This window comes from Brassica napus, chromosome C7, assembly GCF_020379485.1.
Source record: "Brassica napus cultivar Da-Ae chromosome C7, Da-Ae, whole genome shotgun sequence".
In the NCBI taxonomy this organism is placed as follows: Eukaryota; Viridiplantae; Streptophyta; class Magnoliopsida; order Brassicales; family Brassicaceae; genus Brassica; species Brassica napus.
This window is the reverse complement of record NC_063450.1, coordinates 40821861-40893949: the sequence shown is the minus strand read 5'-3', so window position 1 is coordinate 40893949 and position 72089 is coordinate 40821861. Positions and strand designations below refer to the sequence as shown.

Here is a 72089-nt window from a genome sequence, read left to right as displayed (position 1 = left end):
ACCTAGATGAGAGCATCAAAGGCAAATTCAAATTCGGTGATGGATCAAACGTCGAGATTGTAGGGAAAGGTTCGATCACGTTCATCGGAAAAACAGGGGAGAGAAGAGCACTCAAAGATATCTACTACATCCCAAGTCTTAAACACAATATCATAAGTCTTGGACAAGAAACCGAGATGGGTTGTGAGGTTAATATGAAAGAAGACTTACTGATGCTGAAAGATCTCTGTGGAAGGCCATTAGTACAAGTCGCAAGACAACCAAACCGATTGTACAAGACGCCAATAGAGGTTGAATATCCGAAATGTCTTCAAATACAAGAAACTGATGTTACATGGACGTGGCATGCTCGACTAGGACATGTTAACTTTGGAGTCATGAAGAATATGGTAGACAAGGAGATGGTAGTAGGGATGCCTCAGGTGATACACGAGAAAGATGTGTGCAGCGCCTGCTTAGTTGGGAAGCAAACTCGGAAGTCTTTCTCGCCTAAAGCAAAGTATCGAGCATCACACGCATTGGAGTTGGTACATGGGGACTTGTGCGGTCCGATATCACCATCAACACCAGCAAACAATAGATATGTATTTGTCTTAATTGAGGATTACTCAAGATATATGTGGACGATGCTGCTAAGAGAGAAAAGTGAAGCGTTCGATCGGTTCAAAAAGTTCAAGGAGTACGTGGAGAATCAAACGAAGCTACAACTCAAGACTTTTTGCACCGATAGAGGAGGAGAGTTCACATCTTCTGAGTTCATTCGTTTTTGTGAAGAAAACGGTGTAACTAGACATCTCACCGCACCGTATACACCGCAACAAAACGGTGTGGTTGAGAGAAGAAATAGAACACTAATGGAGATGACTAGAAGTTTGATGAAAGCTATGAAGATACCTAATCAGCTATGGGGAGAAGCAGTACGTCATTCAACGTATCTCATAAACCGCATTGCTACAAAAGCTTTGGAAAACAAGACTCCATACGAAGGCTTGTATGTTAAGAAACCGAACATTGAGCTTCTAAGGGTCTTTGGATGTGTAGCTTTTGCAAAAATCAACAATCCTCATCTCAAGAAGCTGGATGATCGATCAAGGATGGTGATCAACCTAGGCACAGAGCCCGGCTCAAAAGCTTACAGACTCTATGATCCGGCCGCGAAGAAGATAGTTGTTAGTAGAGATGTAATCTTTGACGAGAAGAAAAGTTGGGATTGGTCCACACTATCAACAAACGTAGACAAAGAACCAGGATCATTCAAGCTTCCTCATATTGATGTTACAGAAGAAGGAGATGGTGATGAGCATCAAGATCACCAACACCACGAAGAGCAAAACAATAATGAAGAAGAAGAAGCTGTAGACGCACATGAACAAGAGCAAGTAGTAGAGTACAACGATGCAAACCAAGACCCGCATGTAACATCAAGATATGGTCGTAACATCAGAAAACCAAAGCGGTTCGATGATTACATCCTACTCGCTGAAGTTGAAAGTGGCAGACTCTTGCTCACCATCGATGGTGAACCAGAAAGTTACATCGAAGCTGTAGTAATACAAGCTTGGATCGATGCAATGAAGGCAGAGATCGAATCTATCATCAAAAACAAGACCTGGAAGCTCGTCAAGAAACCGGCAGGTGTGAAACCGATAGGTTTGAAGTGGATCTATAAGATCAAGAGGAATGCAGATGGAACGGTGATCAAATACAAAGCAAGACTAGTTGCAAAAGGTTACGTGCAACAACAAGACATAGACTTCGACGAAGTATTTGAACCAGTTGCTCGGATAGAAACCATACGACTACTCTTGGCGTTAGCAGCAACTAATGGATGGGAGATCCATCACTTAGATGTGAAAACTGCGTTCCTGTATGGAGACTTAAATGAGGATGTATACGTTACTCAATCAGAAGGCTTTGTGGAGAAAAGAAATGAGGATCATGTGTACAAACTTAGCAAAGCACTATACGGTTTGCGTCAAGCTCCGAGAGCTTGGAACATCAAACTCGACCGTGTTCTCAAGGAGATGGAGTTCACGAAGTGCACCAAGGAACCTGCGGTATATCAAAAGAAACAGAAGGGGGAGCTTCTGATCATAGCTATATACGTTGATGACTTGTTTGTAACAGGGACTTCACTCAACGTTATCAAGCAATTCAAAGATGATATGTCAAGAAGATTTGAGATGTCAGACCTCGGGAAGCTTACATACTATCTTGGTATAGAAGTAACGCAAGGAGCTGATGGCATTCACATCAAACAAGAAGGATACGCGCAAGGTATACTTGTCAAGACGAAGATGGAGTCATGTAACTATAATCATGTTCCAATGCACTATCAAAGGCAGAGGAGGAGCCTGAGATTGATGCAACATCGTATCGAAGCATCATAGGATGCTTAAGGTATCTTCTTCATACACGACCGGACTTGGCGTTTTTGGTTGGTGTATTAAGCAGATATATGCAGAGTCCAAGAGAGAGTCATGGAGAAGCAGTGAAGCATCTAATACAATACATAAAGGGCACTACAGAGTATGGTCTCTTCTTCAAACGGGATGGAACAACGGAGATTACAGGTTACAGTGACAGCAGCCATAACATAGACGTTGATGATGGAAGAAGCACTACAGGGTTTATGTTCTACCTAGGAACATCGCCGATCACGTGTACATCGTGCAAGCAACCCACAGTGGCACTCTCTTCATGTGAGGCGGAGTTCATGGCAGCTACGGAAGCTGCAAAACAAGCAATATGGTTAAAGGAGTTGATGGTCGAGATCATGAACAAAGAAGACAAGAAGGTCGTGTTGAAGATTGACAACAAGTCAGCGATAGCCCTCACCAAGAACCCGGTGTTTCACGGTAGAAGCAAACACATACTCTCGAAGTACCATTTCATTCGAGAATGTGTGGAGTTCGACTTTATCGAAGTGAAGCACGTACCTGGAGTGGAGCAGAAGGCAGACATACTCACTAAGCCATTGGCAAGGATCAAGTTCTAAGCAATGCGCAAGTTCATCGGAGTTCAGAAGATCAACATACCTAAGATTCAAGTTGGAATTAAGGGGGGGGAATGTTGGATAATTCCAATTAACTTGAGGAGCAAGTTAACTCATTAAAGTGAAGTTTGATGGGTTAAGGAAAAAGGAAAACATATCGAGCTTAGGAATGTTTCCATATTATTATTAGGAAAAAATGTAGCTTCGCCCTTAGGAAAAGATGTAGCTTCTTCCTATATAAAGAGTTCTCATGGAGAGATGTTTCATCAAGAGAAACACATTGAAAGGTTTAGTTTTGAGAGAGTTTCTAAATCTAATAAGAAGAGAAGTTCTTATAATCTTTGTGTGTTGTGCGATATGAATGTGATCCTTAGTTTGAAGGGGAGAATGTGATATAACAAACTAAGTCTCACATTGGAGAATTAGACAAAGAGAGTCTAATATATAAAGAGTTGTCCAACTCTAATAGTAGGAGGCCTTTTGGGAAGAAAACCAAAAGTAAATCTACGTGGCCAGTCTCTAAGGCCCAAAATGAACAATATCGTATTAATCAGATAATATAGAGTTAGACATGAATTTAATAAATCTCAACAGTTACATCGTCTTTACAATACCATCACTTTATTTTATTGATATGAATTCGAGTATAGTCAAACTGAACAACCGCATATACGAAGACATCCTCTTCATGCACACCAATGGACTACCATGTGGTGTGCTTTTCGCCTCCCCACTTAGACACTCATGTGGGGTTTACATTTTAATGCAACTTACTAAAGATGTAAGAAAATTCTCAAATTTAATTGTGTTTGTTCGTGATCATATGTAGTTAGGTGACATAATTGTTGCGTGACTGGAGATGGTTTAATCAATCGCAGAAATGATCTAATATAAAGTAGCGATAGGTTTATGACTATATGATTATTAAATTTTGTTATAAGGAGTTACAGTTGCCTGTAACATACCAGAAATATTAAAATGATTCAAATATAATTATGCAGAATCAATTACAGAAATTTATGCTTGTTCTTGATCATATGTAGTTGGATAACATGAGCTGTAGCATTTGGGTGAAAGAGAAATGCGGTTTATTTTAGTTTATTTTAGTTTATTTTCACAAAAATATCACTCAAAAGAAAAAAATGACTAAAAAATGTTTTATTAAAAGATAAATATATACATTTATACTTTAAGATTAACTAATTTAGATTTAAAATTTAGTGTTAAGGGGCAAGATTTTGAGGCTGGAGTATCAAATGTTAAAAATTAAAAATTAAAAATTAAAAAAATTCAAAAAAAAAAAAACTATTTTGGTCATTTTATTTTTGAGGACTATTTTGGTGACAAAAATTTAAAATAACTATTTAAGAGAATTGTTCATAATAAAATAATATAAGTTAATTATAGTATTTTCTTTTTTAACAATGAAATCCTGCTCCTAGGTAGACTCATAATCTTCCTCCTCAACCCATTTACCAGACAATGTTATTTTAGTTCTCTTTCCATTCTGGTAATCGAATTCGAGATCTTCCTAACTTTTCTCTTCCAAATAGTTAGGTGATATGTTGATTGAACTGTTGAAACTGAGTGCTAACGATTGTATTGTTTTGAATTTTGACCTAAGATATATTTCAGATTATTCAACCATTTCCGAAAAATGATGTTCAAATAAATATAAATTGTTTGTTTTTTATGTGATAAAAAAAAAATATATAAATTGTTTAGATATAGTGTATAATATTATATTTGATCATGCATGTAAGCATGTGTGTTTGGAATGGATAGGTATTATAATGAATGATAAAGAGAACAAAAGAGGAAAAAGGTGACTGTTAGCCCCAAATTCACGTTGCCCCCTCGTGGCCTTAAGGATTCCAAATCAATTTTGTGTCCTTATGGTACGATCTGTGGGCTGATAGTAACATCCTTGATGTGATCACTAGCCGGCCTTTTTTTCCATCGTCTCCATTATGTCTTCCTTGAGATTTTCTCTTTCACATATAAAATTCTATAATTAAAAATCTACAATAAAACAACTATAAATTTGAATCACAAATGTTCAAGTTCAAATTGATATATAGCCAACTGTTTTTTTTTGTTGCATGCGGTTTTCAGCAACTAGAGAACAAGACTACAAACTTTAATTAGATGGTACAATAGAAAAAAAAATCTTACAAAACTAATTATTAGGACTTTAGAGAAGCAAAGATGATAATGGAATAGGCTTACCAAATTGAAAAAAAAAAACAATAGTGGATATTAATGGCTATGGTTTAGTGTAATTACGTAAGGTCTAGACTGATTAGGTGGAGGAGAAAACGAGAAGCTCTTTAAATGTTAGCTAGCTTCATTTTCAATTTCGAAAACAAAATTAACGATCAAATTATGTAGAAGACTTATCAATCATAGAGTCGGAGCGACAATATAAAGCTGATATATTAATTCTAGGAGGAATTAAGCCTAGTTTTAAAATTAATTAAATCATAACTACTATATCCACGTAATAACTTATTTGGGCTTCTAACAAAGTTATGTGGGCTGCTCTAGTATTATTATTTTTCGACAAAATAAGAATATATTTATATCATAGGTATTTTACAAGATACAAACACAATTTTATACAATCATTGATCCAATTATAGGAAATTGAAAATAATTTCGATGAAAGAGTGGAGACTAATAAGCTTTCCTAAGAAAGGCTTATAAGCTAACAGATATAATAACCAGACTTAAAATTGAAAACCATAGTGGAGATTGGAAAGTAACCATGCTTTCCTAAGAAAGGCTTATAAACTAACAGATAAAATATTTATGTTCCTCTTTCACATACTTTCATTGGCTATCATCTTTTAGATGAAACTTCAAAATGCACTTAGCATTACTTTTACAAATACTGTTGATTTAAAACTTCTTGTTGATGTATCTGGACCTTGTCTTCTCACTAAAACCAATATATGTGAATGTACCCATTATGTTAAAATTCCCCCATGCTCATGATCAGATAAGCCGATCATCCAGTGATTCCTTATTGTCGTTACGGACTTAATTAATCATCTAATTTAATTCCTCTACCTAAATTTATATGGGCTTCTTTATTAAATTTAAGTCCATTGGACTATATTTTCTTTCTTTGTACATCAGTAGAGCTATTGGTTAATTTTACTGCAATTGTGCTTCTACATAGTTATCGGCCCACGTTATAGCAAAACAAAATTGTATAAACCTAAGACTTTGTTCTTTAATGCAGTCTTGTGTGGATGTTTTAAATACTTTACGATTTACGAAGGCACATATAGTTTTCATATTTACAATTTATACCTATACGATAATCAAGGGTTGAATTGTAGTTTTTTACTATGTTACATGGAAACGGAAGCGGGTACGCGGAAGCGCAAACGTATGGAAGCGTAGAAACGAGATTTTTCGAAAAATTAGGAAGCAGGTACGTATTGGAAGTGTATATCCATATGTATATATATATATATATATATGTGTATATATATATATATATTAAAATATAAGATTTAAAAAAAAAAAAATTAGGACTAAAAATTATATGTTTTAAATTTAAATAAATTATTTATTCATTTGTAATAATTTTGTAATGATTTCATATTAAAACTGTGAAAATAGACATAAATTAAGTTTAAAAGAAATTATTATATTAATTATTGTTAATGCTTCATAAATAATTGACACAATATATTTGAATATATGATATATGTTTAATAAAAACCTCAATACATAAAGATAATTTATAGTATTAATTTTAATATTTATATATTTATATCCTCTCTATTCATTACTATTAAAATTTTGATTTTACAGAAATTAATAACTACGATTATATTTTTATTAGTATTCAACCTTGTATTTTTTTTTAAAAACGGAAGCGTGATTCCAAAAAGGAATCATAAGCTTCCAACGTGTTTTTAAAAAGAATATTTTGGAAGCGCTTTGGAAGCGAGATTCCGTAAGCTTCCACAAGGTTCCGATTCCGATTCCGGTTCCGAAGCGGGAAGCGAACGTCCGATCAAGCTTCCCTGCAACGTAGGTTTCTTATAACAATCTTTTATTTTATTTTGTGATATTTGGTCATAACTTTACCAAAGGAATCAAATAAGAAAACTTCTCCAGCAAAGTTCTATGGTGGATTCTGAAACAAAGATATCATTAGACGAAATGTTTAATTATATTCTGACCATTTCCTCTTTATGCACTTCTTGAGCAACTTTAAGTCATTACTCCACACTTATCTCCTTGTAACATTAGCTAAGTCTCTTATACATCACACATTCTCCTTGACTCTGCACTTTCGACAAGCTTTTCTATTGTTCTTGGTGGGCTTTCTGCTATGTTTAACTTGGAAAAAGCTTTCTTCTTATCCCTTTGTAACATTAATTAACTCTCTTATGAATCGCACCTTCTCCTCAACTCTGCACTCTCGACAAGCTTTTCTATTGTTTTCGGTGGGTTTTCTGCTACGTTTTATTTGGAAAAAAGCTTTCTTCTTATCAACACATTAACAGGTGTTCAAAAAAAAAAATGTAAGGCATTAACAATTTAACATAATTAATTTCTTGCAACATATTTGATCATTTTTCAATCTGAGATCACTTCTAATGTGACACATTCATGACATGGTAAACTTCTACAACGCTTATTCAAACTATCATAATTATTTATTTCCAATATATATAAGAATTAATAATAATGATGTGGTAAATTGTGATTGGCTTGTTTCTTGCTTACTTGTCGAAATCTAAAACCCAAATCTAATGACATGATAAAAGCATACAGATTCATTACTAAAGGGGACCAAGTAATCTGACACCTGTCGTACTTCACAGATTTGATTAATAATAATAAAATCTGAGACTATATATAAATATTCCTTCCTACGTGTAGTCTTTTCTTCTTCAACCAATCTTTTTGTTCTTTTTCATCTCTCGTGTTTAACTTAGGTTTTGCCTTCTTCTTATATCAACCCCTCTCTAAATATCATTGAAGCTTTCTCAATCTATTCTTTGATTACGTCTTCCTCAATCTATGGATCTTCCTCCTACTACGATCTCTCCGACGGTCTCGTGGGTTTCTTCTCCTCCTCTTGTAGTTTTCCTCTGTTTAAAACTGTAGGGTTTTGCTTTAATTAATAATCTCAGTTCTGTTTTGTGAAACCAAACATGGGTTTTGTCTTGTTCCTATAAAATTTTGAAGTTTTTTTTTTCTTTATCGAGAGTGTCTCCAAAGCCGAAACAGAGCTTTTGGTGGATTGTGATCTAATCATTCTGGTACCCTGTTTTCTTATTTAATGGTCTTGCGTTAATCATATCATGTTTTTGTTACTGTGATCAAATCATGTCTGTTTCGCTTTTGGTGTTTAGTTCTCTAGGTCTAATGTTGAAACACACACACACACACTTGCAAGTTGTTTGATTGTAATGCCAATTCGAAACTGATGATTTAACAAGGCATGGTTTCTCGTTTAGGTTAATGTCCGAATGGCCTAACTGGCACCAATTAGCCAACCGCAATACGAATCTGTTTAAACGTTATTTAAATGATTTCTTGATACTAATAACAAGTTGAAACAATGGTTGCTTGATTGTGTGTTTTTATTTTTTCTAGTTGAGGGAATGTCTCTGATCACTTCTTGTTGATAGGCTAGACTTGATGGAGGGGAATTCTAACTGGAAGCCTAACCAACCAGGCGGAGACTCGCTTGCGAGTAACAATGCCAATGATTGGAGATCACAGCTTCCGCCTGATATGAGGAAGAAGCTTATTTTGGCAATGTAAGCTTTAACCTCTCTACCAGATTAATATAAATACCAATTATATAAATGCTTAGAGAATCCATTATTACTGATTCTTGTTGACAAGAAAGAACGGTTTTGAATAGGGTCATGTCTTTGCTGTGACCTTGTAAGCTTGCACATGATAACACTTCCTACATTACACCAATAAACATTGCAACAGTTAAAGCATAAGAGTTGTGCATAAAAAGATCATTATAATTTTCATTATTGAAGTGACAAAACCTAACTTTAACCTTTCTCGCTTTCAATCTGTCTAGAATATCATGGCATCATCACTCTGTCTAGACTATCAGTTTTGTAACAAATCTTATATATATAAATAATATACTTGATGCGTCAATGATAATTGTTCTCATGTATGTGTAGAGTGGAAAAGGTGAAGATATATTGTCCTACACGCCACCCAAATGACATTAAAAATACTGCCTTCTCATTTGAGGGAAAGATCTATGCAGCGGCTACAGATAAGGTACTCAAATACAATTTGTTTTTTTTTTTTAAATCTATTTATTACATTCAGAATCTGAATCTTAAAATAGGATAATAAACCTCAGCCTTGTGAATATAATTTGCTGATCTGTCTCCTATGTCTTAGGATGATTACATGCGGACAATTAAGGGAAACATAATGAATTTCGACAGAAAATTCAGAATGCAGTCTGGTTCATCAGTCAATGGAACTAATACTCCAGCTCCAGGTAATATGATAAGTTATCATTGTTTTGGTATTTAGCAGATCATGTTGTAACATAACTCACATCCTGTGTCTAGAACTGTTTCAAATCATTATGTTTTTTCACAATCTTTTTTTTAGCTTATTAAGTTTTGTTTTGATGTCTTTAATCTATACAGCAGCTCAAGCTCTGAATCAAGTGCAATCAGTTCCCACCTCGTTGCCATATACACAGACTCCAACAAGCCAACAGTGGTTACCTCAAAACAACAACAACATCCAGAGAAATCTCAACATTTTTGAGTCTTCTGGTTTGCCTAATCAGGTCTCTTCTGCGGCTCAGAACCTAAACATTCAAATGGGTGAAGGAGTTCATTCGAATCTTCTTCCCGGTTCTCAAAGACATGTTCATGGAAGGGAACAGCATCTTCCTCAGCAGCCACAGAGTTCCAACTACTTCCAGAATCAAATGGATCAACAGCTCTTGAAAGAGGAAGTACAACCTTCATACATGCAGCAACAGCATCACCAGCCAACTCTGTTAAAACAACCTATTCAGCAGTCCTTTCCTCAACCTTCCGCTCTTTCTAGTCTACCACCATCAGGCCAACAAAACTCTCAGTTCTTGTCAAGACAAAATCAGTTTCCGACCCAGCGGGTCCATTCTAGTCACCATCAACAGCAGATGCATGTGCCATCTCAGGAACAGAAACGACAAGAACGAGAGCAACTCACTAGCCACCTGATGAATGGTCAAGACACGCAGCAGAATCATCTAACATCTCAACAAAACAATGGAGAGCAACAAAGAGCTTTTAGAGTATTTTCATCCCAGCAGAACAATATTGCTAGCTTTCAAGAAAGGCCACAACAGAATAACAACATCAAAAACCTGCACCAGCAACAACGCCTTTATTCTCACAGTAATAATGCTTCAGCCTTGCCCTCACAACAGCAGCAACATAATGTGCATGTATCAAGTTCTTTGGGGGCTCAAGGCCAAGAGGTGGGACAATCTCAACAAATGATACACCAAAAATACCAACCACAACATACTATGCACCAGACTCAAAACAGAATCTCACAGCAACCTTTAGATGATACACAAAGGTTTCAAGCATCAGGTTCTTTGCTCCAGACCCAACAGAATCAGCCATATCAATTACAGAGAACCTCTCCAGCAAACACATCTAGTATGTTTCCTTTCTTACCAACTTGGATGATAAATGTTTTCTTATAGTAATCACTTTGTTGTTTTTGCATATAATGATTACACCAATACTTTTTTTTTTGTAGCATCTCAAGATTCTACAGGCCAGACGGTAAATGCTAGTGGTGGTGGTGACTGGCAGGAGGAGACCTATCAGAAGGTATCTACACATATTAACATCACAAACATGAAACTATAACTTATCCATTGTTTATTAATAGTTTAAAAACTTCTCATCATTTTTCTTGCAGATAAAAGCCCTCAAGGAGAAGTATATACTTGTAGTTAGTGCACTGTTCCAAAAATTATCTAATAAATTGCGAGAGGTACTTCATTCATAAACCTCTTATTATTCCGTTTCAATCCTAAATAACCTAATGAAACCATTTTGTTTGCCAGATCGATGCTCATCCTCAACAAAAGATCCAACATGGCCATATGGAAAAGCTAAGGGCGACCAAAGCAACGTTGAAACTAGTTCTTGTGTTCTTAAATGTCCCCAGGAATGCTATTACAGAGAGTCACAGAGAAAAGTTTAGTATCTATGAGGAACAGTTATTGAGGTTCGTTAAGCATAACCAGACCGTGACTAGGAGGCCAATGCAGCAGCAACAACAAGTGCATCTCCCTCCTCCTCAGACACATCAAACACCATTACAATCCCAAAGTGGTCATCAAGTCTTCCATGTGCCGCAGTCGTCTACAGTATCTAACCTTACCACCTCACATACAGCAATGCCTCATTCGTCGCAGACAAGGCCTACGATGGAACCAAAAGAGGAGACCAACATTATGACGTTACCTGCAAGTAATCCTCAGCCTAGTATGTTTCAGCAGAAGCAGTTTCATCATCTCCCTATGCAACAAAGGCAGCAGCAACAACCACAAACGAACCATCAGCAGCTTCATATGCCTAAAATTGAGATGAATGATGTGAGGATGAGTCAAAGGGTCAACAACAAAGCTGGTTTGCGTCAGCGCCACCTTGCAAAGCCACTGTCTTCTCCTCAGTTGGTGGACCAGCAGATTCTTCCCCCAACATTCAACAAAAATGGAACCTCATCACAGTCTGGTGGCTCTCCCTTTGTTGCACCTTCCTTTGCTCCATCTCCAAATCTTGGTGATCCTGAAAACCCTATATCCGTTGAGTCACCTTCCTCACATGATTACCAACTCCAACCAGCAGCTCAGGAGCAACCTCAGGAGCCACACGCAGAACGGCCTATTGATCGTCTGATAAAAGCTGTGAGTGTAGAAGTCATATACAAGTTTTAATATCTCCCATCTTATCCATTTTACTAATCCTAATGTTAATGTGTATCTGTGTGGATTTGCTAGTTTCAATCATCATCACCGGAGTCCTTGGCACAGTCGATTAGTGAGATGAGCTCTGTCATCAGTTTGACAGATAGGCTTGCTGGTTCTGTCCAGTCCATCGGAGGATCTAGAGCTCGTGTACCTCAGGATTTGAGTGAGAGGACAAGGTTGCGTTTGCAACGAGGAGAAACCAATCCTACTAATAAGAGATTCAAGCGGTCAATCACCACTCAGCCTATAGATATCACATCAGAAACTGAAAGCTACAAACAGTTCAGTAGCTTGGAGTCTGAAGTTGACTCCACTGCATCATCTGGCTCAAAAGCTAACAAGATTGAGGTAATAAATATCTGGATCCTGTAAACTCCTTTACAAAAGAAAATGAAATATCGAAAATAAAGCCATTTATTGTTCTTGCAGCCTGGCTTGGCCCTCTTGCAAGAGATCATGGAAGTAAATGGGAGACTTGTAGAGACAATGGTAAGCATATGCAGTGAAGATGTTGGTCCAAGTGAAGTTACTACAGGAACAATAGTCATGTGTTCTTATGCCCCTGTGGCTCTCTGTGACACATTCCAAGCTCTTTACAAGTCAGGACATGTAGTAAGTCTCTCTAAACTTCTTCTTTCACTAGTTTTTTCTCAACTGTTTATGTTTTTTTTTTTTAATGTTTGATGCAGTCACAGATTCAGCCGTTACGCTTACTAGTTCCTGACAACTACCCACATTCACCAATTCTTATTGAAAACATCCCCTTTGACTCTAGGTACATGAAACTTTAGTATAAATTTGATCACAAGTTGGAACTAAACATTTTATTATTATGTGTTTTAGTGTAAACAAACATGAGGATTTGTCCGCGAGAACAAGATCAAGGTTTGGTTTGTCTATGAAGGAGTTTTCAGAACCGATGTCTTTAACTGAAATAGCTCAAGCTTGGGATGCTTGTGCGAGAGCGACGATGGCCGAGTACGCTGAGAGGCATGGTGAAGGCACTTTCAGCTCCAAGTATGGTCATTGGGAACCTGTTTTGAGAGCTTCATGAGCACTCTCTCACCAAAAGGTATGGGATTATGCACAGAGATGAAAACTTTAGGTTATCTTATTTGACTTGCGGTAGAAGAAACATCAATATGTATGCTTTTTGTGAGTGCATAAATATCGTTATAGACAAATTGTATAGACTATTTATGGAGGTGTTTACCCAGTGTGGATGATTCCATACTCCATGCAACATTCTTCTAATATATTTATAAAGTTGACCAAAAAAAACTAGAGAATTGACTTGAGATTATTCAACTATCTACATCCAATTCTATGTGCGTATTCATACTTGAGAATATAAACAACTGTATTTTGATTCAGATATAAGCAACAGTTTTTACAAAATTAATTTTAGATTTTTCTTTCCATTGAAAAGATAAAAGACTTTGTTGCATAGTCTAACCGAGTAAAAGATCATAATCCAATTTTGTAGAACGTTCATGATTAGCAGCATGCACAAGATTAAAGGTTCCGTCTTTTACTGAACAACATATGATTTTAAGAACTACATGGCCATGTTAAGACATGTTTCAACTTTTTTTATCATAAATATTTAACAAGATGATCTGAAACTAGCTATTAGGCCTGGGCACAGATCGGATATCCGGAAAATAAATAGATATTTGCGGATAATTACGAATACTTACGGATATCTCATATGTTTTGATTAACACAAAATAATCTTAAAATTTTGATACAAATTTGTTTTGTAAAATATTTTTTTGCATGATATATATGATAAAAATTAAAAGAAGTAGTGAATCTACATATTTTGTAAATCTTTTGAACTTAGTTAACAATTATAATAACACAAATTTAAGAAAAAAATTATAATTATCATAAATGTGTTCTTTTCTTTTTATGTAATACTTTTATATAAGTAATAGTGTGAATAGAATTTATCAAATCATATGTTAGAATAATAATTATATAATTTTATACATTAAAAACTTTAAATATAATCAAGATATACACGTACTTATATATTGTCAGATCGGATCGGATATTTGCTTCCCAAAATTTTAATATTTGTGATTTGCTTCAATTTTAACGGATATTGATTTTTTAGTATCTACTTTGATTCGAAAGTTACGTTTACGGATATCCAAAATTTTCGGATCGAATCGAAACGAATAACGAATCGAATCAAATTTAACGGATAAATTGTCCAGCCCTACTAAGTATTACAATACACATTAAGCAATCCCAAACTAGATTTAATTTGTATAACGAGTATATAAGTAACTTTTACGATAAGGTGAAATAGTTTAGTTGTCCTCTTCAGAGAAGAAACGGTTGAGAGAAGGCATAACTTGAGGTGGACGGGTCCTCAAATACTTGCGAAGATTGTGTTGTGCATATTTTTCTCCTTCATCTTCATTTTCCAGAATTCCCATTTTTCTGTTCTCTTTACTTATCCTATAGTTTTTACAAAAACAAAGAAAAACATTAGCATAGTATATACTTTAAATAAGATACTAATTTAGAAAATACTAAACGAATCAAGTATTAAATAATGTGGGTTAATGTGGGTTAATAGTTTTTTAATACTTGATTCATGAGATGGGATGCTTTCATTTTGCAATGAGATTGACAAGCCCAATAAAGTTCCAAGGCTCTCATCTCTTCCTAGCAGTTTCACAGCCCACTTTGATGTGGGGTGGATTGGTCTCCTTGACTAATCTTCTAAAAATGTTTGGTGGGTTCAGTAGCGTTTTTACAGAGACATATTTACACACAAAGTTTCATCTTTCTTGTTCGAAGAGTAGCCTTTCTTTCCATTTACCGGTGGGTTCACCGGGACCATCATGTTCATCCTTTGCTTCCTTTTTAAGGAGTGCTTTCCCTCCAATCTTGTGGAGGTGTATGTCCATATCTATAACCGTCTTGCTATCTTGTGAAGCGGTCCGTTCGGGACCTGAAGATGCAGCGGGATTCGTTTCGACGAGTTTCCGAGGTGCGGATTGGATGTCAACGTCACAATTTAAGGTGACTATTTCTCTGCTGTCCGACCATGTCGTGAAAGCTACACTGACGCATTCAAGCACCGTCTTGAGTTCGCTGTCATCTTCTTCTTTTGAAGACCTATCATTTTTATCTTTTGCTGTTGTAGTTTATGTTTTCAATCAAAGAGGATGGACAATTTCCTCTAGTATTTGTAATCAATCAAGTTGAACTTAATGAAAAAGTTGTGTTTCAAAAAAAAAAAAAAATGTAACCCACGTATTAGTGGAGTTTTAAAGTAACTAAAGACAAACTAATTACGCATATTACATAGCCGGTCTAGTCACGACGGTGGTCCGAATCAGTTTAGAATTTTCAAAATCATATTTTCTACATGTCTGATCATTACACTAGAGAAAATATTCATTGTATTATATACACTGTGTGCATTTCCTTAAGTTTCATTCCTTTCAAACTATGGAAAAAAAATACTATTAGAATAGACTGGATGGAGACCAACCTGCAATCAGGGTTTAATAATGCATTCCTTGTGAGTTGAAACACAACCATAGATGTTACAAATCCCATTGCTCCGAGAAGAGGGTACACCTAATTATTTTTAGTTAAGGTTAAGTTAAACAAAAAATAATGTATTTTTTATTTACTTGATTATCTCAAATCAAATTTTGAAAAACATCCTAAAAATAATTTTTTAATTATATATAATTTTTTGATACGAATATGCTAGACATATGTATCGTTTCAATTTCGAAAACAAACACTTATAATCATGTCTACAATATTACTAGTATTTTCTTACCTCAGGTCTCACCCAACGCCCCATTTCAGCTGGTCCTTTTTCTCTCTTTTTGAGGACAGTGATCAAAAGCGAACTTGTATCCTACTATCAACTTTTTGTATATCTTCTTTTTTTTTTATTATGTTGTGTGAGAAATGGGAGAATCAATACGTATATATAGCGGGACGACATAGAAATACAGCAGTCCATTCTCTTAAAATTGATATTTAAAACCCATGGACTGTATTCCTGTGGGCTGACTGTATTGATAATGGTCCAACTTGAAATACTTATAATTAGTTTTAAGTATTTACCATTTAAGAATCTTTTTTGCAAAATAAAGATATGTTTTATATTTCGTCTTGCGTTGAGCTGCTTAATACAGTAAGAAATCTAATAAAACAAATAACATGTATATAACAACATAAATTATATGGTAAATAACATATTTATTTTGTCAATAAATACAATAACTAGTGAAATTATGAAACATTTCTGGTGATAAAGCCTTATTTCTAATTAGACATTGTAAAGTCTTAAAGCTACTTGCCCCAAATAAATAGAAAATATTGAAGGTACGTTTAATTATCAAGTAACTTGGTTAAGAAATAAGAAACATATTTTATCTAAATCCGTGGGCAGCTTTCTTTATTTTTCTTTCTATCTTTCTTGACTTTTCATCTTTTGAAAAATTTTGACGAGGTCAAGTAATTTAAAACTTGATTATTGTGTCAAAATAAACCAGAAGAATAAATCTCAAACAACACTTAAATATGTAATATATTAATAGTATATTTTGAATTTTGAAAACAAATCAAATGAATCATGTGAAACAAATATAAATAAATTATAGCACATAATTTTAAATATATATTTATTGATGAAAATATATAATAAACGGTGTAAAACAAATATCCGAACTGTAAAAGATGAAAATGGTTTAAAACATAGTTTTAGATTTCGTTTTTAAAGAGCAACGTTTTAATGTAGTGTGAACAAAATAATAATATAAAACGTAAACAAATATAAAAATTAGAGAAATTTTTTAAGATAGTTTTTTTTAAGTTTTTGTCACAAAGATAGTTTTCAATTAGAAAAATGACCAAAATTTTTTTATTAAAGGGTAAAAGTATATTTTTACTTTATAATTAACTAATTCAGACTTAGAAGTTTAAAACTAATGAGTGAGATTTTGGGGATATAGTTTCAAATTTTAAAAAATAAAAAATAAATATTAAAAAATTTAAAATAAAAATAGACTATTTTGATTTTTTTTTTTAATGCTATTTTTGAACAAAAATTTAAGTTTTTAATTAAGTATTTCATATATACTTCCAATATTTTATAGTTTCTAATTATTCAAACAAGTAGAGAGATACATATCGAGACCCGTTGGAATGTACTAAGCTGTTTCAAACGTAAAATGATTGTAACAGGTACCAGCATGAAATGAAAATTTGGGTGGTATGTTGGTAACATTCTGTGTGACCCGATTTCCAAGGCCCAGCTGCAAACCGCTTTTTTCGATGCCGCTAAGGCCTCTGGCCGCTAAGGCCTCTGGCCGCCGGCGTCGGGTCCTTCTCGCCGTCCTTTGTTTCATCATGCTATGTTCCTGTCTGCTCGTCCTCTTCAGTTACTGGTCTCGTCTCAGGGCCGTCTCCTACGGCTCGTGTTCTTTGGTCTCTTTCGAAGCTCCTCACACCAGATCTGTTCGCCTCCTTGTAACTATGAAGTCAAGGCTTGGGTCTCAGACGGAAGCTCCTCTACTCACCGCCATCATCGTCCTTCCTACTCTAATCCTCGGCGCCGCCCCTCCCTTTGGAAGCACAACCACCGGAACTACATATCCCAAGCTTGGGCTCGCCGGATCTGACAGTTTGTGTAGATCTAAAGCGCCTCCACCACTCCTCGCCACCTTCACCTATGAAGAGACTCCATCGTACTGCATTGCAACAATTTCAATTTGGAGTCCAGATCCGTCCACCATCCCCATCTCCAACCGCTGTCTCTCACCAACCCTCGTCGTTTGCCTTGATGGTCTTGGTTCCGTCGTCTTTTCTGTCTTAGTGACATCACCGGCTCACCAAGGATTCTACGGAGAAAACCCTTACAGAAAAAATCTATTGACTTCTCCGGCAAAGCCAAGGCTCCGCCCACTGTGACTTCCCTTACGTCCTTCCCCTGGAGTTTACAAGAGACCTCTGTCAACAGGATTTACGAGTCCCATCGGATGTGGAGAGGCTGATCCGTTTTCAGAGAACGGCGACGGCGAACTACTCTCCAACAAAACCCTAATCTGCAGTCTCTTGGATAATTTATGGGCTTGGGCTTGGTTACATCTCGTGGGCCACAGTTCTAATTTGAGAGGCTCTAAATCCCTAAGTTTCTACTGGATCTTCATCTCTAAATTTAGGCATTTCAGGCATTTATTGATTTCTGTCAAAGCGCATTGGCTCCAGCACGGTCCAAACAGAGTTCCCTCACTAACTATCAGCTTCCTTGCCGGCCTTGATAATGTTGTGTTTGCATCTGACATCGAGCCAACACTGTGTCAACGCCAATGACTCATTGGAGATAAGCTATTCCGAGTAGACCTTTTGATAAGCTATTAAGAATATACATGTATATATTTAAAAGGACAATTCTCTCAAATATTCATTTTTAAGTTTTTGTAACAAAAATAGCTCTAGAAAAATAAAATGACCAAAATAGCCTATTTTTGTTTTGAATTTTTTTAATATTTATTTTATATTTTAAAATTTTTGAACTTATCCCTAAAATCTCTCCCCTGAACTCTAACCCCCAAGGTTTAGATTAGTTAACTGAAAGACTATAAATGCATATTTACCCTTCAGTAAAGTCTCTTTTGGTCATTTTCCTCATTAGGATGCTATTTTTGTGAAAATAAACTAAAAATGGCTATCTAAGGGAATTTCTCTATTTAAAATTATAATCTTAGACAGAATTTTCTATCTATTTATTTTAATTAATATATTAAGTAAATTTGTAAGAAGTTGCATAATTATCAAAAATTGAAATTAAACAATATTTATAAAATTTGTAGATATATAACAAACTAATGATTTTACGATTAAATTTTTATAAGTTTCTAAAAAATTGTATACATTTTTGAAAATTTTAGTAATAAAATTGTATAATTAAATGATATTTCGAAATTTCTAATGCCATATTTGAATACATTTAATTTAATGATGATTTATGAGTTGTTACCATATTTTAGTAAAATTTTCAAAAATATAAATCGACATTAAATGTAATATATGAGTTATTACCATATTTTAAAAATTTTACAAAAATATAAAGTAACACTAAACGTAATTGTCTATGTTATGTTAAACTATAAGACATGTCATCAATTTTATTAGCCATGTCATATTATTTTTGTGAAAATGATTCTAGAGAGGACATGTAGCAAAATCAATTTTCAAATAATGTATAGGAGATATATTTTTGATGAAATTTAGTAATATTATATCTAATATCGAAGAGTTTAACAGAGAGAGTGGGTGTCCAGATTACTTATCGGCTTCCGGAAGTGGTCTCATGTATCACAACCACACAAACTCAAAGCAGGCTGGGAACTGTGCTGATTCTGGTTTTCCAAGCAGCCATTTATCATCTTTGGAAGGAAAGGAATTCAAGGTTATATTCAAGCGTCTCAAGACCTAGGGCTGTCAATTGGTTGGGTGCCCATGGGTGTGGCCCAGTCCAGATTGTGTTGGACATGTAATGGGTAACCCCATATTGCAGTTGCATATTGGGTTAACCCATTACATAAAAAAATTAGGTTTTTAATATTGGAGAAAAATTGAAAAATCGATTATACTATATTTTGCGATGAAAGATCTTCTCTGACCTTGATCTTCTCCGGTCTTGATCTCTGCATCTCGATTCGTCTTCTCCGGCCTGAACCAGATTTCTCCATTCTCTGCGTCTGACTTCTTCTCAGGTATGGTTCTCGAGTTTTAGCTTCGATCTCGGTTTAACTCGTCATCCATCTCGTTATGTGTTGTGGGTTTTGTGTTTTGTGAATCCGTGATGAATCTCGTTTTTACTCTTATTCTGATCATTTTATGTTTTGTGGTGTTTAGGGTGTGGAAGCGCAAACACTGGCCAACGTTTATTTGGCTCTTGAAAACAACCTCAAAATCGTTCATGTAAGTACAAGTTCACGCTTCATCTTATTGGCGTTTATATTCTCTTCTTAGGTTTCTGAAGAGATGTAGTACGTGGTGATATCACTCGCATATTATTATATCACTAAAAGAATAGCTAGTCTAGGATATAATGATGGTATCATTACGATTTGGTGTGCATGCCAGAGTTTAAAGGAAACAAATTCTACTTCTTCCTGCAGGTTGTGAATAAGATTGATCTTCCAGGCGCTGAGCCAGAGCCCAAAGCAAGTTCTAAGGGAGATTGAGGAGGTTAGTGATTCTCTTGTAGCCCATTTTATGATTTTCGTTGGTAAATGGTAATAGCAATCATGCGGTGCAGCCTGGTATAATATGAATAGTATTCCTTCTTTCGTGTCTACCAAAAGTCTAAAACACTTCTCAGTCTTTTATGTTGTTGTTGTAAAAATGTTATCAGGACATTTAAATAAATTCCAGCTTCTGGTAGACATTTGTCTTAGATATTCATTGTACTTGTTTGTGTAGGTTATTGGGTTAGACTGTAGCAACGCAATATTCTGCTCGGCAAAGGATACCTCCGCCTCCTGAAACTGCAGAAAAACCCTTCAGAGCCTTAATCTTTGACAGGTATATACTTGTTTTTTCCATCCTTGATTACTTTTACATCTACTAAAAAAACATTGTACTTGTTTGTGTATCTGGAAATTATGGTTAAAACGGTCTAAATCCTTCATGGTTTGGCTAGTTTATGTAGTTTAAGCTTCGAATGTGGCTTAGAACATTGTGTCTTGGGTATATTTTGAACTGCAACTGTAAAACAGAAACAAAGAGTTATATCAGCAGTGTAAACATAAACAAAGAGTTATCAAAGTGTTTCATAAGTCATAACCTTGCAAAACAAATCTTTTGAGACTATTTCAATTCAGTCATATTTGAATATATTTTTTTTGAAAAAACATATTTGAATTTTTATTGCTGAATTTAAAAATTTTCTATAATTTTTATTTGCTATAAGTATATAATTTTGTAAATTGAGTTTACAAAAATTGATTATGAACAAAATTGAGCTAATTGTTAAAAATAATAATAATGGGTGATCTTGGTTATTTCCAATAGGTATGGACTAACTTGGGTGTGAGTGTTTTTGGGTATGGAAATTATATGGGTGTGGGTATTTTTGGGTATGAGTGTTAAATGGTCAAACTGTGGGCCGCCCAGTTGACAGCCCTATCAAGACCTCATTCGGTTATTGTAAGCGACATTTCGCTACAGCTACGTGCGAAGCTTTACTCGCTCGACAAGGAGGACTCTACTGCAATCACGCGTCAACGACAAACTACCTATCTCTCAATCTGGTTCGGAAGAGCTCAAGTGTAAGGAGATCCATGTCTTGCTTCAAATGTTTTTCAAGTTAAGGGCATAATGTTTATTATGTATTAATTCATTGCTTTCTTACCGTCAGGGATTGTATAAACCTTTCAAATTTATGAATAAGAAATGATATCTTTTGAAAAAAGGAGAATTAGTGAAATATCCTCAGTGGAGGCGCAATTTAGAAGCTTGCTCATGATGGGACATAAGAAGCCCGAGCCATACACTTAGTCATAAGCACCATTAACGGGGAGTCTTAAGAGAGGTGCTTAGGTTATTTTGTAATTAAAAAAAGGAAAAATGAAAATTATCTTAAGCAGCTGTGCTTAATTAGGAGAAGGAAGAGCCGGGTCTTAGGACACGTGTTACACTTAGAGAGAGTTTAGTTTGAAACTCCCTTCTCTCTTTACGAGCAAAGAGACGATTCACTACTCTTCTTCTTCTTCTCGGTTGATCTCCTCATCAAAGACACAGTCTTTCAACACCAAAACGTCTCTTTTTTCGTCTTCTCCATCTTCTTTCTCTTTCATTCTTTCTTAAATCGAAAAAACCTTCAATTATAATTGGATCTGTTCTTCAAGAAGAGGATAAAGTCTGTATCTTTTCGCAGTGAATCCTTCTTCAGCAACTGGGTCTTGGAGTTTTCTACGAAACTTGATTTGGGTTTTCGTTATCTAGGTTGAATTGGCGAAAAGGGCCTATCTTGTGTTCGATGATATTCCCTAGTGAGAGAAAAGGCGAAGACTTTTGATTCTTTTTTGTATTTGGGGTTTTTGTGTTGTTTTGTGGGAGGGAATAGAGAGAGATGGCAGGTGAAGATTGGATAGAGCTCAAGTTTAGACTCGCTGATGGCACTGACATAGGTCCCAGCAAGTACAATCAATCTATGACTGTCTTCTCTCAAAGCGAAGATCATCTCTCAATGGCTTAAAGGTAACATATGTTCCATCATTATGTTTGATTGTATAAAAAACTTCATATTATTTAGTTCTTGTTTCTGCATTTCCATCATTTTCTTTGATTCTGTAATGATTTAATGTATACCAAAAGTTTTATTGGCCTAAGTTTATGGGCAAATCTCCAAAATAGCACATTTCTAAGTTTATATCATAAAAATAGCATTCAAAAACTAAAATGACCAAAATAGCACCTTTCTAAGTTTATTCTTTCAAAATTTTAATTTTTTTATTTTTCAAAATTTGAAATCTTAAACCCAAAACCTTATTTCTCAACTCTAAACCCTAAACCCTAAACTCTAAACCCTAAATTTTAAACCCTAAACCCTAAACTCTAAACCATAAACCCTAAACTCTAAACCCTAAACCCTAAACTCTAAACCCTAAAATTTAAACCCTAAACCCTAAATCCTAAACCCTAAACCCTAAATCCTAAACCCCACCCTTTAACTCTAAACCCTAAGTTTGTGACTTTTGATAAAACATTAAGTGTTATTTTTGTGACTTTTGACCTTGAGTGCTAGTTTGGAAACAAAAACTTGATTTAGTGCTATTTTTGTCTTTTTCTCTAAGTTTATTATGTACTTAGCTTTGTAAAGTTTGAGAATTTAACAGATAATTAAAAGGTTATACTGTGGCAAGAAGATTGATTACCGAAGTTGTGTATTACTTTTCGATGTTTAGATGTTTTGTAACTCGTGACCTTGTTTAGAATTTTCTTGCTGCTTAAGGTTGTGTTGGGACTGAAGTTTTCAAGTGTTCCTCTCTGTTTTGATAGACTCAGAAAACATTCCTAAGACTGTAAATGATGTGAAGCTCATCAATGCCGGGAAGATACTTGACAACAATAGGACACTGGCTGAATCAAGGCTTCCCGTTGGCGAACTTCCCGGAATGGTCATCACTATGCATGTTGTTCTTCGCCCTCCTACTTCAGACAAAAAGAGGGGTAAATGTTTCTTTGCCTTCCTCCTATACTAATATAAAAGTAGGCTTCCTTTGATTCTCTAGTTGCTTGTGATTATGGTATTCAGATTCCAAACTTCCATGTTTTGCAAAAGGTTTTATACAGATATTCATTCCTATAAATTTTATCTTAAATAAAACAATGTTTAATTTTTTTTAAGAACCCCTAAATAAAATACTTGTATTAGAGGACAAAAATTTTGAGGCATCTTAGATAAAGTTTTTAACACAAATTTATTACTAAAAAATGATTAAGAGTCCCATTAGAAGTACTAGGGAAAATCATGCTCTAACTACACTTACCTTTCTGCCCTTTCCGTCGGAGAAGACATCCGGTGCGTGTGTCAGAGCTTTTTGACTCCGAAAGATGCACCATAGCTACACGGATTGTCGCCTGTGTCAGAATAGGTCACCGGCTGCGAGAGATTTGCACCGTTTGTTTTGCTAGGTTTATTGTGTACAACAGTGTAGGCGCAACTGTCAAAGTCACAATACATAATTGGTACGTAGATAATTTTTTTATTCATAAAATTATCTATTTCATTATATTTCAGAAATAAAAATAAAATAAAAAGGAAACGAAAAAAACAAAAATGATTTTGTACCAAAAATATAATCATCTTAAATTTTTATTCCGTTTTGGCAATTTTCACATTAAACATTTTCGTTAAAGGTTCAAATTGTAAGTTAGGGAGAAAAAAAACTGCAATATTAATCTATTGACTTCAAAACAAAGAATTATATAAAGTCTACCAATAATTGTAAATGATTTGGGGTGGTTGCGTATGTGAATTTCAGACCCATAGCAAAAAGGTAAACCTTGTTTTACAAGCTCCCGTTTGTTTTCGTGTGTGTCTATATATGTTCATGACAAACAACAAAACGTGTTTTTCTCGCATAAAATTCGTGTTGTGTTTATATGTACCACTTGATCATCATCATTGGGTTCACTTGATCAATCATCATTGGGTTCAAAGAAGTGAAAAGCGAAAACAGAGACTCTTGCTTCTTTTTTTTTTTTTTTTTGGTGTTAAATGATCCTGTAATTAGTCAGAAAGAGATGAAAATTTTAATATGAAAAGAGTTCAAGGTATCTTCTCAGTATATGGTTTTATATCCACATGTATTAGAACCAAAATGTAACCAAATTTTTTACAACATTGAGAAATCCATTTAGTTCCATGGGGAAAGTGAGAGAAAAAAAGAAAGAAAACTTTTGTTATTGGTTGGCTCATGTGCTTATATTTGTCCAATAAAACAGTTTTAGTTGTTAGTTCCAGTCCCAAGATTGAGAAGCATTCTCGTTTCTTTTTCTCCAACTGAAGTTTCAAACCGTTCACCGGGGCTTCAACGATTGGAACCCATTTCTCGGCAACAAGGCTGCAGAACAGGCTGCAGAACAGAGAGAGAGAGAAACTCTTGAAAGTAGTCTCTCCAAGGTAACCTTTTGTTTTTCTATTAGTACAAATGAATGTTTGCTTTTTTTTTTCCTCAACGAGACTGTTATGGAACCATGTTTCACTTTCAAAAGGAAGATAATGGTTTGTCACTTGTACCCAAGTGTCTATCTAAAAACACAATGAAGTAAAACAAAGGAAAAGAATGCTCATAAAGCTACTGGCCTCGCCTGTAAGAATCTTACCGTTTTCTCCCATGACGATCACTCCATGCCTCTAAAAAAGTTGTTGTCTAGTTTTGTAAAATGATTCAGATAAAAAAATTATTATCAACCTTTTACCGACGCTTTCCCCACACGTCTGGAGACCATGCCAAAGAGTCAAGCCAAGCCAACCATTAAAGTAATTTATTGATTCAGATAAACTACCTATTTTAATTTTTGTCTTTTTAGTTACATTAATGAAATATCTGTAAATAAATTTAAACTACTTATTTTATTACTTGTCTTTTTCAGTTACATTAATAAAATATCCTTAAATAAATTTGGACGCAATGTCATTTAATCAACAAAAAAACCCATAAGTTATCTTTACGTGCATAATTTTAATAATATATATTTTTTGTATAATTAAAATGTTATCTAAAACATGCAGCACTAATATATAACATACACAATAAAACTAGATTTTGACCCACATAATCGTACGGGTATTATTACATTTCAGTTGATTAAATTTAAAAAATAATTATTTATTCAAATTTTTTTTTAACAATGGCTATGTTTTAAAAAATATTTATATGGTATTATTTTTTCATATCTGTAGTATAACTTTAAGCAAAAAGTTTAGCATAATATAACTCATTTGTCATCTGCTAAATTTATGGTTTTTATTTATTATTTTTATTATTTAGTTATAATATTTTCATTTTATATTTGAAAGGTAAATGAATATTTCTTTCTAACAATATTTTTTGTAAACATATATTTTTTTAAAAATAATCAATTTAAATTGTTATTATCATTGGATATAATTATTTTTGACATAATTTTAGTTTTCGTTTACATCAAAACTAATCATATTTTAGGATAATTATAATTTAAAATGTTAATTTTCAGATTTTTCAAAAAACTTCTAAAAATATTTCTCAAAGATTTTGTTATAATTGTTTAAAAAAAATATTGAGTTGCATTTCAAATAAAAAGGTAAAAGATATTTAAAAATATTCTAATTAAAATATGTAAAATTTAATATAGTTTTTAGGAAATGATTCAAATAAAAAATCACACATGAAAGAAATCATGACTTCTGTTAACTGGGCGGGTCATTGTTTATACGATATCGCACACAAAAGAAAAAATAATGTTTTTACAATTTTCTAATTAACTCTTTTTTTTTTGTCATCAACTACAGACTCATACTGGCTCTGTGAACCACTCCGGTAGATGTTGATCCATGTGAACATCTACCGCATATTCGTAAAAAAATACTCTATATACTCAATTTTTGAATATGATATCGCATATTCGTAAAAAAATAGATAGTTTAAGATGCAAAAAAATATTTACTTAGTGAATATAATATGATCAAATATTACAAATACATCATTGTAATATGATTTCACACCGACTGGTCTGTAAAATTATCCAAGGGGGTTTTGCAAATGTGACTCAAAACTCAAAATCAAACACAAAACTAAACTCTTATTTTTTGGACATTTCATTTGTTATATTCACCTCATAAGTTCAGTTTATTTACGAAATTGCCGTTAATTTTTTTCTTATTTTTTTCGAAATTGATTTTTTTTTACTCTCTCAACCTCATCTTCTTCAACTATTTACAAGATTGCCATTTACATCAATACATCAACCCCAATGAACAACCAATTTGAAACTCTTAATGCACCTCAAATCTATTTACACTCTTTCTTTCTCAATTCTTATGAACTAAAAACAATATCTCTTTCACTTTCTCTCCATATTCATCCAAAGAAAACCCAAGATTTTGATTCTAAAATTTTATGGTTCATAGAGCCATTGAAACTTACGATTCTTGGTGGGTCACTTTTGTTTGAGATTCTGGGTGCTTGGAAAAGACTTTTACGTGATAAACAAGTTATCTCACTGGTTGAAACTATGAAATCGATATTTTTTCCACATCTGTTCGTCCAGACGACTTCCAGATAAGTCGTCTGGTCAATGCAGAGATTAGTTTTGCGGTTGACTTTTTTTTTTTGTAGACAACTTACATGTAAGTCGTCTAGGGAAAAGGGGTTAGTTTTGCATTTGACCGGAATATGTCAGAAATTTGACTTTTTCTGGACGACTTACATATAAGTCGTCTAGTAGAAAATTAAAAAAAATATTTTGTTTTTTCTAGACGACTTACATGGAAGTCGTCTCAGGTTAGTTTTGGAATTGAAATATTAAACAAAATAAAAAAAATTCTAGACGACTTACATGTACGTCGTCCGTCCGACGACTTACATGTACGTCGTCCGTCCGACGACTTACATGAAAGTTGTCCATGATTTTATTCCGAGATTCTGGTCAAACATTGTTTATCTTGGACGGATGACGAAGTAAGTCGTCGGACGGAAGACTTATGTGTAAGTCGTCTAGAAATTGTTTTTTTGTTTAATATTTCAATTGCAAAACTAACATGAGACAAATTCCATGTAAGTCGTTTAGAAAAATAAAATATTTTTTTTTATTTTCTACTGAATGACTTTCGTGTAAGTCGTCCAGGAGAAGTCAAATTTCTGACACATTTTGGTCAAATGCAAAACTAACCCCTTCTCCCTAGACAATTTACATGTAAGTCGTCCAGAGTTTTTTTTTATCAAACAAAGGTGGACGACTGACATGTAAGTCGTCCAATGAAATTGTAATTGCGAAAATGACCTAAATAGACGACTTGCATAGAAGTCGTCCACAAAACCTAAAGTTTAATAAACTTTCATTTTCTTTAAAACTATAAAGACTTTTTAAAATTTCTTGTTAATTCATATATATTAATCAATATTTGAGCTACTGAATGAAAGTTATAATTTAATTCGTGATATTTATGAGGTTACCAGCATTCATGTTAACTAAAGTTTCTAGCTGATCCGAGAAGACTTCCGTGGAAGTTTTCTCCGCTAGTTTTTGAATAACTTGTATTTTTAAGAGTGTTAAGTAACTTCAAGATATGTAAAAATTGTGATATGTTTGACTAAGTTTTTTAACACAAACTTGTAAAAATTGTGATATGTTTTGACTAATTACTATTGTTTGTTTCCATCTCTTAAGTATGCAGCAATGATGATTATTGCTATGAGTGGGTACAATGGTTAAAATATTTCTTTTTTAAAATGTTGTATCAATGACTTAAGTATTATTATTGTTATATGCATCAATGATGTTTTTTGCTATGAGTGAGTAGAATGGTTAAAATAATTTTTAATATGTTGTATCAATAAAAGTACTTTTGGCAAGTTTACAAAAACAAGAAATCACAAATGAAAGAATAGGCATATAGATTATAAACAAACTATTAGACATGAGACTAAACATTATAGTCTTTTCAACACCAAGAATCATCTTTGAGTCACTTCACAAGCCAAATGCTCCAACTCTCTCTTTTCTTCAGATTTTCTTCGGATGTTGTTCTCCACAAATTGCTACATTACAGAAATCATAACCACAAATTTTCAGTAAAAACAAGTGTGATAGAGGTATATGAATCAACCATGAAACAAAAATTGAATGTAATATCATATATACTCAAAAGAACCTTCAAAGTCTGAAACTTCACCAGTAATTGAAATTGAATGTAATATCATATATGCATAATGCAATAGCAAGACAAAACTAAATTCAGAATCTTTCAATCATTAAACAACAAGACACATCTATAGCAGGAATATTAGGACGACTTACATATAAGTCGTCTGGTTTAAATTATTCATCAGACGACTTACATGTAAATCGTCTGGTTTAAATTATTCACCAGACGACTTATAAGTTAGTCGTCTAAACCCTAAACATAACCTCTAAATTTAATTAACTAACTAAACACTTCATAAAATCAAATTAAACTTAAAAAATGTTTACTATACACTTAAATAACATATATAGGTTAAAAGTTTAATCTTTTAAGAATACACTCCAGCTTTTTAAAATCTAACCCTAAGAATACATACAATACTACATTATATGTTGTCAAATCCTAAAACCAAAGAATATCATAATTAACTATTTTCACTTATCTATGTTGAAAACTTACCAAAACGTTCAGAACTATTACGAAAGGGAGACATGAGAAAAGATTCTGTTAGACGACTTCCGGTACGGACGCAGAAGAAACGCCAGTACGGCACCTAATGTGATGTTGGGGTTCAGATAGGTTCGGTTCGATTTTACGGAACTGAACACCATTCCATCATCGTCGATAGTGATTGGTTTTATTCTATTGGGCCTATTAAATGAGCTTTTAGAGCCCATACGGAAACTCCACTTTTTCAGAAAACAAACTTTTTGACCGTTGGATGTTATAAGGATGGTGAAAACAAATGTATAGCTGTTGCGAATATAACATACTGGCCTCTATCTACCTAACCTTTTTTGTGTTTATAAATTCAAACTAATTTATGATCAACATTTGAATATCTCTGAGTATGTTATACATAGTTAGGCATGTAATATATAGTTAAGAAATCGCAATTATAAATAAAAGAAAATAGAACAAGCAAAAGAAGAAGATATTATTGGAGAATCTTTCTTTAGTCTTAGTTGGAAGATATTGATCTTAAAGGTATCCCTATTCTAATATAGAGGCGTGGGGTTCTTGGACCACAAACTACATATTACCACAATGCTTAAGATAAAGTAATAATACCCTCTAATTTTTTTTTAATCAAAAGACGGTTACTATCATATTTGGGCATTATTCTATAAACATATTTATTTTAATCCAATTGCTCGTTACGTGTACACAAGGGAAGCTAGAGTTATGTACCACATTAAACACACACAGAATTTACAAGTTTGAAATTAGTGACAAAACCATTTTGTATATAAAAATGCTAGTGTACTGTGTACGTCATACATGCATGTACAAATGCCGCTTTCAATATTTAATTTTAGTAAAAGCAATGATATCTAAATTTTCTCTAACTGTATATGCTTCAAAAAAACATATTGATATTTGCCAATATGAATATTTCTGAATTTTTTGTTTGAATGATAATTTGAGATATTTTGTCGGAGATGGATATTTGACAAGTAAACAAAATTGAATTAAAATCCAACTTTAGGTACGAATTGACTTTTTCAAAAGTCTACTCAATAAATTGTAAAAGTTGAAATGACTAAGAGGATGATTATTGCAAATACCCTACTAGGGGTTCTTATTAATTTTTTAATGCATTTTAGTAGAAAAAGTGTATTAAGAGACAAAGCTAAGAGACCCATAAATTTAATTGCTTCATTGCAAGGTTCTTAATTAAGAGTTTTTTAAAAAAAAATTATTACTTTTTTTATTAAACTTAAATTTTTTTATTAAATAAAACATACTAAAAGATAACATTTGAAACATAATTTTTTTAAAAACAACTTAAAAACAAAGATTAGTAGAATAAACGATAACAATTTGAAAGAAGCATCCAAATTCAGTTGTTGTCTTCTCCACGTCCAAATTTAAGCCATACATGTTCAACCAAATCATCTTTTAGTTGTTGATGCATCTGTCTATCATGAATTCTAGTTCGAACACCCATCATATTGGCGATATTTGTAGGGATATCTGTAGAATACGTGAGATCCACATGTGAACTTCCGTTGTTTTCTCCTTGTTGGAACTCCGAAACATTAAACTGAGTGTATCCATCCCGTTCGTCTTCTACTATCATATTATGGAGTATGATACATGCTTGCATAATCTTTCCAATTTTGACTTTATCCCAAAAAAGTGCTGGGTTTTTTATGATGGCAAAGCGAGCTTGCAAGACTCCAAAAGCACGCTCGACATCCTTTCGGACAGCTTCTTGACGTTGAGCGAATAAAACTGCTTTCGGCCCTTGTGGTAATGGAATATATTGGATAAAAGTTGCCAATTTCGGATAAATACCATCGGTGAGATAGTAAGCCATATGATACTCTCTTCCATTGACATAGTAAATGACTTCCGGAGCATGACCCTTTATTATGTCATCAAAAACCGGTGAGCGATCAAGAACATTGATATCGTTTAAGGTACCTGGCGGTCCAAAAAACGCGTGCCATATCCAGAGATCATATGAAGCAACCGCCTCTAAAACGATTGTTGGTTTTCCCGAGCCACGAGAATATTGCCCTTTCCAAGCAGTGGGACAATTCTTCCACTCCCAATGCACACAATCGATGCTTCCTATCATCCCGGAAAATCCACGGTACTCTCCAATATCAAGTAGACGTTGAAGATCAGTCGGTGTTGGTCTTCGTAGGTACTCATCGCCGAATAAATTTATTATTCCTTCCACAAAATTTTCCAAACATTTACGAGTTGTGGATTCACCGAGACGTAGGTATTCATCGACCGTATCAGCTGCAGTACCATATGCCAAGACACGAATAGCTGCTGTACACTTTTGGAGTGAAGAGAGACCAAGCCTTCCATGAGCATCTTTTTTTTGGCGAAAGAATTGAACTTCATTGGAGAGTCGATCAACAATGTGCATGAACAATGGCTTGTTCATTCTAAACCGTTGTCGGAAAAGATTTTCAAGATACGTCGGAGTTTCATTGAAATAATCGTTCCATAGACGTACATGACCTTCTTCTCGATTTCTTTCGATGTAGGCTCGTTTTTTTATTTTTTTCCTTGCTTCTTCTTCATCACCATGAACCATTAAATTTTTGAAAGTTTGATCGAAATGTTGATCAACGATTTGATCAAATGTATCATCAAAGATTTGATCAAATGATTCATCTAGATTGTTATGGGAAGAAGAAGCCATAGTGATTATATGGTGGTTAAATGAAAGTGGAGATGGCTTTGTGTAAAGAGAGTGGAGATGTAAAGAAAGTAGAACTCGCTTGAGATTAAAGAGAGTGGAGATGTTGTTGGAAGTAGAAGTAGCTTGAGATTTAAAAGAGTGGAGATGGCTTTGATGCTGTTAGAAGTCGCATGTGTTTGGTTATATAGACACAAGCATAAAAAAACAACAATGAGACAACTACAAGAGACAAGTACAAGTAGCTTGAGACAAGTCTGTGACACAAACACAATGACACAACTACAAGACACTACACATGACACTAGAAGACATTTCTCAAGAGACAGTACATGACACATGACACTAGTAGACACTACAATACACCACGCCGTGACACTACAATACACATGAAACTAGAAGATAGTACAATACAATACACCACTCCGTGACTTCTCTCGGTCTGTGACTTCTCTAGTAGCACCAGACTGAAACTGAGACTTGACTTCAAACATGACAAGGCTTCACTTCAAACTTCACTTTCTCACCTGCATTAGGACAACAATATTTTAAACGTAAGAACATCACAAAACATAAGAACAACGAGAGCAAGGTGACATCACATAACATTTTTAACATTACACTAAAATCACAGAACATTTTTAACAGTTTTAACATCAGAGCAACGAGACATCACATAACATTTTCACACTGAAACTTAAAACATAACTGAAACTGAGACTTGACACTTAACACTATAACGACACTCACACTTAACTAATTAGACATCAACTCAGTTATGAGTTTCTTCTTCAGCGCTTCCTCATAATCTTGTAGCGGTTCTTGTTTTCCAAGGAGACTGTCCAGTAGCTTCATCTTGGACAGCCTTTCCTTTATCTCCAAATCCTGCTTCTTGATCGTCCACATCGTCTGGAACTTAGCAAAATCCTTGCCATCAACCATTGCCTTCTTCCCATTAGCTTTTGATGCCTTAACGCCACGGGGACGGTTGGTTCTTTCATCATCGGTTTCAATTGCTTGAGAGCTCTCTGACTGTGAAGCGTCATCAACCTTCCTCTTCTTCGAACTTCCATCATTTTTTGCAGTAGATAGCTCAGACCACTTCTGGTCATTACGCAATTCCTTCCAGGCATGCTCTAAGATGAACTTCTTTTTGTGGTTGCTAAAGAAGATTTCGTGGACAAGTTTGAGAACATCATTCTCATTTTGCCCACTACTTCTCTCCCTGGTTGCAGCCTCAAACGCTCCACAAAACTTGCAGACCAGGTCATTGATCTTGTGCCATCTTTGCTTGCACTGAGACGACTCCCTCGTTTCACATCCAACAAGCTTGGGACTGGTGTTGAAGTAAGCTGCGATTCTTTTCCAGAATGCAACTGACCTCTGCTCATTCCCAACAACGGGATCTTTGCTCGTGTTCAGCCATGCGCTGATGAGCACGACATCATCTGTTGGACTCCAACTCCTTCTTTCTTTACGCTCTGCAGGACTGCTCTCTTCGAAGTTGCATCCTTCAGTAGCTTGACTGCCGAATGCTGGAAGAGCAGAGGATTCAAAACCGGAACTATCTTGTTGACTTTGAAGAAGGTCAACAAAATTTAAATTCCTATATGGATTGGAATCCATATCTGAATATGTCTAAAGGAAGAGAAGAAGAGAAGAAGCCGAGGTTGAAGAGAAGAACATCAGAAGAGAAGAAGCCGTAGTTGAAGAGAAGATAAAAAGAAGAGAAGAAACCGTAGTTAATAGACGGAAGAGAAGAAGAGAAGAAGGGGTGGTTTATACAAGGGAGAAAGTTTAACTTACAACCAATTCGAGTTGACATTCACCTAACTTATTAATCAGACTTAAACATCTTTCTATCTACCCATTAATCACACCTCAGACAAACAGCCAGATTCACAATCATTATATTTCAGAGAAAAGAGATTCACATTCAATATATTGCAGACAGTAATCAGTTTCTATCTAACCATTAATCACACCTAACCAAAGCTCTTTTCAAACTAGCAATCAATTTACGAGAGCAAAGATTATTGTTTTACCTGTACGCCAATTGTAGACCTCTGCTTTGCCGAACCTTCAGGTGTCTTCATGTAGCTTCATCCGTCCATCTAAAGAAACAAAGACAAAGAAACAGATCAAAAAGAATCAGTGATGATCGATCTTTAAATCACCAGACATAAATTTCTCAAGTGACACAACCAACATAAGAGACAGAATCAACATAACAAACAAAGACACATACTTAAACAAACACAAGAGACATCATCATCTGTACAATCACGAGCTGAGACATAAAAGGACAAATACATAGCTTTACTTTTCGATTTGATTTCCTCGATGATAGCCACGAGCCGGAGAGCGTCGACGACTGCGAAAGACATGCAGAGTCATCGAGGAGACCAAGAGAGAGAAGCGGAGTCGTCGAGGATCGCTAGAGAGACGTGAAGGCGTCGAGGAGACCAAGATAGGGATGCAGAGTCGTCGAGGATCGCGAGAAAGGAGTGTGAATCGTCGACGAGACCAACACCGAAGCAGAGCCGTCGAGGATCGCAAGAGAGACGCCGACGAGATCGACAGAGAATCAGTCGCCGAGGAGACCGACAGAGTCGACGATTCGACCGAGAGAGACGCCGGCTTATTCCGTCGACGAGAGATACCGTCGAGGAGAGATCAGCACCGAGGAGAGATCACCAGAGAGATTCGATGTCGTCGAGGATTCGGGAGAGAAAGAAAGAAGATGATCCGTCAAGAGAGAGAGGATGGTGCATTTGTGACGCGTATCCCGTAAAAACGTTTCCTCTTTCGCTTAATTAAGCGACGTCTCTAATTAATTTACACATTTTTCTTTTTTTTGTAAATCCTAAAACACCTAAATACGTGTCTTAGAGACCGCGATATTCATGCTCTAAGAGCATCTTTATCCCTCAAAAATGAACGATAAAGATGCTGGAATGGGTTTAGATGGGAAACGGAAGAAAACCCTAAACGACAAACAGTCCTTTTTTTTCCTTCTTTATATAAACCAATATCGCCCAAAAGGCATTTTCTCGTCAAAGAAAAAATAAGATAAAAGAGGAAACAAAATCTCAAAGAGAAAGAGAGATATGGGTGAGGTGGCTTATATGGACGAACGACGTTCCTGGCTACTCTGGCTCCGGAGAACGCTCCGGCGGGTCTTGTCTCCCATTTGAGACGGCTAGTTTCTACGAACCGGAGATGGAGACAACCGGTTTAGATGAACTCGGTGAACTCTACAAACCTTTTTATTCTTTCTCTACTCAAATTATCCTCACGAGCTCCGTCTCTGTTCCCGAAGATTCAAGAATTTTCCGAGATGATAAGAAACAACGAACACATGGCTGTCTTCAGTCTAACGGATCAAGAGTTGATCATGTCAGAATCACAAAGTCCAAATCGAAGAAGAGGTTAGTTATACTTGAAGTTCTTGAGGTTCTTTAAATGATAAAAAATATCTTGAATATTGTTAGATTGTCATAGGAATAAAATTGATTTTAAGTTGTCTTAATTACGATTACAAATTACTAGCAAAATAATATTATAGGAGAAATTGTTACCAAAATTGTTGTATCTCCAACTTTGTTTTGTTTTTAAGAATAGACGAATATATGCTCCGAGTTGAATTTAAAAATATTATGATTTTTATTTCGACAGCAAGAAGAACCAACAGAAAAGAGTTGTTGAACAAGTGAAAGAAGAGAATCTGTTGTCGGACGCATGGGCGTGGCGTAAATATGGGCAGAAACCCATCAAAGGATCTCCATACCCAAGGTCTTAAATAACTAATCCCGGTTTAGTTTGATCTTATTCTTACTCTTAGCCAAACGTAACCGGTTTAACTTAATATCTCTACTTTTGGTTTGTTATAAACCAAATGATGATCGACCATGGACCAGCCCGTGCTGCAGCCCAATCCGGGACATGATAAAGACAACCAGAGACTATGTGTTTATCTAGTATATATTTCATGTATATCTGTAACATAGTGTTTATCCTTATCCTTATCTTGTTAGGATAAACATGACCTTATGACGGTCTAATACCTTGTATATATATGGACCTTCTGGTCGACAGTAATAATAACATAAGTTCCCCTCTTCATTCACAACACGTTATCAGCACGATAGACTCCAAAACCCTGAGACAAAACCTAACATAAAATCCGTCATACATAAACCCTAATCCAGGCGTAACTTAAAATCAATCTATCTCTCAAACCCCGAGGAACCAGACGACGAGCCACATATCAAATTGAAGCTCTGGACAAGACGAATCTATCAGCAAAAACCGTTCGTCAATCCGATCTCAGACGCGCCCACACTCGCAGAAACAATAGACGGCGCCGCCTTGGTCTTTTGGAACCCTAATCCCGAAGAACCCTAATTCGTTCTTGATTCCGTTCCAGCAAGCATTACCGTCTCAGCTTCATCCCGATCTCAGCTCAGACGAACCCTTGAACTCAATCCCGTCTCGCGTTCCCGTCACTGCCTCAGCTCGATCCGACGATCAGCCTCAACCCGTTCGCGAGAGACAACCAAGGCGATCGCGACCTAACAAACCTAACCCGATCGCATCCTCTCAGCTCGCGATCCCGAAGCAGCCAGCTCGCGTCCGTTCGAGGTTCATCTTGGTGGTCCGGTTTCTACAATCTGCAAAACAAAGGTAATCCTAATTCTGAGAACATGAATTGAACATGTTTGTTTTGTAAAGATTGAAACCCTAAAATCAGAACTCTAAAGATGAAAGCCATAGGGAAAATAGATCAAACCCTAAAGGGTAAATCGGAGCTCGAATAAGTCCGATCCCTAAACCATAATTCGAGATTGATCCATTGATCAATTAAAATCAAAGTCTTAATGATTTTGAATCTCAAATCAAATCCCCTTGATCAAAGATCAAAGTTTTTCGAAATCTCCTAAAACCCTAATTTTGGAAAATCGGTTTTAAATTGTTTGATTTAAACTTTGATTGTTTGATCACCTAGAGCTATTGATAAGATTGTTTAAATTCATATCTAAATCACTCAAACTGAAACCCTAAAAGTTTAAATCGGTTTTAAAATGTCTTTGTTTGATGATTGATGATCTGAGATGTTAGGATTGATAAATTGATTAATAGATCTAATCTCAAGATTCGAAATCCTTAAGGCCTTGAAACCCTTAATCTTGATTGATATTCCTAAAGGCCTTGAAACCTTAAATCTCTCTTTACTTAAAACCTGAAAGATTGATTTAAAGAATTTACATATTGAATGAGAGTTAGGTTGCTAGATTATTTGATTGATATGGATCGTGTGGCATTGTGTTTTTGTTATCAATCATACTGAATGGCCATGAGGCATAATGCATTGGTTCATACATGCGGCCTTGTGCCCTTGATTGAGATTAAAGTTGTAAGGCCTAAGCATCACAAAACATGAGCCGTGTAGCCTAAAGTATTATAGATAGACTTATGAAATCATATGCACTAATTATTTGAATTGGTTGCAAAAATTCTACATCATGAATTTATTAATGATTTCAGATGTCGAGATTTGAGCCTTCGGATTATGCTGCCCTAGATATCTCTGGAGATAATTATCCAGAATGGGAAATGAACACTTCAATTGCCCTGAAGTCTAGAGGACTCGGGAAATGTATCATTGAAAGAAATGATGAAGTTGAAAGTGAAAAGCATAGAGCCATAACAATTATGCGATATCATCTCACTGAGGAACTGAGAAATAAGTACGAAAGTATTGAGGATCCTTATGATCTTTGGATAGAACTAAAATCCATATACTCAATGGAATTATGGCGAAAGGCCATGAATGATTGGAAGATACTCAGCTTCCAGGATTTTAAATCTGTGGAAGAATACGATTTTGCTCTAATGAAAATCGCCCATAGTCTTGAACTATGTGATGAAGTGGTTACAGATAATGATCTACTGTATAAAACATATTCCACATTCAATCCAAAGGATCGGTTGCTATCATATAAAGCTAAAGGTTTCACAACCTATAATGACCTATTGTCATACCTATTGGCAACTGAGCAAAGAAAGCAGAAAATTAAAGATACCATTGACAGATTTGAGAAACTTCAGAAAAGATGCATTGAGGAACAAAACAGTGAGATGAGATATCCTGAGGCATTGGATCAGGATGAATCCAAGAAAGCCGTGTGGAGTAATATAGATTGTGAGGCCGGCTTATACATTGACTAAAGGAAAGATCTCGACATGATAATTTTATTTTAAGTCTATGATTTTGTGATTTGCTTTTGACCTACTTGATGATTCACGATTTTGTTTTTATATATTATCTTGCTTGGTCTTGCTTGATGATTCTTGATTAAATAACAAATAAAACCTTAATAAAAGGATAATCAGTCCACTGATAGTTGATTTCATGCATGGTTTAACTTTACCTTGATTGTAGAGGTTTAACTTTACCTTCCTGCAATCACATAAAATCAATTGTTGGGTGTAGACTAATGAGCCAGTTCACTGATAGATTGATTTCTCGCATAGATTTAACTTCATCTTGATTGTATAGGTTCAACTTTACCTTCCTACAATCACTTGAAATCAATTAATTGGTACTGACAATGGCAAAAGACACGACATTATTCAGACCCATTGAGTTATAAAGAAATCAATTAATGCCTATACCCATATTTTCTACTGATTTATTCTATGTTAAGGATCAGTATGAAAGAGGCACAAAGCCATGGTAACCAGTATGGTTCACCACGAAATAAACACTTATGGCATGACCAGATTAGCCATCTTGATCCAAAACATGATGAAAAATTAATTAAGGCACAAAAGTGATCCCATAAAATCTCACAATGTGTTATAAGTACACAAAAGGGAAAATCACTAAAATAATTAAGGCTCCACTGTCCTAAGCACTACGAAATTATGAGTATGTTCATGAGGGGGAGAGAGGACTAAAACCCACAGTCCATGATCATATCATAAATTCGGATTCCATGGTTTACAACCATAATATACACGGCTGGAAAGCTTTAAAGCTCTCACTAATGGTACATCACCCACGTCCAGCCTAAAGCTTAAGGACATTATGTATATAAATATTGATTTACATCAGGCCATACATGTAAGCATAGACATTCCCACCTCTGAATGATTAAGGGTCATAAACCAGACATATACACAAACCATCTTAAGAAAATACGAATATTCCACCACATATATGTGTGCCATTTAAGATGGAACCTCAGATGAGGATTGAGAATATATATTAGATAAATAAGACTTCCTCCACGAAACTATAATGTATCTTGTGCCAAACATGGATGATTTAATCAAGTGGCCAAGAACACATATTACAAAAGATAGTAATCTAATTATCCAACTTTGAAAGAAGAAAGTTATCAGGCTGATAAAGAGTAAAGAGTAAAAGAGAAATATAATGGTTTCAACCATAGTTGTCTTGGCAAGATCCTCAGACCAAAGATTATGATCTAGACGTTCTAAAAGAATATGATCAAAAGATATAAAAGCTAGCAGAAATATATGCCAGACACACTGACCCGAAAAGAAAAAATGACTATGTCATACCAGCTTAAGCACCACGAATTTGATGTCTAAGAGACACAATCAAGTTGCTACAATGTCTATTAGAGATAGACAAATAAGTTCCAAATAATAAGGAACCTCGGAAAGTAATGAAAGGTGCTCAGAATCGTACAAATCCGAGTTCATAAGAGAAACCAGTTCAGACAGAGAAATAAGGTTGCGCAACCACACATCTAAGGTACCAGACCATGTAGTTTGGGACGCCAAACTGCAAGGTATAAAGGTCTTGGATAATAAGATCTCAAAATCTAATTAGATCATGTCTGGAACAGTATGAAACTGAAGATAAAGAGTGTTAACACCAAAGATGTATTTACATACATAAGAGCTCATAAAAGATTGTAGTACTTGGGATTTGAAGGATATAACCTGAGGATCATGAACCCACGTAGAGTACTCATAAAACCTATATAGGGACGTGGGGTGTTCAAAGAATTCAAAGTAATTATAAGACAGATGGGCGTAGTAACCATGTACATACAGAAAAGCCATCTAAGAAAGAAACCAGTGAATGGATCTTGTGAGATAAGAAATTCCGTGAGATTAAAGGACATGACCACATGGTATAGTGTGTCCATGTTCCTTCTAAATAACGTTCAAGTATAGCTTGATTACACAAGGATACTCACAAGGACCAAGGAACAATTTATAAAGAGATATGCTCCTATATGGTGGATGCTACTACAGAAAATCAAGTTTGATTTTGTCTGGATATTTACTAAAGAAATAATGGTGTAGTAAGCAGCAAATGGATCACTGGATAAAGGTATCAACGTACCATAGAAATATGAGAAAGAAATTCTCATAGAACAAGCTTTGTTCCTAAGTTGTTTATGGATTGTAATATACAGCAGCTGTAAGTAATATGAAAGACTAAGTATTTACTTAGTACAGTCAGTCCATACAGAAAATATTATAATTTATTGTGATCATAATAAAGACCAACTGAGAGAAAAAGGTTTAATGGTTCAAAGGTTCAATGATACAAGTTATCGATTGATTAAACAGGCTATGTTTTACATATGGAAAGTCTGTAGAAAAATCATAGCCGTGTGTGTGTGTGTATGATTAAGTCAGCACGCCTAAGTGAGAACCAAAAACCAGGATAGTGACCAGAAGGATGTCTGGTCGTGGCTTAATGATTATAAGCATTGCTAAAGCAAGAAAAGATCGATAACCATGTACAAAGGACATGAGTGTATGACTGCGAATTCATTGTGTGATGAGTTTCATTGCAGCAAATAATTATTGATGGTATGACCTTAGATACTCATGATTATGAACGAATATAGACAAGGTCTATAGCTCAACATGGATCGACAAAAGAAAATAAAGAATGATTGGTTACAATGGATAAAGCCATTGGCACATACGAAGAGATATAAGTCCGAATGAACGAAAGATATGAAGTAAAGTTGTTCGTATGTGTTATGGGTCTATGACTCAATATATATTGAATGTCCACATTTTGGGAAAGCCATATAACCAAAGAGAATCCGTGAGACATGAAAAAGGACCTGCAAGTAAAGTTTTATTGCAGATTATAAAGTCCATCCGAGCACCGTTTGAAGCACCATCAGTTCAACCAAGACATGGAGTGGTCAGCAGCAAAGATGTACATCCTGGCCACATCTTAATGGAGTTCCAAAAGACATACCAATGTCCAAGACTTACAAGTTCATTCAAGGAGAATCCAGCTGAACATCTTCACCAAGTCATAGGCAACTTCAACGTTCAAGAAGACTCGGATACCAGATGGGAATGCGTCTACTACAGTGATGCATTCATCTGGGGGAGTTCATGTGTTGTACTCTTTTTCCTGTCCTTGGTTTCTCATTTTGCCACATTGGTTTTGGGGTTTTTCAGGAGAGGTTTTAATGAGGCAACATTAAGCATGCAACGAACCTGTACCGGATGTGTCGATCAAGGGAGAGTGTTATAAGCCAAATGATGATCGACCATGGACCAGCCCGTACTGCAGGCCCAATCCGGGACATGATAAAGACAACCAGAGACTATATGTTTATCTAGTATATATTCCATGTATATCTGTAACATAGTGTTTATCTTTATCCTTATCTTGTTAGGATAAACATGACCTTATGACGGTCTAATACCTTGTATATATATGGACCTTCTGGTCGACAGTAATAATAACATAAGTTCCCCTCTTCGTTCACAACATGGTTTCTTTTCTTCAGGAGTTATTACCGGTGCAGCAGCTCGAAGGGGTGTTTAGTAAGAAAACAAGTTGAAAGAAATCCTCAGAACCCGGAAAAGTTCACCATGAACAATCATGAGCTACCAACCCGGAGAAACTCACTAGCTGGTTCAACTCGAGCCAAATCTTCCCAACCCAAACCGTCCATAACCAAAAAATCTGGAAAACAAGTGGTTTCTTCCCCCACAAGTAACCCGGTGATCACATCCGCTGATGAATCTTCCGTTGCTGTTCAAGACATGGGGATTTCAGAAATGAGTACCTATCAAGCAATCGAAGAAATAGAAGGCATGAGTACCAGTTTACCATCGGATTTGTTGTCTGGAATCGGGAATTTTCCAAGCTTTACTGGTGACTTCGATGAACTATTTGAATAGCCAAGAGTTCCTCAATGGGTACTTATGGAATTATTAGAGAACGTTAGGTGTGTATGAATATATAGTCAAACTTATATTATAGTTGCATTGTGGCCGTTGAGAAAAATGTATAAATGTCTAGTCTCTGTAGGAGATTAGGCGTCATAGTTTTCGTCTTGTCGTTTCCAGCTTAACTTTTGAGTTTAACCTAATAAAATTTGTTTTTCTTTTCTCGACATATAAATGCTAAGACAAACCATTTTATCCAAGTTCTTACATTTCAATTACAAATATGATTCTAGAACAACTAAGTCTACATTTGTCACTGTTCTAAAAAAGATTTATTATGCATTATAGTCACCAATATACTGTGTGCACAATAAAAAGAGTCACAAATATACTGTACAACTCACCCACTTAGCCGCATTAAAGAGTCAAACACTACAAGAAAACACAAGTTTAGCAAAGAAAATTAACGAGGAAAGGTAATCCTCTTAAGTTTATGTTGACTTTACGAGGAAATATAAAATCAGCGTTATTTCTTTATAAAATAACGACGAAATCATTTCGTCGTAAAGTCGATCTAATGTCACGTGGCTTTTACGAGGAAATACGCTTTCCTCGTAAACTCGACGTAAATGTAGCGTGTACATTACGAGGAAATATTTTACGTCTACTTAGCGAGGAAATTTTGAATCCACCAACTTTGTAGTTGTAACACGTTTTTTTTCGGCCACCTAACTAAATTTTGTCGTAAATTCCTAGGAAAATTACAACTACCAGATTTGAAAATTTCCAATAAATATGGACGTTTGAACATCATTTTAAACACATCAACAAGAAAAAAAAAACGTGAAAGAAAAAAAAAAATGTCGGGCTCAGGGAATATTTTTGAGTTGCGGAGGTGGATGTATATGCATAGAGATGCTAACGGGAGAGTGACGAAAAAATACCTCGCGGGGCTGGAGACATTTATGCATCAAGCAGATTCCACACCGCTGGCCCAAGAAAGTGGTAAGATGTTCTGTCCTTGTCGGAAATGCAACAATTCGAAATTGGCAAATCGTGAAAATGTTTGGAAGCATTTAATAAATAGAGGTTTCACGCCAAATTACTATATCTGGTTTCAACATGGAGAATGTTATAATTATGATCAGAATGAAGCTAGTAGTAGTAATAACAATTTTCATGAAGAACCGGTTGATCATCATTTGCATAATGAACATAGTTACCATCAGGAGGAGCAAATGGTAGATGATGATGGGGTTCATGATATGGTAGCTGATGCATTCGTAGCTCATGATGAAGATGAAGAACCTAATATAGATGCAAAAAAGTTTTATGAAATGTTAAATGCGGCGAATCAGCCACTTTACAGTGGTTGTAGAGAAGGTCTCTCTAAATTGTCGTTGGCTGCTAGAATGATGAATATTAAAACTGATCACAATCTACCTGAAAGTTGCATGAATGAATGGACATACTTGTTTAAAGAGTATTTGCCGGAAGACAATGTGTCTGCTGATTCTTATTATGAGATTCATAAACTGGTTTATAGTCTTGGGTTGCCTTCGGAGATGATAGATGTTTACATCGACAACTGCATGATCTACTGGGGAGATGATGAGAAGTTAGAAGAATGTCGATTCTGCAAGAAGCCACGATTCAAGCCGCAAGGACGGAGACGTAATAGGGTACCGTACCAAAGGATGTGGTACCTACCAATTACATACAGATTGAAAAGATTGTACCAATCAGAGCAGACTGCTAGAAAGATGAGATGACATGCCGAGCATACTCAGACAGATGGTGAGATGACTCATCCATCAGATGCAAGAGCCTGGAAACATTTTAACAAAGTACATCCGGATTTCGCAAGCAATAGCCGGAATCTGTATCTCAGATTTTGCATAGATGGATTTAGTCCATTCGGAATGTCAGGGAGACAATATTCATTGTGATCAGTCTTTCTTACGCCATACAACCTGCCACCGGAGATGTGCATGCAACAAGAGTTGCTATTCTTGACCATATTAATACCTGGTCCGAACCATCCAAAAAGGTCTCTGGATGTTTTTCTACAACCACTGATAAAAGAGTTGAAGGATTTGTGGTCAACAGGGGTGAGGACGTATGATTTCTCAACGAAGATGAATTTTACGATGCGAGCGATGCTTTTGTGGACCATAAGTGACTTTCCTGCTTATGGGATGTTGTCTGGATGGACTACACATGGGAGATTAGCTTGTCCATATTGTAATGGCACGACATATGCGTTTCAACTGAAGAATGGTAGGAAGACAAGTTGGTTCGATTGTCACCGTCGATTTCTTCCCATTGGCCATCCGTACCGAAGAAACAAGAATTTGTTTAGGCACAAAAGGGTTGTGAGAGACACTCCTCCTCCATATCTAACTGGAGAACAAATTGAAGCGCAAATCGACTACTACGGAGCTAACGAAACAGTTCGTTGTGGTGGTAATTGGCATGTCCCTCGTAATATGTATGATTCTTACGGTGTTCATCACAACTGGCACAAGAAGAGTATATTTTGGGAGTTGCCATATTGGAAGGATTTTCTTCTGCGCCACAACCTCAATGTGATGCATATAGAGAAGAATTTCTTTGAGAACATCATGAATACAATATTGAATGTCCCAGGGAAGACAAAAGACAACATAAAATCGAGGTTGGACTTGCCGAATATTTGCTCAAGAAGTGAGTTACATATAAAAAGTAATGGACAAGTTCCCGTTCCGATATTCAGATTGTCTTCAGAAAAAAAGTCGGTGTTGCTCAACTGGGTGGTATCAGAAGTGAAGTTCCCCGATGGGTATGTTTCAAATCTCTCTAGATGTGTTGAAAATGGTCAAAATTTCTCTGGGATGAAGAGTCATGATTGTCATGTCTTTATGCAACGACTACTTCCCTTTGCTTTTGCGGAGCTACTTCCAACAAACGTACATGAAGCACTTGCACGTAGTATATTATAACGCATTAATTTTATAATGGTTTAGTTTGCAATATTATATGACTAATATAATGTGTTTAATTGTTTTTAGAATATACAAGGTATTGGAGCAATTTTTCAGGGATCTGAGCACACGCACTCTTAAAGAAGAAGTCGTTGAACAGCTTTAGCAGAACTTTCCCATCTTATTGTGCAACTTGGAGAAGATATTTCCTCCGGGATTTTTTGACGTCATGGAGCATCTAGCTGTCCACCTCCCATATGAGACATTGCTTCGTGGACATGTACATTACGGATAGATGTATCAGTATGAGCGAACCATGAAATATTTGAAGGAAAAGCAAAGAACCTCGCAAAAGTTAAAGGTTCTATAATTGCTGGAAGTTTGACGGAAGAAACTTTTCACTTCACATCGTACTACTTTGCCTCAAAAGTACGTACCCGGAAAAGAGCTCCAAGAAGATATGATGATGGTGGTATCGCGCCAACATATGCAGTTGCTGGTGTTCCAGACATCTTTAGCCAGATTGGGCGACTCGGTGGGAAATTAAAAGAACTCTTTGTCTGCTATTTTGGAATCTATCGTCAAGCTAATATCTCTGTTCGTTGGCGTGAAGGGAAATTTTTTCGAAGAGTCTCATCCATGGTTTCTCGTCACTGGCGCATGCACCCAACAGCTATATTATCTAATATCATGTTATCCAATGCAAAAAATCTGATAAGCCATGCTGTGTTTGTAGGGTTCCTGGTGTAATCTTTGAAGTTAATTCAGAAACATCAAACAACGTTCATCAGCAACGTTCAACTCCGACAAGAACAAATATAGAATCACTACCATTAGTTGGTCAGAGTCTATCAAAGACTGAAGATTATAGTCCCTCAGCCACTTTCCTTTCAACAGTGGCTAACAAAATTTTCTCATGCCAAGGGCCATGAGAGATCACTTTCCCCCATCTTCCTCTTTGCTGGAGTGAATCTTTCCACCAAAACTCCTCTTTATGAGAGATATCTTTCTCTTGGCGTTAAAGCCAGTGAGTGTTTTTGTTTTCCTAACCGCGTGCTATCTTGTGTAATGGTTTGTTTGGGACCGAAAGATACAATGAGACTCATCCCAATGAGACTCGAGGTTGTGGAGCGTTCAACGTCACGATATACGGTGACTATTCCCAAGTCTGAAATATTTGAAGGACACATTACTTTCTCCATGAGATTATTTGCGAGTGGCTCCTTTAAATTAAATTTCGACACTTTATCAAACTTGTCTAAATTTGTGTCTCTATCTTTATTTTGTTTTGCTCTTGCAATTTTCAAAAGGATCGCACATTGTATAATCGATATTGCCTTTGTCCATGTAATCGTTTAAGTTATGAATGAAAAATATGTGTTACAAAAAAAAGTAAATCCATTAACTTCAAAAACTGACTCGTCTCGCACGTGCTTACGACCTTTAGAGCATGATTAATTAAGGATTCTTAAGATGAAGATTTTAGCGGAATATAAGAAACTGTCACTTACTTTTTAACTAAAAAATTAAGAACCGACTCTTAAATATCTTATTTAAGAGTTGGTTCTTAATTTGTTATTTAAAAATTAAGAGACGATTTCTTAGCCAAAGCTAAGAACCCACTCTGATAGTCAAGAGTGACGATGGAATCTTGTTAATATCATTTGGTGGATTTATTATTTATGTGTTTTATATGGTTTGTTTTGAAACGTCAAACATAAATTTAATTTTGATATCTTCAAAAGAAAATATAAGCAATCTCGTTTTAAAAAACGATATCGGTTTTAACAAAGAAAAAGAAAAATTAAACTAAAATATGTAAACAAATATAATCTGGAGTCAGAATTAGTTTTGTTTGGGTTAGGTTGAAATTAATTGAACTAGTTTTTTTTTAACGTCATACCACTAGAATTTGACCTGAGCAGGTTTTAACTTGTAAAATCATTCTCATTTTATAAATCATTGGTGGTTACTGGATTTATTAACTATGAACCAACGTTATTAGATTATTGTTTGATTATTATCATATTGAATATATTTGTATCACAAATAAGTGATTACTAATACATTCATGTATTAGTTATCATTTTTTTGTTTCTATTAATTTTATATTGTACTCAAACCTAATATTTAACAGGGTAATTCACTCAAATAATTTTAAAAACTTTTATCACCAAAAATGTCTTCAAAGAGAAAAAATGACTAAAAGATGTTTCATTAAAGAGATAAAAGACTATTTTATCCATTGTTTTATGATATATAAACATGAACTCATAAGAAAATAATTTTTATAGTTTTAAATTATATGTTTTTTAATTCAAAATTTTAATAATTATTTTTTTGCAACTTTTAATATTTATTTTTTATTTTATAAAAAAAATTTACCCGCCACACCCCACACTTAAATTTAAATTTTAAATGTAGATTAGTTAATCCTAAGATTATAAATATAAATTTATCTTTTAATAAAACATATTTTGGTCATTTTTTTCTTTGAGTGCTATTTTGTGAAAAATCTAAAATGGGCATTATAGGAAATTTCTCTATTTAAAATTTTAAAATTAGTACTTATATCTATAATATAAATGGACAACTTGTTTTCTGACAAAAATATATGTTCAATATTTATTAAATATTAAAAAGGAGTCATATTAATTTTATATATTAATATGTGTATTAATGTGTTTTTAGTTTGTATAAAACAATTAGTAATACAACATTAATAAATTATTTGAAATTGAATTTTTTTATGTCAAATTTATGTTATTCATGTACAAAATTATAAATATTTTTTGAATTTAGGTATTTTATAAATGGATTATTTATTGTACCTGAATACATTTTAAATTTACAAATTTGGAATGATATTTAGGAGTTAATCACGCATAGAATTATCTATATATTTGGAAAATAATAATGGCAAGGTAGTTTATTTAGATGAGAATAAATTACTAATCATGTTTTAGATCTATATGGGAGTATATGTTTTAATTATAACGAAATATATGGCAAGATAATAAAGTACTAATACGTTTTTGATTTATATGGCAATGTAGTTTTAATTAAAGCCAAAGATATGTGAGAGAATCACGTTTTGGATCTGTATGGAATGGACATTAGAAGGTAATATTGAAGAAAATTTAGGGCTAATTTTTTTTTTTCCTCTGAATATTTAATATTAAGGGTCAAAGCCCATCCGAAAACATTACAATAAGAAGCCCAAACATCCGGCCCAACTAGAAAAAACCACATACGGGCCTAAAGTCCAAACCCCACAGCCCAGAAGCTGGGAACCCTAGTCTCCCCAAGCTAACCGACGTCAACGACGTCAACGGCGTCGCACACCACCAGATCGAGACCGTGCGACCTTCACCGCTCGGGAACCTTCATCGGAGAGCATCCATCGATCTAACACATCGAGATCTCGTCTCCGACATCCATGCAGCGGTTTCAGATGATAGATCAAGAGGCAGAGAAGCTTTGAAGTGCAGACTCATAGATCGAGAAGAAAAGGAATAAAAAACGGGAGCCAAAGAAACAAAACCGGAGAATGCGATACTAGAGGAGCTACCACCCCCCGGGAACACAAGCCGACGACAGCGGTACTGACAAAGCCACCGCCTCCCGGAAACAAAAGTCGACGATAGCAGAGCTGTAGAAGCCTCTACCTCTCGGAAACAAAGCCGGCGGCGACGGAGCTGTCAAAGCCTCCACCTTCCGGAACCGGAGAACCACCGAAAATTACAAACAAAACTAAAACGAGAGAAAAGGAAAGCTTAAACAAAAAACAAACCGGACCGACGGTGGCTGTGGAAGCCCACTCCGCCGGCCGGCGATACAAAATGTATCGCCTGCCGATGGAGTGGGCTTCTAATAGATTAGATAGGATAATTAGACCCTCAGTCTGGATCCCCTACTTCTGTTAAAAGCTCACCCACCTCTTTTTCTGATAGGGCTAAATCTAGCTGAACTGCAAATCCATAGCTCTGACTTAACCTCTGATGATCAACAGCTCTGGTACTTTCTCTTCTCCCTTGTTCTCTTCTACTGTTAAGTTTGTCATTTTGTGTAATCTGCTCTGAGTTCTCTCCTACAAATTCATCTAATATATGTCCTAGTTGCAGTAGTCGTGACTCTGCCGTTGTGGATTCGCAAAAAACTAGCACCCGTAGTTCCTCTGTTCTCAGGCTTACTGATAAAAACCGGAGTCAAGGGAGTTTATCTAAAAAGTCTGGGTTAGACAAATGCTCGTATGGTATTATAGAATCTTGTAAGCCGCCTTTATCTAATGCCTGCGACCAATCTCTAAAGAAAGCTCTGATAGATTGTAAGCGTGAAGAAATCAAAGAGTGCAGCAATAACCTTTCTTTGAGAACTCTGTTCTCTCTGGAGTTTACAAGCAAGTTAGAGATCAGTGCAGAAGAAATAGTCAGTTGCTATGAGTTGCCTGAAAGTTTAGATAAACACTTGCAATGTCCGTTTTTCTGGGAAAGGAAAAGCCATCTAGTAGTAGTTTTAGTGACAGCCGTTTGAAAGAAGCATCCAGGAGAAGAGATCAGATAACTTCTTATACTACCCCACTGTGATGGATTTTCAACAAAATAATCTCGAACATTTTCAGACACACTGGTGCAAAGGGCATCACGTGTGAAAATACAAAAAGTAATAATAATAATACCACATGTTGATGTATATGAATTTTTGACATGAATAGAGTGCCGCATAACATTTTTTATACATTAGCCAAAGAGGATCCCGTCTGATCTCATAAGTATGAACCGGGTCAAAACACACAATTTTCAACGTGATCCATTTACATAAGAATCAAAACAGAGAAGAAAGTAATGAGAAGTACAATGAATGTGGAAGTTGCAAAGTTTGAAGCAGCGTTAGGAAGCCATGGATATGAGTCTGGAGGTGGCATAACGCAGTTATCGCCGTTGAAGTAAATGCGTCTTGGAAACGCCCATCCTTTTTCGAACGTGAACGTTGACGGGTCCTTCTGGAAGAGCAGTTCCGACTGTACGTTGCCTATTGGACCCGCTTGGCTCAAAAAATCGTTGTAGAACTTGATCCCCCAGAGCATGGCCGTGTCATCTGCAATGTATTAATTCAAACACATGAATTTCATTACCTACAATAACCCTCCATTTCACAAACTAATACTCATGCTTAGTTTTGTTTATAGGGATCAAAAAGGTAACATAGCCTACAATGAATCAAATGATCATGAAGATACTAAAAAATACTGGTGTGAGTTTCAAACCAAACGTTATATACTATTTGATTATTTATTCATATTTAAAACTTAATCCAAGCCTACCAACAGCTATGCAAATAAAGAAAAAAAAAGGAAATAAGCATCAGCTATGGACTTACTTATGCCAGAGTAAGGACTAAGAGGTTTGTAGTTAAAGCTGAAAAGCTGAGTGATATTGTCGAAGTTGGGATGCTGAACAACCAAATTCCACTGCGAGTAATTCATATTGTAGTTGAAGTTTGTGATTGTGACCTTCACACGCCAGTACTCTTTGTAGTTAGTTTTCACATGCCAATGAACTCTGATGGGACACATATGCTGCGTACATTGCAACAGCTGCTGGAGGTTGTTCTTCCCTGAAAGAGCGGGTACCACCGAAGCTATTTTCGGGCTGTTGCAAAAAAAAAAAAAATGATTCAGAAAATCAAATAAATTTGGCATTCATTACATATAGATACTTATTTTATTTCTTTGGTATCTTCTTTCATTTTTTCTTAGCCCCCCATCCACATATTGATTTAGTCTAATCAATTAAACAAAAACCAACATGGAGTTCCTAAGAGAATATGAACTTACTCGACACATGTACCATTTTGACATCCACAAGAACATGTTGGGCATGGTACGATAGTCTTATTGTAGAAAGCTGAGAGTGAGACACAACAAGTGGGAGTTTTCTGAGCTAGGAACTGTGAATATGTGCACGTCATGTTCCATGTCACTAATTAACAACAAGAAAAATGTGAAATTAAAAACATAACTTAGAAAGAAACTTTAAAACATTAAAGACTAAAACTTACACATAGCCTGAGTCAACTTTAAAACATTAGAGACTAAAACTTACACATAGCCTGAGTCTTTCTTCGTTTATCATTAGAAATGAATTTGGTCGGGGGAACGACTTTGGCAGGCCCGCAGGTGTAACCAGGACCTGGTGCCTTCAACGTAACGTTCCTAGGAGCTCTAACGGTCGTATTAGTAGTTCCAGATTGGCCAACACTAATCTGAAACGAAGAAACAGCTGTTGCGGGGTCTTGTGCCCAGGAGCTAATCACACCGCCTCTACAACAGTTTGATATCTGTTGGTTGTAGGGAGTTCCCGGCAACAAGTCAACGACGGTGGGGGTTTTCTTGCAGCAATGAGGAATGTTGCCTTTGAACTTAGAACAATCTCCTTGCTCTGTGGCTTGTGCACCAACCATACTCCATATCACTTCCTTCTTATACCAACTCCATCCTAGTTGCCAACCCGGGGCCTGGATGTGACGGTATTGTTGAAAATTGAAGATTGATACAACAGCCTGACGATACAAGAAAATGTTATGAATTGGTTAGTATGGTAACTATGAACACAAGAATTTTGATTATATAACAAGTGGTATTGAGGGGATAAAGTTATAAATATTTGTTACCACATAGCCATCAGCAGTCCAGCTAATGATATCCCATTTTATGGTGATGTTTCCAGTTGGATCAAGTGCATCATAAGCTTCTGTGTATAAGATGATATAAAAATAGGTGAGATCATAAACAAGAACAAAGAAAAATCTATAAAGAAACAATAAAAAGTTTTTTTGCTTCTTATCAATTGGTTAAGTGGAACAGAACAGATCAAAGCCTATGCATGCAACAAGTTGACCAATATCATCATTACATGGAGATGGAGGTTCTAAATGTCAAATTCCTATATCTGTTTCCTTACTTTTTCACTTGTTTAAATTTATTTCAAGGGTTTTATTAGAATCAAACACTAATTGTCACAGAAAGCAAAGGAGCCAAAGGTCATAAGAAAGAAAACAGAGCATTGAGCCAAACCTGTGGTGGGGAAGCTGGTCCAAGAAAAGAGACACAGAAACAAAAGCGAGATTGTGGAGAAGCGAATGCCCATTTCTCTGATCTTTGATCAACCGGTTTTTGATCTCCCGCCGGCGGAAACTTCTCGAAGATGTGAGAGAGAATAGAGAGAGGGGAGAGCCACTTACTTAAAACCAAAAGTTTCTAGCTTTAATCGGTCTTTTACTTGCTTAAGTTTTCTATATATAATAATAATAATAATAATAATAATAATAATAATAATATAATTTGGAAAACCCTATAAACCTTGACAGAGAAAAAAAAAGAAGAGATAATTTATATTTTATAAAGCATCACAAATTCACAAGAAATGTATTTCGATTTTAATATTTTGAAGAACATCACAGTTATCTTGGGAAAAAAAAAAATACAGTAAGCCTGAAGTTTCGCAAATTAGACAATCCAGAAATATGTATGTTTTGGTTATAGGGTAATTAGTTATAGAAACATCTATACCCTTCGATAATAAATTTGATTTTTTTTATCAAGGATAATAATTTTGATTAATTGTATAAAAATAAAGATAATATAAAAATATTATCATGTATGAAAGTGTTCTCTATAATATTATTTGAGAAGTCAGTTTTTTATGTGTCGCGTTCACGTTAATTCTCACGATGGTTGATTATACTGATACCCTTAATGATTAAAGATATTATATTTAAATACTATTATTGAATTTTTATTTAATTTTCTTTTTAAAATTTTCCAAATAACATATATAATAAAAAGGAAACATTTACAAAATTTTTTAAAAAAATTTAAACGAAAATATATGTATATATAATATGATTTCATTAAAAAAGAAAGTTCACAGAATAGAAATATTTTATTTAAAAAATATTTTTAAATAACAAAATATAATTTTGAAGTAATAAAATATTTCTTTATATCTATATTTTCTTAGATGAAAATATATATTTGCATATAATGTGATTTCATAAAACAACATTCACACACATAATCTTGATATTAGAAAAAAAATATTATTTCTCTTAAAATATAATTTTAAACAATACAAAATATATATTTTCAAAGAAATAGAAATAATTTTTATATATCTATTTATTTTCTTAGATGATTACATAAACTGATATATGTTTAATTGACTAAAAATAGTTTATAATTAGTATTATTGAAATGTTTTATTTATTTCTCATATATTTAGTTGACTATAATATCTTTCATTTACAGTAAAAGAAATTATAAATTATATTTACTTATATAATATGATTTTTTAAAATACAATCACTCAAATTCTTTTAAACTAAAAAAATAAAAATAATTAACAATAAATATCTTTTGGTCAAATAATCAAAAAAATATTTTAAAATAACATAAATCTATATACTTTAACGAGGTAGATATATTATATTTAATCATTATTAAAATTATTTGTTTTCATAATATTAAATTTGCTTTTAAATTTTATGTTTTTATGTTTGTGGAACTCAATATGACTATAATTAAAATACCAAAACAAATTTGAATTCTTAGTTTTAAGATTATTTAAAATAGATTTCAGTTTACCATTTAATAAATCCAAGGCATAAAATTATTTACAATTTATAAAATATTTTAATTATTGTAAATAATGATATATGTTCATAAGCTTTCAAAAATGTACCAGTTACTTATGTATATAACTTCATATTGATCATTGCTTTATTTTCTGATATTTTGTTTAAAAAAAATCAACATATAATTTGATAAAAATTATGAAATTACATGCATATTTAAATGATAAATAAAATTAATTTGATTTTACCTAAGTATAGTAAAAATAATTATACTTCAATTTGAATTTGAAAGAATAAATGTAATTCAATATACTAACAACATGAGTGACTTGACTAATCCAACTTATATCTAAAGTCATAGATTTAACTACAATAAAAATATATAATTTTATAATAATAATTTATTTTATAAATGTAAATTATAAGATGACTCAAAACATATTAACAAATGAAAATAAAATATTAACCATCTGTTATAATTTAGTTCTTTTGTAAAATTGATATATATGCATGAAATTGTAGAATATTATCGTTATTTTAATTTATGTAATTTGGAATCAGACACTTTAGTTTATTTTATATTCCATTCTAAGCACAATATATCTTAAGTTATACATAATCTTCGTCAAACATATTTACATATCTAAGACAACAACCAACGTAAATGCAAATAAGAAAATTAATCATAATTTTAATATATTTAAAATAAAAAATATTATAGTTGAAATCATAGAAATATATGGAATCTAATATAACCAAATGATAATTAAATCGACTATAAAAAACAACAAAACCGACTAGATATAACATATCTAAAATCATATGTCTAATTAAAGTAATATAATATTATTAATATAAATTATAAATTAATTTAAAATTAAAAATAGATACCAATCAATTATTATAATATATTTATTTTATAAATCTGTATACATGGAATGTCAACATTGTACATGCATGTTTGATCTGTGAAGTTTAGAAGCCGAGATGGAATAACCGGAGCTTCTCTGTCGCCGGAGCTCTATTTCTTGTGTCGGCGACTCGTCTTTCTCTCACTCTCTCTCTCTTTTGTTTTTTTTCAGATGGCCGATAAATGAGAAGGCAAGAATGTGCGGGGCATTAGGGTTACCCGCGGATCGTTTGGATCATCCCGCTTTAAGCCCGAACCCGCACAGTACCAACCCGCGAAGCCCGCCATTCTGCGGGATTCCAATTTCTCGGCCCAATACCGCCCCGCCACAAGCTTTAATGGACCACGCTCGCGGTACAAGCCCTTGTTTGACATTCCTACTTAATAATACTCCCTCCGTTTCATAATAGATGATGTTTTAGAAGATTTTTGTTGTTTTAAAATAGATGATGTTTTAGTATTTTTATGTTATTTTTAATTTTATTGAAAACTGTATAACCAATTAGATGTTGTAGTTATTTATGTAATTGGTCAAATGATTTTTAAATAATATTTTTAAAACTATCTTTTAGAAAAAATAAATTTTTTAATCTTTGTGTACTAAAGAATAACATCATGTATTGTGGAAATGAGAGACTATTATTTAAGATCATCCATTGGCATGAAACGCACATAAATGAGTGGTCGAAATTTCTAGAACTGGAGTATAATGAAGTTTTATTGTCAACTTATACATTTATTATAAACAAAGCCTAAATCTTCAAGGGACCAAATAATTCGAATAATTTAAAGCGGAAACAAAGACATAACTTGCAAGAAAATATTTTATTCTATTATTTTCAACCAAACAAATATTTAAATACATTTATTCAACTGAAAAACACGTAAATGGCTTTTCATCTACAGCTACTAATTTATTTGCAAAGTACAGTTGTCTTCAGAAAAGCGACGGCATGTTTCTTAAATTCCTCGGGTCCATACGAATCTATAAGACTACACATTTTTCTAAGTTTTTATTCGTCTGTCACGAAGGAATGCGTCACCGCCTATCGTTATAGAACAGCTCAGTCAACAAGCGCGTCATTTTTTGTCGGTTTATGTTTCTTATTATCCTCTGTTGGATATTGATAAATGAATATGTTTAATGAAAATTATTCTATTCAATCTGGTATGTTGGGCTTTTAATGAAGAATTAGCTCAAACCCAGCTCACGCATCTTTTGTTCTTGAGCCAACAATTTTTGTTCAAGTTTCAATGACTCACCCAACTAGTTCATATAGCTTTTTCTTATTTTTACTATAGTATCATATCTTTTATATTAACTCAAAAATGATTTGTTTTTTTTTTCTTATTTGGTTACTCTGTAAAACATTACAAAAGAGATTGGCAGGTACATAAGAGTTAAACCAGTGTTTTACATAGTGCCGGTCCAGACTATGCTGGCACCTAAAGCGGACCTCCAAAATTTTGCCCCTTAACTATAATTAAAAAATATACAATATTTTAAGCATGTAACCAAAATAGTACCAAATATTATTAAAACTGTATTTTTGTTTAACAAAAAAAAACATTATTTGCTACTTATCTTATATATTTGGTGTATTGAAAGATAAACAGTGCTATTCCAAAGATCACTTGTTATTATTTATATTAGTTCACTTGATTAATTTTAAATTTTATTTCTTGATAACTTTTTCTACTAATTCTGAAAATAAAAAATAATATTTATAAAATAGAGCAAAACATATTATTGAGTCACTTCAACGTCAATATTTCAATTTGTAAATTTGAGAAGCATAATAGAGTTTCATTGAATATTAAAATTCTATGGTAATTTTATGTGTTTGAATTTCAAAAGTTTTTAAATTTACAAAAATAAGAAAGAAGAAATGATAAAAAGGCATAATAGAAGATGCATGCATATTGTTAATACGAATAATTTATAATTCAAGTTAATTATTATAATATCTCTTGTTAATACGTGTATTCTAGTAAATATTAGCCGAAAGAGATAGAAAAGAAAAATTAGAAAACTAAAATTGTCTTTTAATAAAGTAAAAAGATTAATTAGATCTGTTTTAATTAAATTTATTATCTAATAATATAGCATTTACTACAACATATAAGAAAAGAAACTAGAACTATTGGAAATGGTAATAAAATCATCGATATCTTTGATGAATATCAAAAAAGGAATAAAAATATTAATAAAGAGGAAGAAGGCGGTGTTGTCCAAAAAAAAAAAAGAGTAAGAAGGCGATATCATTCGAAACGGCTACCTGTTGGTCGGGAGAAGAAAGTCTAAGACCACTATACTAAAGTGACGCCTTCAGATAAGTGGCGCCCGTAGTCAATATATATATTTTGGCGCCTAAAACCTTTGTTTTATGGGCTTTGTCCCAGGGCCGGCCCTGGTTTTACAACTATCGTTAAATTGGACCTTTTAGGTAGAATATTAAAAAATCTATATCATATATATTTTTGTTTAACCAATAATTTTGACCTGCGCTCTAAAGCGTGAGATTAGTTTTTATTCAAAAATTTATTTACTGAAATTAGAAATCTTATACATATGTATTTTGTATAAAAACATTTTTAAGCATATATAACTAAATTAAAATTTAGATGAATATTATTTTATGAAAATAAGATAATTCATTTATATAACCAGCCTCCTATCAATTTTCCTTATTTTTAAAACTTTAAATTTTAGTAAAATTTTATTTTTAACTTTATATTGGTAACAATTTATTTTATTATTATATTTTTTGTCAGCATTATTACATAAATTAACTGTTGTCATTCAACCCGTTTCATACTTGATAAATATATTAAATTATTTTTAATATTCTAATTTATATATATATATATTAAAATATGAAATTAGTTATTACTTTATATATCTTACTTTAATATTTGTTTTTAATAAGTTGAAGTATGTTGTAAAATTCATGAATATATTTTATTCTGTTATTTTATAATTTATAAAATAGTTAATAAATGGATTAAGTTACTTCATATTTATTAATTCTTGTATTAATTTAATTATGAATATATATTATGTATATATAAATATTATAGAAATGCCATTTCTTACTATATAAATGAAAATGAATTAATAATCATTTTTTAATTATAGTTGATATTAATTATGATTTTTATAATTAAATATTAAAAAGAAATGTATATTTACATTTTAAATAAAATATATTATTAAAATGTAATCTTAAAAAAAATACTTAAGAACTTTTTAGATATCTTATTTTAAAAATATTAAAATAATTGGTTAGATATGATATATATTTAATAACAAGTAAGTTAGTTATATGAGAAATAATAGGAAGTTAAATTAATGTAATGGTCTTTTTTTTTTGTCGTCAACTTATACTGACTCATACTGACTCTGTTAACCAAACCGGGTGATCTGCATCCATGTGAACGAAAAAATACAGTTGCTTTCTAACACTGCGTGCTAGTCTATCCGCCTTTGAATTTTGCGTCTTTGGTACATAGATAATCTCTGATCGGGTGAAACTCTCTTTCAGGATCTTGACATCTTCCAAATAATTTGCAAAAGCTGGTCATTCTTCTGGTTCCGAAACCATCTTCACCAATTGAGAACAATCCATAGCAAACGTAACCTGATATTGAAGTAATTAAATTCCTCATACATTCCATTGTCCAGAGTAGCGCTTCCATCTCCGCATGAAGGGGAGAGAGACTAGCCCTAACATTCCTCGTCCCCAACAATCCATCAAATCCTTCTAAGGTGCTGAACCAACCTTGTCCTGAAAAGGTATCACCCTCTTTCCATGAGCCATCCGAAAAACATCATCTTCATGGAATTGACGGCAGGATCGTATTTACTATTTGTGGTATTGTCCTTGTTCATTCAATTTTTTTGCCTTAGCTCACAGTGTTGATTCTGTTTCTGCCAATTTAAGCGTTTTCCAAAGGATCCATATCCAGATTACTGAAAACTTTATTATTCCTAGCTTTCCAGATGTACTATAGTATCCATGCAAACTGATGATCTTCCATTTGCGGGAAAACTCTCCAGAGCAGATGATCCATGTTTGTGAAGAAAGAACTTGTTGGAAAAATAGCTGGATTTGATGGTATCTTCGAAAGAACCCAAACCTGGATTGCTGGAGGACATTCAAAAAACACATGGTTTATGGATTCCTCCTGGGCTCCACATCTTCTACAACAAATACCCCCTTGTATCCCCCTTGCTTGTAAATTCTTCTTCACTGCCATACATCCTATTTGTAAGTAGATAAAAGTTATTTCTATTTTAATATTGTTGATTCTAAAAACAAAATAAACCTATCTAAAATACATAACAAAACGTGCTCATATGTATTTAACTATACTAGAAGATCTTCCGGGCTACGCCCGGATTTTTCCTATAATATGAATAAATTGAATGAAACTTGCGTATTTTTAATTTGTGATAGTAATTTTTGGTGAAATTGTATTGTAACTCTTTTTATATGTAAAGAAAAATAACTAACAAAAATTGTTGGATGAGCTTATACATAAATTAAAGAGTAATACATAATTTGGTGGGACAGGAGTAAAAGGAGTAGGAAGAGGTTGAGCTTTTATTTTTTTTTTCTCTATGGCTTGGATTTGTCTTGATGGATTTGTTTTGTTGAAAACGTGAATTGCGCTTGGTTCATTCCATTGTTGACATGGTATTCGCCCTTTGTAGTGCTTGACGTATTTGATTGAGCGGTCAAAGTAAAATCTTGTTGCTAGTGAGGAAGCAAGTTCAAGTTTTCCTGCAGTAGTGAGTATTTAAATTATTTGTATGAACAATGGATTAAATATAAATCACTTTACCTTTAGATTGTCTTGGGATGATGCTTGTGAAGATAGCAACTTGAAATTTCTGATCTTTCTTACTCTGAAGAAACCTACAATCTGATGCTTGTTTGTTCCACAGTATGAGCTTAACCATTGTGGAACTGAAGTGGAATTGAATTTATGATTAGAAGTTTTCAGACAGAAATATTTTATTTGGTTAGAATTACCTGTTTAGCAGTATACCAATTATGAGTTTGGAGGTGGATTCTGGATTGTGTGGTTTTAAGTCTTGGATCATACGTATTTGCCCGACAACATCTGCGCATTGTTGATCATTTAGTTTGATAATAATTTGAATTCTGAAGATAAGAATGATAGTGTAATGAATGATTTACCTGGTAGGTAGTAATTGTCAGTGGTCAAACGTAGGAGATGGTTGTAGTTTTGAGGAGAGAACCTGCAGACAGGGAAGCTCTGATCGGTGTCCTTGATTTTTGTCACTGTTGTTTGGTGGGTGAACTGAATGAAATATGGGTGTGTGGTGAATTTATGTTTTCGTAAATTTGGTAGGACTGTAAATTTCAAAATTTCATAAATATCTCCTTCCGTTAGAATGTGTTTCTTTTCTGGCAGATTATCTGTTGGGAGCCTACCCTCAAATATGTGTCCCTGGGTGTGTATGAAATTGTTAGTGTAGATACAAAGGGGAAAACATTAATGTTCACGGAAGTTAAACTTAATTACTTGGGGGGTGAAGCATATGAAACCAATGGGGATCTGGTTTATTGGTTGGTTTATGATGTGCCACACACGGCTTATACGAACTGAGATAGGTTGCTGTGAGATGCCTTCACGAAGTGGATAATTTTCTCCATGAATATAACGCGGTGGATATGCCATTGTACTGTGTTGAGGAAAAATGATTTTACATATTTCTGGTTATTGTTCTTTTTTTTACTAAAATTATATTTCCCTAACTATGAAACAGTTGTACAAAATCTAATAAAATCATAATTATGCTTAACAAATAAGTATTAATATATTTGTAAAATGTTTAAATCTTATACATAACATAACCGAATTAATAAAAATATTTTTTAATTTTTGGTGGTATTATTCATTGAGATAGGGGGTGGGATTTGTTGAGCGAACTTATGATCATAAAATGTAGTTACCTTGGTGTGTATTATCAACTTGCGCCTAGGGCTTAGTATTTTGTTGGTAAGTAAGTGATCTAATAAGGTATATTGTGGGTTAATGTATTAATAATTTACTTATGTAATTGATTGTGTTTCTAACAGAAAAGCTGACAAATTTATGGAATTTTAGGAATGAGAGTAAAGACACCTACCGTTATGAGAAAGATATAATTATAAATCTTGATTTATTATGGGCCTTTTTTGGTGTATTCGTATATTCTTTTTGTTTTGGTTTTGTAGTGATTTTTCTTTTGCCATTGTGTGCTTAGCAAGTGATGGAATGCTAGTGGATAGTTGAGACACACATGCGTTCATGGACGTGGTATTAATATTATGCTCTATATGAAAATGTGTTCATGATATTATAACTATTCGCTAGGTCTCTTGGTACGTATAATCTATGGTCTATCACATGCAGATAATTATTTGCTTAGGATGAAACATGATAAGAAAGTAGGACAACTTTTCTCCCAAACAGATGACAACTTGGTTAAAAAGGGTTTGGATTTCATGTGCGTTAAGCAAGTGGTAACCTGCATATTGGGCAGGTTAGGTTGATTCTGATCCAGTCCAGAATGCAATGGTGATGAAGAAGCTGGTTTCGTTTTGTAAGCAAGAGCCAGAGCAAAAATTGGGCGTGCGTCCATCGTTAAGGTTTTGGAGCAGTTATTTGTTGTCGTCGGAGACGGTCGTTTATATATTGTTTCGGGAATCTACGTTGGGTGAAGGCCAGAAGACAGTTGCTAACAACGTATTAACTATGGTTTCAGTTACTACTCGTGAGCTGAATAGTTCGTGATCTATTGTTGCTACGTAATGGAAAGAGAGTGTTTATAATTTTGTTTCTACATATGTTCGAATGGGCCATTGCTCGGCGGGCCTCGTTATTTAATTGTGTTGAGATGGAGTTATATATTTAGAATTAAAAGTTCGGGCAACTACCCACCATTAGAATCTTTAGTAATATAATAATGATTTTTTTTTTTTGAATAGTTAAAGATTCTAATCATAATTGTAGGTTTAATGGTGTTATCCAATATGGAGTTCTTAGATATATATATATATATATATATTTTGAATTAAATCTTAGAAATTAAAAATTATCAAATTAAAAATTAAAAATTTTCATTTATTGAATGATTAAATGTAAACATACAATAATTAAACATCTTCATCATTATCAAAGTTGTTCCAAATATTATGAATCATGGTTAGAGTTAAAAAAAAAATTACTAATCAGGTTTATGGATCATGGTTAGAGTTAAAAAAAAGAATACTAATCAGGTTTATGAATCATGGTTAGAAACAGACAACGCATGACTCTCCAACATGGAAATACAAAAGAAATACAGAAAAAAAAACCTCTGACTTGGTCCAGTCCCGAACCAATTCCCATACGCCAGCACATTAAGGACTTGGTCTTTCTTCTCCTTAATTAAGGATTCATCCTTAACTTTCCCGTTTTTTTAATGTTTTTTTAATCCTAAAACACTAAGGATTCACGCTAAAGATTAGCTAAAATCCAGCGTTGCACATGCTCTTACGTCTGCCTGAGCTATGAAGCTGCTGCTTCTTTAAAGTTTGATTGTTTTAATAGGACTAAGCTTACCTTTTGCTTTTCAGTACTGTTTAGTTGATATAAATAAAAGCATTCAAAATAATTTACTTTTAACATATATACAATTTTTTTAGAAGAACCGGCTATTTCAAATAAATTTGCTATTATGAAATGGTGTTTATGCGGAGGCGAGTTCAATTAAACAAATGGCCTCTTACTCTCGGTCCAAATGAAACTGGTCAACAATAGTTTTTAAAATGTTTACACAAACCTTATAAGTATTGTTAAGTGGATTATTTGAAAACATTATCTTCTCATGCATATTATATTTGTGACAAAATATTGATTCTTTTGACTGATATGAAGTATAAGAAAGCAGTAAAAACAGCGCATAAAACAAAAAAGCGGAAATCATAGATAAGATGGTGTACTTATTGAGGCAGAGGGATATAGATGTGATTGGACTTTTCGAGATAGAGAGGCTAAAATTATTTTAAAATAATTCAGTGAACATAATTTAGAAATAGAAATTTGTTATGAATCATGATGTTGATGCCTAGACCATACAAGTTTAAGACTAGAGTCCATTGGGGATTTACATCCAGCCACATGGAAGACCCATTCAACCTTAGTCTTTATGAGTTTGACTATGTCATTATGTAGAGTATCTTTGTAATCAATTCTCCTTTTGACTCCACCTTGTATGAACCACTATATATAGTGGTGTAAGCAATAAGAAATATACAACACATTCTCACAAATCTTCTCTCAAATCTTAACACGTTATCAGCACGAGACTCTCTCCACCTGAGCAATCCCATCCGCCGGCGATCATCTCTTTTCCGGCCATCTCTTCCGGCCCTCAGCCTTGCTCCGCCGGCCAAGTCTATTCCTCTCACGGTTTTCCGGCCAGCTCCTCCACCTCTCTCTCAACCAGCTCATCCGCGGATCATCTCTCTCAACCAGCTCATCCATTCAGATCAATTTGGTGTTTTCTAAAAGGTAAACTAATCTATCCATAAAATCTAAGAACACCACATATCTGAATCCTGATTATTAGATCTATTTGAATCATAAAACTTATAAAAATCTATAGATCTAAAATTATCACAAATATTAATCTTGAATCTAAGATCTATATGAATCTTGATTCTAAAATTATTTGAATCTCTAAAGATCTAAGAATCTCTAAAAACTTATAAAACTTATTAATAATCTAAGATCTATATGAATCTTGTTTCTAAGAACTATTTGAAATTATAAAAGATATTAGAGAAAATCATAAACCCCTTTTAGCTAGCAAGCCTTAAAATCGGTTCCCCTTTCTCCTATTTTGATCCGGCCTTAAATCCGGATTGACTAAAGGATTGAAACCCATAATCTTTGTTTGGCCGTATTACCGGCTGTATAGCCGGATGAATAAGCTGGCCATCAAAATCTTAATCCCATTCGATGTGCTTACCGATCCAAATCGGCCCTTATCCACATCAAAATCTCAAATCCCCTTGTTTGTTTTATAACCGGATATGTATCTTGATGGCCATTATACATATCAATTCCCTAAATCCTTTTTGCTTGATTTTTATCAATCCCCTAAACTCTAAGCAATAATCGGCTGAACCCCTAAATCCAAATCCGGCCATGATTTTTTTTCCGGCCATGACCTTTTCCGGCCACAATCTTTTCAGCCATAATCTTTCAGTCAAACCCAAAGATATCAAAACTTAAATCCTAATCAATGCATATCTTTGACCATTGATGTTTTATATTGTAACTGATCAAAATTTAAAACTTTTATGATTGTTTTAAATGCATATCTTTGACTAGGTAGTATTTATCAAAATATTATAACATATAGTCTTGATTTAAATAGTTATGACATAGGCTAAAATAAATACTAAGTTGAAATCATTTGATCACATAGTTGTTTGTCAAAATTTATCTAAATCTAAACCGGCCTTGAAATCGGTTCATTATAGTTTGAAAAATGATATAAATTTATCTTGATCTAAAAACCAACCTTGAAAACTGATTTTGTGATGATTGAATTATATACTGATCATATATACATACCTGATAGCATCTATTAGATCAAACATGGATTAGTAAATTGTTAGATCATACACATATCATGAACTGATCATTTCCATGCATCCGCTTGTCATATAGTTTTATTAAAACTGAGCATGCATACATATAATAGATCATTCTAATCATGGGGCATTTAAAATAAAATCTAAATTGATTCATATTGCTTGCATCTAATTAGATTAAATCGGTTATTTTTAAAGTTAAGCATGTTTGTTTAATTTGAAAACATAAACCAGCTTTGAAACCGATTGATTGAAAATCTAATTGAATTTGTTCTAGACATATCCTGAAAATTATAAAATTTTCTTGTCTTGGTTTACCCTGTAAAAGGGGGAAGGAATCGGTTTTTGCTTTATGATCTTTGAAAACCAAATATCCTCATGCATTAGGAATCACATATAGATTGTTTAAGTCCAATGCTTAGTTCTGAACATGCATTCAGCTATTTCTTGATCCATGCATTTGCTTGATTTCATCCATCTTGCTTGATCTCATTTAATAAAATGATGATTGATCCTTATTCAAATTCTAAAGGGCCTTAATACCCTATATATATAATCAATCCAATTTGAATTATAATTAAAAGGATTACTAGATGCAATGATCAATTGATCATTCTCATACTAAGATTGCTTAAGCAAATAGATTATATGATTTGGGGGAAAGCCTTATTGAAATCATATACATTGATTTATTCTATTGCTTACATAGAATTCTGAGTGCTTGAATTACTCGTTAAATATTCAGATGTCGAGATTTGAACCCTCAGATTACTCTGCCCTAAATCTCTCTGGAGATAATTACCTAGAATGGGTAAAGAATACTCTTGTTGCCCTGAGATCCAGAGGACTCGGACAATGCATCAATGAGTACAATGATATCATTGACAGTGAAAGGCATAGAGCTATAACGATTATTCGTTATCATCTCACTGAGGAATTAAGAGACATGTATCTCCATGTTGAGGATCCTTGTGACCTTTGGTTACAGTTAAGGAAAAGGTTCAAACCGGTATCGTGGCAAAAGGCCAACCATGAATGGGAGATCCTCAGATTCCAGGATTTTGAATCCGTGGACAAATATAATTCTGCTCTGATGGATATTGCTTATAGTCTTGAACTATGTGGTGAAAGGATAACACATTATTCTTTATTATATAAGACCTACTCCACATTCCATCCAAAGGATGTGCTGTTGCTACACACGGCTAAGAAGTTCACCACTTATAATGACCTTTTGTCATATCTTTTGGCTTCTGAACAAAGAAAGCAGAAAATCAAAGATACCATCAACAGATTTGACAAGCTTCAGAAAAGATACATTGAGCTAAAGAATAATGAGATGAGGCCTCCTATAGCTGATGAAGCTGAAGTTGAGCGCCATATGGCAACACATGCATTGTGAAGGCCATATTATATAATTGTCTTTTGACATTCTCATTTTCATGTTTCCTGAGTTTATGTTTCATGAATTGCTTTGATACTTTGCTTTATACACGACTTCATTAATAAAATGAATTACTTTGAGTTCATCATTATCTTATTCAAACTGTTGTTTGATAAGAAACTATATCTATATGCCTTTATTGTGCCAAGATAAATATGATTGAGGATTAATACCCCAACTCACTTTTCCAAAGAGTTCAAAGAAGCCTTTGACAAATGGCACGACATGCTCTGCCATCCAGGCTCAGTTATAAAATACTCTTGAACTCAACTGGACATTCCTTGAAAGAAAGGAAAAGAAGCTCGACCAAGGCTTTGCCTAAATGGCATTATATTCACCCTATAAGGTCCATTGAATTAAGAAGAAAAAATGGTTTCCAACAATGGACAAAAGAAAATAAGAGTACCTAAATTAAAATCGCCTAAGTGGTCGAGACTACATTCTCTATTGATCTAGTGATCAATATGATATTAGGCAAATAGCCAGGGCAATCATGTTTGATTAACCCATGAAATTTATCACTTAGATGGCATTACCATACTTAGCCATTCGGATTATGATGCAAATATTTAAAAGGGCACAAATGTTATCCCATAAGATCTCACGTGTGTGCAATATATCTATGCACAAGGGAATTTATTGTCCCAAGCACCACGAATTTGAGTATGTTCATGAGGGGGAGTGAGGACAAATCCCATGATACATGACCATACTAAAATCCATGGTCCACAACCATATTACATATTGGTTGAATTTGAAATAAAGACCATTACCTATAAGGTTCAAATTCTAAAAGTCCATATGCTTAGGGACACCATGAGTTATAAAAGAATGAACCTGCATCAGGCCATAGTAATTATATCAGGCCATATAAGTGATCATAGATATTCCCACCTCAGACTGATACGGGTCATGAGTCCAGACATATATCATCTTAAGATATTATGAAAGAATCCACCACAAATATATGTGCCATCTAAGATCATGTGATCTTAGAATCTCATAAAGAGGATTGGGAATATATGTTGGATATATATTATGAATATACTTTCTCCATAAGTTTAAAAGAAACCTTGAGCCAAAATGGGTGATCTAATTATAGACCAAGGAACAAGGATTACATAAGGTTTATGAATCCGAATATCCAACAATGAAAGGAGAAAAGTAATAAGCTGGTATAAAGAATGATAAAGAATGGTATCTACCATCTGGTATCAACCATCAATGTCTTGGCAAAGATCCTCGGACTAGAAAATAATTTATAGACGTCCATATGCTACAATGATAGCAAAATAAAATGCCAGACACATTGACCCGAGAGAAAGAATGACTATGTCATCCCAGCTTAGCACCACACGGTTTTGATGTCTTAAAGACACAACCAAGTTGCTACAAAGTCTATATAAGATAGACCAAATAAATGTTCCAAATAAAGTTCCATAAATTCTAAGGAACCTCGGAAAGAAAGAAAGGTGCATGAGATAAAATCCGAGTTTTATTAAAGGAAACCATTCCAGACATTGAGATATAAGGCTGGCCAGCTGAACAACTAGGTACCATACCATATAGCTTGGGACGCCAAGTTATAAGGTTATTAAGGTCCTAGATAATGAAATCTCAAATTGATTTATACCATGTCTGGAACTAAAAGGAACTATATATATATATATATAAGTGTGTCGACACATACATTCATAGAAAATGCGCAAGTATGTAGCACATGAATACAAAGATATGTATCGAGGATCATAAACCCACACAAGAGTACTCATAATGAATAATGAAAGAAACGTGGGGTTTAAAGTGATATATAAAAGGCGTATTGTATTGGCCATGAATATGTAAACGCCATATGATGCCCAGTGAATATATAAATCCTGAAAGAAGGATAAATCGTGAGACAGACCGGGAAAGGTCTATATAATCCAATGTGGTGGATACTACTACATATTTCACTACATATGATGTCTGGAAGAAATTCAAAAGATGTAGTATGCTATATATGACTCACTGGATGATGATGATAATATTATTGGTACCAAAAGGTTTACCAAACGGTATTGAGCTCAGAATCAAAAGATGAGAAAAGAAGTTCTCTTGAACAGCATTTTCCTAAAGTTGTTCATGGACTGAATTAAATTACTACATGTAAGCAAGTGAAGAGTTCTATAAGAACAATTCAAATCAGTCCATAGAGGAATTTTAAATTCCTTGTGTTTTATACTAACCAGCCTAAGATAGGTTAAATGGTTATTCATTAAACCTTAGAAAAGGTTATAGACCATCACCACAAATTAGCCAAATTTTGGTAATACTTATGGTTGGTCGAATTCTCAGCATGAACCAACCAAGCTGTGGTATGAATGAATAAGCTATCATAAAGATAAGCTATAAGATCGAAGTTCATCTTTGAACAAAAGGTATAGGACCACATTATGCGTCCATATGCGACCCAACGGGTCCGACCATCATATATGAAGATAATGCAGCTTGCATTGCTCAACTCAAAGATGGGTATATCAAAGGTGACCGAACCAAACATATTCTACCCAAGTTCTTCTTTACCCATGAGTTGCAGAAAGCGGGAGAGGACAACGTCCTTCAGATCCGGTCTAGTGAAAACTCAGCCGACCTCTTCACCAAATCATTGCCCTCTTGCACATTCAGGAAGTTCACGCAACAAGATTGGCACGCGTAGACTCAAGGACCTTCAGTGATGTCCAAATCAGGGGGAGTAATGTGTGTTGTACTCTTTTTCCTTTCTCTGGTTTCCCTTTTTACCACATTGGGTTTTGGGTTTTTCGGGAGAGGTTTTAATGAGGCAACATTAGCATGTTACAAACCCTATATGGTTATGGCATCAAAGGGGGAGTGTTATAAATCATGATGTGGATGGTCCATAACCTAGACCATACAAGTTCAAGACTAGAGTCCATTGGGAGTTTACATCCAGCCACATGGAAGACCCATTCAACCTTAGTCTTTATGAGTTTGACCATGTCATTATGTAGAGTATCTTTGTAATCAATTCTCCCTTTGACTCCACCTTGTATGAACCACTATATATAGTGGTGTAAGCAATAAGAAATATACAACACATTCTCACAAATCTTCTCTCAAATCTTAACAAAATCAATTTATTTAATTAATAGAATACGTTGACGTACTTGGTAGTAGTGAGATGTCCATCATCAGGGAAGGAGTTTTAACTTTGATTTATTCTGTTGATAGATAGAATACTGAGTATCAGATAAATATGAATTATTAGTTAAATAAATATAAATACATGTTGGATGAGATTTTGAATTTAAAATTTTACTTACCCCCATGGGAGCGAAGGCGGCTGAAGATTTCTTTGTAGACTATGTTCTTCACTTTTCGTGGGTGTGAATCTTCGCCTTTGATGATTTTTAGTCCTGTTTTGCTTGTTACACGTGAGAGGGCCACATAGAGTTGACCATGTGTAAAGACCGGTCTGGGTAGATATAGGATAACTTCTTTTAAAATTTGCCCCTGACTTTTGTTGATTGTCATTGCATAACACAATCTGATAAGGAACTGTCGTCGACGTAAAGTGAACGGTAGCTTTGTTTAAGCACTCGTTCCCCAACGTGGGCTAGGATCATATGGGTACCATTACACAATCCTTTTTTTAATTTATGTTTCGCAGAAGCATGATTGGGGCCCCAGCTTTGAGAGTGATCTTATGAGAAGACAATCCTGGAAATTCCATGGAATTGAGATACTCAATCGCGTATAATGTATCATTTTGATCGGACTGAGTATCATAAATCTCAAAGCTATCATAACTGTAGTAGTCTCTTGACTCCCCGTCAGTTTTGGAGATTGTATAAGCATTGATTTCATCGACTGTATCATTTCGGGGTGTAAGTATAGTTCTATCAGTGTAAGAACTCTGGGAGGCTTTTATTTCGTTGACATCTCCATATGCGACATCGATAACTTATTTTAAAGAGTCATCCTTAGACTCTTGGACCAATGAGTTGTCGAGAATTATCAATTGTTCATGGTAGTAATCATCCTCATCTTCTTCTACCGATTCTAGACGACCTTCCCCGACCTTGAGAAGCCACTCAGAGAATTCTTTCTCGTCCTGATTGATTCACATATTTATTTTTAAAGCGAACTTGTGGCAGATATTCCATAGATATGAATGACTTATTGAAGCTAGGACAGTATCAGCTCTACTACCTTGTGGAATTACTCGTAAGATCTGTCTAAAATCACCACCTAGCAAAACTGTCTTGCCGCCGAAAGTTTGATCCTTCGCAGGTGGATTTTTCATAGACATTATGTCCTTCAACGTTTTGTCTAGTGCTTCAAAAGCATGCTTATGTGTCATAGGTGCCTCGTCCCAAATTATGAGGTCTGTTTTCTAAATTAGTTCGGCCAGCATTGTACCTGGTTTGATGTTGCATAGCTTGTCTGCGGAAAGCTTCAAAGGAATATTGAAGCGAGAATGAACTGTCATCCCGTTAGGTAGTAGTAATGCGGCTATTCCTGAAGAAGAAACCGGCATAATGATTTGTTTTCTGGAGCGAAGTCTGGATATAATGGCTTGATATAGAAATGTTTTCCATGTGCCTCCTGCGCCATATACAAAGAATAATTTTCCATCTTTTTATCAACAGAGTCTAAGACTGATTCGTAAATCGCACGCTGATCAGCATTAAGTAAGTTGTACTGCGTGTCATGTCTTAGTGTTTCCTCAGCAACATCGTAATCCATTTCTTGGTTCCACAAACTGTTCCCTAATTCTTTTAGCAAAACTAGTTTGATCTTTGGCATCTCCTTAATATCATCTAATGAGCGATCATGCATGCACATCAACTTTTCCACTTCGATTAACGTGTATTGCTCAAGGGTCTCATCGTCCAGTTCCAGATTTGTGTGACCTAAGAGTCGTTGCCTCTTGTAAAGTATGTCCTCGCTCATTGATTTCCATGAGTGTTCCCATAGTTTTTCAGGGCTCGCAACGAAGCAATTGTTTAGGAATAAGACAAACATATCGCGGAGTTGGAATGGGGTAGCCGTTCTAGCACCCTCAGTCATACTCTCAAGCCATTCAACATCATTATCCAAATAGCCTCTTGCGTGGCAAACCGATTTGAAGTCAGGGTATTTCACATCGTTAAAGGTTTTTAGCTCGTCATAACTTCTAGGACCCTTAATCTTGTTTATGAGGATCCTTAGATAATAACGATCACCAGCTGATGGATGGACGGCTACAATCCTCCCAATGGTTTATCCTTTCTTGCGTTCGGACCATACTTTGGTACTGTTGTTTCATACGAAATATTCTGGTATTTGCACATAAGTTAATGTTCGTGCAAACTCTGACCTTCTGCATAAGACCATCCATTCAATGAACATCGTCTTCTCAATACCTGGCTTGCGGATCACACGGCCGAGGTTATCAGTTGATTTAATTGTGATGTTATGTTCACCTTCTAAGTGAAAGATAAGCTTCTCAACTGATGGCTTTCTTTTGTGTATGTGGAATGCGAAAGTCCGCCACATAGACTCACAAGTTGATAAATACCGAGCATCGACGTAGTCTTGGATCTCATTCCGTTGCTTAATAACTCTTTCAATTGGTTCTCCAGAAGCCACTAAGTCAGGTGCAGTTGCCGTATTTCCCCTTTCAATAACTGCGGATGCTCTATCAACACCTTTGGTTATATACTTGAATAAGTACTTCACTGCGCTTGTACGATTACACCATTCCACATTAATATGAGCTTCGTACTTCTTTAGGAGCTTAACGTTATGAGGTACAACAAAAGTATTGTTTAGAATTACCCCATCCTTTACCACATACGCATTTTCATTCCGGCGGCGACGATATAATACATACCCTGATTTGTCAATCGAAGTATTGTCATTATACGGGCGAGGATACTTTTTCGTGCACACATTATTCTCCATACATGGTGACTTCGGATTAATAACACCACATGGGTCATGGATCATGTGTTTTGTTACTAAATTGTAAGCCTCTGGGTCCTCTCCTTTGTTTGGGAGCTCGGCTGAAATAATATCATCTACTTCCTCTGCACTTGGTGTTCTGGAAGATCTTCCAAACCACAATAATATATGTGCATGGGGGAGCCCTCTGTTTTGAAACTCTATCATGTGGAGAGCTGTTGTGTATGGCTTGAAGAAAATTCCTTTTTTGAAATCCTCAAGTAGCTGATCTAACTTCATTTTAAAGACTCGACATTCAATGTCCGGTCTATCATTGGGAGAGTCTCCACCATATCTATCAAGATGATCTTTAATCTCTCTCCAATTAGGATTGGCCGTCATTGTGATAAACAAATCTGGATTCCCATATTCTCTGCAAATAGCCATCGCATCATGGTATTTCTCAACTAAGTATCAGGGCCCACCGGTGAAACTTGGCGGCAGTATGAACCGTTGACCAATAATTTTAGCATCAATGTCACCCTTGCTAACATCATCGAGTACATTATTGTAGAGTTCGACTCTTAGGACATCTTGATTATTCCTCGTCCACCTTAACCGATCTTCCTCAATTGCCGTATAAACGTCCACAACATATTGATGGAGGAGACGGCCGCCTTTAATCAATGTCATCCCCTGGTTAAGACGTGTTTGTATCTGAGCAGCGTAG

At 34.5% G+C, this 72089-nt stretch overlaps 6 protein-coding genes, 1 long non-coding RNA gene and 2 pseudogenes across 10 annotated transcripts; 5 read left to right on the top strand and 4 right to left on the bottom strand.

Moving 5' to 3' along the window:
* The first annotated feature begins 2458 nt into the window (after nucleotides 1-2458).
* Nucleotides 2459-2998, top strand: LOC125590627 (secreted RxLR effector protein 161-like). Its single transcript, XM_048764261.1, has one exon. It carries the CDS (start codon nucleotides 2459-2461, stop codon nucleotides 2996-2998), a length of 540 nt encoding a protein of 179 aa, XP_048620218.1.
* Nucleotides 2999-7905: 4907 nt separating this feature from the next.
* LOC106411167 (probable mediator of RNA polymerase II transcription subunit 15c) lies at nucleotides 7906-13261 on the top strand. 3 transcript variants are annotated; one of them, XM_013851870.3, is made up of 12 exons: nucleotides 7906-8082; nucleotides 8659-8790; nucleotides 9181-9283; nucleotides 9410-9512; nucleotides 9667-10680; nucleotides 10784-10857; nucleotides 10949-11023; nucleotides 11097-11942; nucleotides 12036-12353; nucleotides 12435-12617; nucleotides 12695-12780; nucleotides 12849-13261. In XM_013851870.3, exons 1-12 carry the CDS (start codon nucleotides 8045-8047, stop codon nucleotides 13057-13059), a joined length of 3183 nt encoding a protein of 1060 aa, XP_013707324.1. In that variant the 5' UTR covers nucleotides 7906-8044; the 3' UTR covers nucleotides 13060-13261. The 3 variants fall into 3 exon arrangements, with proteins under 3 accessions (XP_013707324.1, XP_013707326.1, XP_013707327.1); XM_013851872.3 differs by having other exon boundaries at nucleotides 7914-8082; nucleotides 8664-8790; XM_013851873.3 differs by lacking the exon at nucleotides 7906-8082 and adding an exon at nucleotides 8090-8286.
* Nucleotides 13262-14169: 908 nt separating this feature from the next.
* Nucleotides 14170-16649, bottom strand: BNAA06G30740D. 2 transcript variants are annotated; one of them, XM_013850204.3, is made up of 3 exons: nucleotides 15823-15970; nucleotides 15523-15611; nucleotides 14170-14477 (listed from the first exon to the last, which is right to left on the bottom strand). In XM_013850204.3, the coding sequence occupies exons 1-3, from the start codon at nucleotides 15844-15846 to the stop codon at nucleotides 14327-14329; spliced, it is 264 nt and encodes an 87-aa protein (XP_013705658.1). In that variant the 5' UTR covers nucleotides 15847-15970; the 3' UTR covers nucleotides 14170-14326. The 2 variants fall into 2 exon arrangements, with proteins under 2 accessions (XP_013705658.1, XP_022562950.1); XM_022707229.2 differs by lacking the exon at nucleotides 14170-14477 and adding an exon at nucleotides 14558-15143 and having other exon boundaries at nucleotides 15823-16649.
* Nucleotides 16650-18764: 2115 nt separating this feature from the next.
* On the top strand, nucleotides 18765-24806 carry LOC106407686 (annotated as a pseudogene).
* Nucleotides 24807-32377: 7571 nt separating this feature from the next.
* LOC106408208 (glutathione S-transferase T3-like) lies at nucleotides 32378-33247 on the bottom strand. Its single transcript, XM_022706793.1, has one exon. It carries the CDS (start codon nucleotides 33245-33247, stop codon nucleotides 32378-32380), a length of 870 nt encoding a protein of 289 aa, XP_022562514.1.
* A 1435-nt stretch (nucleotides 33248-34682) lies between these two features.
* Nucleotides 34683-42652, top strand: LOC106408956 (annotated as a pseudogene).
* Nucleotides 42653-47239: 4587 nt separating this feature from the next.
* LOC125589772 lies at nucleotides 47240-49602 on the top strand. The gene is made up of 2 exons (XR_007325933.1): nucleotides 47240-48798; nucleotides 48906-49602. It is a non-coding gene; the product is annotated as an uncharacterized LOC125589772 (long non-coding RNA).
* On the bottom strand, nucleotides 49436-52092 carry LOC106410940 (COBRA-like protein 2). Its single transcript, XM_013851574.3, has 6 exons — nucleotides 51857-52092; nucleotides 51454-51533; nucleotides 50886-51342; nucleotides 50618-50762; nucleotides 50161-50432; nucleotides 49436-49878 (listed from the first exon to the last, which is right to left on the bottom strand). Exons 1-6 carry the CDS (start codon nucleotides 51927-51929, stop codon nucleotides 49595-49597), a joined length of 1311 nt encoding a protein of 436 aa, XP_013707028.2. The 5' UTR covers nucleotides 51930-52092; the 3' UTR covers nucleotides 49436-49594.
* Nucleotides 52093-69946: 17854 nt separating this feature from the next.
* LOC125590626 lies at nucleotides 69947-71806 on the bottom strand. The gene is made up of 2 exons (XM_048764260.1): nucleotides 70794-71806; nucleotides 69947-70640 (listed from the first exon to the last, which is right to left on the bottom strand). The coding sequence occupies exons 1-2, from the start codon at nucleotides 71804-71806 to the stop codon at nucleotides 69947-69949; spliced, it is 1707 nt and encodes a 568-aa protein (XP_048620217.1).
* Between the last annotated feature and the right edge of the window lie 283 nt (nucleotides 71807-72089).

Bases quoted from the DNA above. Each gene is read 5' to 3' on its own strand.
- LOC106411167 (XM_013851870.3), top strand. From the start codon at position 8,045: ATGGATCTTCCTCCTACTACGATCTCTCCGACGGTCTC. The intron at 11,024-11,096 runs GTACTTCATTCA...TTTGTTTGCCAG, and splicing joins TATCTAATAAATTGCGAGAG to ATCGATGCTCATCCTCAACA. The intron at 11,943-12,035 runs GTGAGTGTAGAA...TGGATTTGCTAG, and splicing joins TTGATCGTCTGATAAAAGCT to TTTCAATCATCATCACCGGA.
- BNAA06G30740D (XM_022707229.2), bottom strand. From the start codon at position 15,846: ATGGGGCGTTGGGTGAGACCTGAG. The intron at 15,612-15,822 runs GTAAGAAAATAC...AAAAATAATTAG, and splicing joins GGCGTTGGGTGAGACCTGAG to GTGTACCCTCTTCTCGGAGC. The intron at 15,144-15,522 runs GTTGGTCTCCAT...TAAAAATGATAG, and splicing joins TTATTAAACCCTGATTGCAG to GTCTTCAAAAGAAGAAGATG.
- LOC125590626 (XM_048764260.1), bottom strand. From the start codon at position 71,806: ATGGCTATTTGCAGAGAATATGGGAATCCAGATTTGTTTATCACAATG. The intron at 70,641-70,793 runs GTCAGAGTTTGC...TTATTATCTAAG, and splicing joins TGGATGGTCTTATGCAGAAG to GATCCTCATAAACAAGATTA.
- LOC106408208 (XM_022706793.1), bottom strand. From the start codon at position 33,247: ATGGATTCCAATCCATATAGGAATTTAAATTTTGTTGACCTTCTTCAA.
- LOC106410940 (XM_013851574.3), bottom strand. From the start codon at position 51,929: ATGGGCATTCGCTTCTCCACAATCTCGCTTTTGTTTCTGTGTCTCTTT. The intron at 51,534-51,856 runs GTTTGGCTCAAT...TCTTATACACAG, and splicing joins GACCAGCTTCCCCACCACAG to AAGCTTATGATGCACTTGAT. The intron at 50,433-50,617 runs GTAAGTTCATAT...TTTTTGCAACAG, and splicing joins CAAAATGGTACATGTGTCGA to CCCGAAAATAGCTTCGGTGG.
- LOC125590627 (XM_048764261.1), top strand. From the start codon at position 2,459: ATGCAGAGTCCAAGAGAGAGTCATGGAGAAGCAGTGAAGCATCTAATA.